General features: G+C 43.5%; 1 protein-coding gene across 1 annotated transcript; it reads right to left on the bottom strand.

The window, feature by feature from the left end:
* Positions 1–2,286: 2,286 nt before the first annotated feature.
* Positions 2,287–57,344, bottom strand: snrka (SNF related kinase a). The gene is made up of 8 exons (XM_030749723.1): positions 57,100–57,344; positions 55,711–56,424; positions 28,756–28,897; positions 17,938–18,150; positions 12,968–13,102; positions 7,864–8,065; positions 7,420–7,505; positions 2,287–7,048 (listed from the first exon to the last, which is right to left on the bottom strand). Exons 2-8 carry the CDS (start codon positions 56,297–56,299, stop codon positions 5,893–5,895), a joined length of 2,523 nt encoding a protein of 840 aa, XP_030605583.1. The 5' UTR covers positions 56,300–56,424; positions 57,100–57,344; the 3' UTR covers positions 2,287–5,892.
* Between the last annotated feature and the right edge of the window lie 2,108 nt (positions 57,345–59,452).

Genomic DNA, 59,452 nt, shown 5'->3' with positions numbered 1-59,452 from the left:
AGTGAATGATTGCAACTAGTTGCAGCGAATGGCTGGTTGCCCAGAGGTCAAGGGTGCAACACCTTCAACATCTGGGAAGCCACTTTAAATTGTAAGGCAATTGTACAGGTAACCTGGTGAGAGGCAACCTGTCTCTGACTCAGACTGACTGCAACCACTGACAGGATTCCCGTCATATAAACTCAGATTGCCAACATGCTGCAACCAACCTGGGTGAGCCTACATTAGGAACATACTGAAGTGGTGGTAAAACCTGACACAGGTTACTTAAATACAAGATACTTAACCCCAAGTTGCTCTCCGACGCAAGTGTTAGAGTGTGAATGTTAGATGATAAAAGCACTTAGTTAATCATGGAAGTGCTGGTATGAATGGGGTAAACGTAAACATGTTGTATAAGCGCTTTGAGTGCTCAGAAAAGCGCTATATAAGAACTAGTCCATTCACCATTTACACCACACTGAACATCTTGGGGGCAGCACGGTGATGTGGTGGTTAGCACTGCTGCCTCACAGCTAGAATGACATCTAGAGGGTCCGGGTTCGATTCCGCCTTGGCCCGGACCTCTCCCCGTGTCTGTGCAGGTTTCCTCCCACAGTCCACAGACATGCATTTACTGGGGTTAGGTTAACTGGTGGCTTTAAATTGCCCATAGGTGTGAGTGTGAATGCTTGTCTGTCTCTGTGTTAGCCCTGCAACAGGCTGCTGACCTGTACAGGTGTACCCTGCCTCTCGCCCTATGGCAGCTGGGATAGGCTCCAGCCCCCCTGCGACCCTGAAGAGGATAAGCAGAAGAGGATGGATGAACATGTTGGGTTTAGAGTGACTCTTTGTTGCCAGTTTTATTGGGATTTTGATGTTTTTATACTCGACGTGTTTATATAAAAAAAAAAAAAAAAAAAAAGATGAGACTTCAGCCCTCTCAGTGTGTCAGCTTGAATAAAGGTGCTGCAGCACAGAGTGGAGCATGAAGGATGTGAAAGTGTGTGTATGGATTAGATCACAAATCACACTGATGCTAAAACAGATCTGCTTTGCTTTAAAGGCCAGTTGATATTCTTGAGCCTTGTAAAGGATGCACAGCACTCATTTTCACATCAGTGAATGTGGTTTTTTTGGCAGATAAATCCATCACGTGTTAAACTGAGTGACACGAAACTTTTACACAGACAGACTCGAGATTATGAGACAGTTTTGCACATTTTATTTTTTTGATATTACCATAGCTATATGTAACATCTGACAACAGGTATCAACAACAGAATAATACACTGAAGATTTGTCAGTTCCAGCTCATCTATTTTTCTTCTTCTGTTGCTTTTTGGTCCGGTTACATTTCTGCCCCTGATTCTCTTTCCCGTCTCTGAATGTCAAACATTGAAACACATGCACGTCATTCACCTGGATACAGCGGAGTAAGACAACAGTCAAAGAGACCCGACGGTATGAATAGAATCTGGTCGTTTTACTCACACGGCTTTATTTTTAGCTGAGACACCCATACGGTATTACTACAGTAATTATAAGGCTAGAGTTACTGTACAGCTATGCACCAAAAGGTTCACTCGGCTGTTCTAGATAAAGACAGAGAGAGCACCATATTTACACTCTATTTACATGTGGTTTAAAAACAAATCTGACAACAACCAGAGAAAAATGAAATATTCTTTTTTTTTTTTCATTTTGAGTCTGAAGCAGCTGCTTTGAGGCTGCATGAGTTTGGATTTGAAAACAAAAAACAACAAATAAAGAGTGTTTCTGTACAGATAGCTGCAACACACGGTTTAGCTTATTGCCAGTGCCCTTACAGAATCCCCCGTTTTCCCTTTGCTCTCGTTTGTTGGTGTCAGCAGCGGCTCTGAGAGCAGGCCTCCTCTCCTGCACGCTTCCTGCTGATTTACCCGGAGCACGAGCTTCACACACCCCTCATAAAAATAAGACATTTTCAAACAGATTGCTCAAAAAAAAAAAAAGAAACAAGGTACAAGTTTTAAAAAATAAACTTTTCACTGTATATACACACACTGCACCCTCGTGTACAGCGAGCTTTGAGGGACGTGTGAGTGCAGGTGGGACCACAGCTGCAGGAGGAAGCTGCTTAACCCTTCAGGATCAGCAGCATTCCTGCACCGATTCCTCAACATGTGCTCACCCAGGTCATGATTACACACACAGTCTGACTGCAGCAACACGCCAACTCATCCTTTCAGTAATCAGAGTGCAGGCGGGTGGTTCACTGGTGGAACTGTGGCTGTGGGTTGGAGCTCCTTCTAAAAGACACAAATGGCTCTTTTTTTTTTTTTTTTCCCCAAATCAAGAGATCAAATCTGACTGAACTCAAACAAACACAGGAAAACAGCAATTAGGAAATACGTTAACAGGACACAGCTGAGACAGCCCAGCACACAACGTTTAAGGATTAAAAAACCGAAGCACGGTGGAGGGAGATCAAGTTTTTGGCTACTTTGTTACCTCAGAGATTGGAGGCCTAAAGGCAGCAATAATCCAATAAAGATATTTTCAGCTGAGAATCAGGGCCCTCAAAGGTGAACAGGAAAAAATATTATTGCACATAATAAAGGTAATATGCAACTGTCTGCATGCAGAGTGCAAAGAGTAACTTTAGGGGAACTTGGTGAAACTGTTTAAAAGCAGGGTTTATTAACCTGCTGACACTTTTTGTCTTCAAAATCAAACTTACCCCTTTAAAATTAAACATCTGGATTATTTCAGGGCTGTTGCCAAGTTACAAGACTTGGTTATATCAGAGTGCTTGTAGAAATAAGTACTTTTATTACATTAATAAAATATGAGACAAATTCAGGGTATTTGTACTTGAGTTTTTCTGACTGTGCAGTGTTCTCTTCCTGCCTTCAACGCTGCATCGACGTTTTAGAGGAGAATCAGCACGGCGCTCCATGAGCAGGCTGATATAATATTATAATCACATAAAGATGAAAAGGAAAAATCAGATTTTAGTATGGCCTGAGTCTGAGCTCCAGCCTGAGATGCTGAGGGAAGAATCTGTGGGAAAGTGGATCTGCTTGGTGCCTCATGGTGAGTGATAATGAGATAGTCATGAGTGAAGATTCAAACACAGCTGCAGGAACATTTTTAGAACTTTCCATGAAGTCCCTGGATTCCCCCACTTCTCTCCAAACCCTCGTTTTTTCCCCGTCTCTGAAAGCTGAACCAAACATCTGTTTCCCTGCAGCAGAAAGCAGCGTTTTTACAGAAAAACTGAAATATTTGACCTCATGCGTTTGGTGTGAAGGCACCACCATCACCATCATCAGCTGCAGACTGTCTCTCTAACTGTGACGTGAACATCAGAGCACATGTTATGAGGAGCTGGTGAGAAATCCTGCTGATTCTGAAGCAGCCGTCTCTGCAGCGGTAAGTTAACGCTAGCCGAACACGACACACGTTCCTCCAGCAAACACCACAAAATCATGAGAATAAAAAAATAAGAACACCTCATTTTTAAATGTGTGGTCAGCAGTAAGTTTTCCAAACCTGTTGTGTGATCATCTTGCTACAGTATCAATGCAACGCTGCACTCACACACTCACTCACTCACACACTCAATCACTCACACACACACCAGCTTCAGTGTGTCATTGAAAGCTGAAAGCGTGCCGCCTCTGTAAAGAGTACAGATTTAAAGGGTTATAACCACCAAGCTCAGCAGAGTACACGCCGTCCTTAAAGAACAGGAAGCAGATTGTCTGAGTGCAATACGGAGCCCAGAGCGAAGCGGAGAGTCACACCTCCTCTTCCCTTCATGGACAGAGGAGGTCGGATACACTGAGGGGACTCGAGTGAATGGAATCCACTTTGTGATGCGTCTCATCAGTGATGTCACAGGCGGCTGACATGAAGAGGGGACTGAAGGCTGTCGCTCCCTCTCCTCTGTCAGCTGCAGCACCACACTGCAACTACGAGTGCTCATCGTTTTGACTTTTAGCCCTGGAGTGTTTGGACCACTGACGTTCTGAGACAGAAGCTTTCATTTGACGAGAAGTCGTCATTTTGAGGAAAACGTTCATATTAAGAGAATAAAGTTCTAATTTTACAAGTAAAAGGCTCAAAATATTAAAACTGTGTCAGGCGGGAACAACAGGAAGTCAGGACCAAAGTATCTGACAAGGGAAAAGTTCATGAAGACGCTAAGTTACAGTCTTAAAAGTGCCATAATAATTTAATTATAATTGAGAATAATAATGAAATTTCAGCAGCATACCTTTAACAGAATCAGTACTGACGCCTGTCTTAAAACCTGCTGTGATTGGTACATTCTGTGTCACATGATTCTTTGATTCTACCTCAAATCTTTATCCGGGCCTCTGACCTTCTCTCTAATTCATGTCGGGGGGGTCTACTGACTTCATCAGACCTGTTGATGAAGCTGCATTTTTTGATTATCTGTCTCAGCCCCCCAGTCAGTCCAGCAGTGCAGCCCACGTGCCCGAGAGCACTCATCACACAAGTTGGACTCATTTCTGTCAAAGTGGGCTGCATCGTCCATCGTTGGTGGATTTTTTTCCAGTAGGCCCTCCCACAGCCAGATGTGGTTCTGTGGTTCTTTAGGCCCAGCACCTCTGTGGTGCCCTGCTGGCCCCGTGGGAAAACAGGAACTGGACTCAAGGATGAACTGATTCTGCTCACTTCTCTATTTTTTTCCATGCAAATGAAGAAACCTGATATTTAGTGAGCCGTGTTCCTGTTTTGGGGATTTTGACACGTGTATGATATTGTCCTGTCAAAGTTCCTGTGATCCAAACACACAGAATTCCCCTTTAACTACCCGGAGCAGGCACGACCAGCTCAGACCTCTGTACAGGAAAGAGTGAATACAGGTAACCACAGCACCTGTGCATCACCTTTTTACTGGATAATCCTGTCATCCCTCTGTTTACATTACTTCTTTTCCAGCTCCAGGCAGCATCTGATGACTGATTACTGATATTATTGTTATGGATCGATAGAAGTAGTTTGGAAGGAGTGCCAAAAATGTTACAAAATGAAACTTTTGTCCACATCAACCATCGTTCACTCTCTGGTTGATAAACTGAGTGACTGTAATTTTGTCATTATAAATATTTTAATAAAGCCTACAGGATCTTACATTTCTATAATGACCTTCTCCTAGAAAATGTAAACTTTATCTTAGAGAACAATCTCTATTTTTTTTTTCCCAAAATATGACTCAGCTTTCTCAAACAGTTACAACTTTATATTTACAGGTTTGTAAAATTACAATTTTTCCTTATGATATTCCTTTTTCTTTTTAAAATTTACACTCTAATCAATACTGGTCAAAATGCTCTCACAGTGGCCCTGAGGCTCTGCTCTGTAAGTGGACCCATTCTGCTTTCTTGCTTTGTCACAGGATGGGAGCTTATATCACACCGTGTCACACAGGATCACCTGAGAGCCTGCTATAAAATAAAGAAGGATTATTTTGAAGAGTCAATCATACAAAGCTACTCTAGTAGAGTCTAAGAATAAAAGCCACAGAGCTAGAAACGAGCAGACTAGGTCCACTTTAAATGAGAGCCTCCTTAATTTAAACGCTCTAAATCATTAAGAATGTCAAAGTGCAGTCAGGAGACATAAAACAAAAATATAATGAAAACATAAAAACATTATTACACATTTATAACAGCCAACAACAGGCAGGAGACACATGTAGGGAGCAGAGCACTGAACACAAAGTGACAGGAGAGGTGGAGAGCTAAGAGGCAGGTGGAGGTGCGAGTTCAGCTACCTGCTACAGCAAACTCTAGACAGGAGGAGTAGTGTTCAAATAAACTACCTGAAGCGGGGGGGTGGGGGTGACTGAGAAAAGTTGGTGTTGGTGGGAGATGGTCCACAGGGTGTCAGCGAGCTTCAGATGACCTGGCAGCAGCTGGCTGGAGCTGAGGTACAGAGCAGGCCATCCCGAGAGCCCCCACCTCGCTGGATGTTGACAGAGATGGTCTTCTCACACAGAGGTAGTTGAATCACGCTGTTTTTCAGGCTGCTCAGATTGCTGTGAGGGTCCCTGCCACCCGGGCTGCCGTGCAGCGCCGGTTTGCGGTTGTGGTGGTGCTGTGTGGCGTGGGTGCGAGGCAGGCCGGTGATAGTGGTGGTGGGAAGGGTGATGATGTCCAGGCTCCCGGTGGAGCCGATGCACATCCTCCACGTGGATTTCTCCTGGATTTTCACGCTCCCTCCTGAGAGGCTGCGAGGGTCTATGATGAACTTGCCCCCACCCCCTCCTCCTCCTCGACTCCCCCGCCCAGCGCGGTGGTGCTGCAGCTGCGAGCTGAGGCACAAGCTCATCAGCTTGAGACTCTCCACCAGCTCGGTGCTGCGGCTTGTAGTGCGGGAGGGCCGGGGCTGAGAGCTGAGGGAGGGGTTAGTAGTGCTACTGTTGTTACAACAGCTGGAAGGGCTGTCTTGTCCTTTATTACTCCCCCCTCCTCCCCCATTCCCCCCTCCACCACTGCCACTTTCTCCTCCTCCGTTACCACCTGCTCCAGGACTCCCCCTGTCTGGGCCAGAGGAGCCTCCTCCCTCTGTGGGGGGCTTTCCCTGCCCTGAGCTGCTCCCTCCACCATTCCCCCCCTCGCTGCCAGGTGGCCCCTCACTGCTGTCCCTCCTGTTCCAGCTGTAGCTGAAGCCCGAGTCTTTATCCAGACGCCTCCGGTGGCTCTCCGAGTCATCGTCGCTCGTCTCGGAGCTCGAGCACGACGACCCCCTTCCCTGACTCTTGCGCCGGTGGTAACGCTTCTGCGTGGATCCAGGGGACGACGAGGAGCTCAGGCTGCCAGCGTTTCCGGCCATGTTCATTTTGAGACGGCTGAGTTTGGGCGGCAGGCCCTCGTCCATGTCGAAGTCATCATCGGACTCGCCCTCCTCTTCGAAGATCTGGTTGAGCACTGGGGCGCTCTTCCTGGACGTGAGGCGGTTGGTGATGGAAGGAGGCTTCCGCCGCAGGATCACCTGAGACGGCAGGGGAGACGGGTCCTGCTCTTCCTCCTCCTCCTCATCCTCCTCCACTCTGACAAACAATCAGACATGACGGATTTGACTTCAGAAAACAGTCACAAAGCAACAAATGATTTAACCGTTTTATCCTCAGTTAATCTAAGGATCATTTGGTCTGTACTATGTTAGAAACAAGGGAGGAAGTGACCATTACAGCCGCCATGAACATCAGGCGACACCTTCAGATCTAGTGTCTGAATAAAAGTTCAAAACTCACGTTTACTGACATAAAACAAATAAATGCCGCAAATTTTTACTTTTAAGAAGCTGCAAACATCCAATATTTACTCTGAAATTCACTCACTGACACACAGCAAAACTCATTCTTTTGCTAAACAGGAACATTAAGGACGTGACCACAAAATAATGAAAACTTTATCAGACCTGAACAGGCAGGTTCGCTGCTTGGCTGCTGCTGAGGTGGAAGGAGTGGGAGCCCTGATGGTGCCGGGAGCAGCAGCACACGCTCCCTGGAGGAAAACATGAGAGCAGAACATTAGAGCAGGGTGCAAGGCCCCGCTGAGGGTGTTCTTAGTGTTATTATCATCTTAGTTTCAGAGCCACAAATTCCAGATAGGCAACCCAGTCATCGTCCCTGCTCTCTGTCATCACATTTACTCCATTTCATTGCAGCTGAACTCTTAATAAAATTGCTCTAATCTAGATATTGTTCTGCTTTAAGCCAAAATCCAAGAAAAGATCTAAAAAAACAAACAAAAAAAAACTGCATTTCATGTAGAAAAACAGCTTCCTGGATGGATGAAAAAAAGCTTAATTTGACACTGATAAATATGGTGATGTTGATGATGATGATGATGATGATGATACCTGTGCCAGCAACCCCGGAGAGTCGGTAACCGTGCTCTCCTCCCGTCTGCCCAGCTCCATCATGCCTTTGGAGCGATGTCCATTTAGCAGGTTCTCTGCACTGCGAGCGGGGGACTGAGGACCTCCTGCATGGGAGATGGACGAAGCTGCCAAACTGTCCTCAATATCCTGGTGCATGTCCACTCTGGTGGGCCAGGACTGCCTGTAGAGATGAGCAAGAGGACTCTGCCATCAGCTGATAAGGTCTCTTTAAAAAAGACTTGTGGGGGGTGATGTCACGGCACAAAACACAAGATTTATAGTCAATTTATTCTCTCCTCAAGTGACTTGGATAGTTATTTATACAGAATAAATTATTCAAATATTCACTCTGGAGAAGAGAGACAACCTCACAGAGATCACACTCAGGACCTGCTTTACTGCAATTAAGACTTGTGTAGCCTACACAAGCACCCGACCTCACTGCCAGCATTTCTGCTGACGTTTGTCTTTATATGCTATATTGATGCTATGACTATCATTTCTTATATTGATGCTATGATTGTCATTCTTTAAATTGATGCTATGACTATCATTTCTTATATTGATGCTATGATTGCCATTCCTTATATTGAGATGATTGAATTCATCAGTGAGAGAATAACAAAAACTCCAGTGAAAAGCAAACAGAAATGCACGGCAGGAATCGACGGGACTGAACAGGCCAATTACAGCAGTTAGATTTCTGTGGAGGTGTGTGTCAGGTTATGACGGAGCGATTCTTGAGAAATGTGGATGGATGGACGGTCAGAGAGCATGCCATAACCTGATCAGTGCTTCCTCCAAATGAGCTAAAAATAAGTAAATACATAAATAAACTTTTTGAGCTGAACTTTCACCTTTTTGATTAAGCAGAGCATCAAAGTGTCAGTGAGGAGAACGCCCCATGATCCATGTGTGTCAGTGACAGGGTGGGTGTGTGGGGAGGTAGACAGCTCTGGGCCTTGTGTTGATGATTCTCGGCTGCTCCTGCTTCATTGATTCGCTGATGAACTTTATTATCATTTGCTTCATTTTGCTTGTACAGCAGCCATTATTTATGCAAGCTAGACACAGTTATGGGGTAGCAGCCAATCATCTGTTCCTTTAATTTTACTGTGAATTTGATTTAGTGAAAATTGCTGCAAAGTGGATCTGCATTTTTGGTTGTGCCAGAATGAGCCGGGCACAACAAGTGATGTCAGAACAAACAGTCTCACACAGTCACGTTATCCTGGAGTCTAGAAGAATTTGGGGACTGACTAGATCAAGAGCATGACTCAAATCAAGCAGGATCTATAATTAATGCGTTTAGCTAAAAACAAGATTGTGTGTGTGTGTGTGTGTGTGTGTGTGTGTGTGTGTTCAAATCAGGTCCACAAAACTGATTACAGGTCATTACTGTGCTTTCTTTATTTTGCCATCCTCTAACAGATCTGCCCCAAAGGCCACACTGTGCATCTCTTCATTGTTGGATAAATCACAGCTCCTCTATTCAGCAGCATAATGAATAATGCACTCGTTAAACAGTCTGTATGTGGAAGAAAGCAGGAGAAGAGCTTGTGAAGCAGATCAGTCAGTGGTGCAGGGCAGAGTGACATGAATTTCATTGTAAAAGCTGAATATTCTCATTAAACTAAGACAAATTTAGGCAACAGCACGGTTGTGTTTGTGCAGTAACTTCTGTGCTCACTAAAGTCACTTGGATCATTCATGTCTTTTTACAGAAAGGCACTTTAACGAGCTCACACTGACCCGTATGCTTCCTGCTTGATTTAAACCAAGCAGTGAGTGAAACTCTATTTTATTCGTTTGTTACTCAGGACTAACCAGCACGAACTTCTGACTCCAAAAGCCCAACATGGCAGCAAACACCAACACTGCTACGGTCTCACAAAGGTATGTTCATCTTTTACACACCATCTATGGACCAGTGTGAATGTATCATAAGACATCAGCAGGTTTATTTGGGCACACGTGCCACGGCGCAGCTAAAGCCACAAAAATACTCCGAGGCTTATGAATTCATTTCCTGGAAGCTGATCTCGATGTGAACACTCTGAACTGAAACTCTGAGCAGGAGTCACCGTTTCAGCACCAACTTCATGCACTTCATAGGAAGTTTGCTGTGCTGCAGACAGTTACCATGGTTACCCTGACGCACACACATCGGTCCACCGTCGGTGAGCTCTGAGGAGGTTTGCTCTTTTCTAACAGAGAGAGCAGCGCTGGGATCGGTTAGGTCTTAATCTCAGCGTGATACATGTGGGATTCATAATCTTAGGGTGACATCAGCTGTTTTCTCTTTGATCATTTTAGACAGACTTTGTAAGCACAATACCAACATTTGAAACCAGACCCTATTTTATAGCATGACTTTTACCAGTTGATGTATTTACACCAGGCTGCTCAATAAACTGACAGTTTTACTGAGCCGCCGAACCCGAACCTGAGCGAGCAACTGCATCCAACACTCAGGCCCAGGACTGCAGCAGTGAACTGCTGCCTCCTTGTAGACTAACAAGCACAGAAGGTTGAACAGAGACAGTAACGTGTGGAGGACGTGTCTCTCTGATATGGTAGTAATGATATAGGCTAAGTGAAGTGCGTTGTCTTTCTTTCCTTGCTCCATAATTAGAAAGGTATTTGTTCAGTGTGCTGTTGGAGGGGCAGAGACACTGATCATGGTGGTACTTAGTGCAGGCACAGCAAACACTGTCAGGCTCAGTAGATTATTTTAGGCTAAAAGTGTCTTTGTTTCCCTTTATTCTTATGACTCTGTTAAACTTGTATTGGGCTAATCTGCAGTACTAAATGATGTTTGTCTAACTGGGCTCTGGTGCTCCTTTAATGAGGGCACCATGTAACAGAGAGGAGAAAAAGTCCTAAAGCTGCAGCTCTGTAGTGTTTCTGTGTTATACTTACTTTTCTTAAAATAAACCAGCACATACATGTTTATTGTGTTTGTGCAAAGAGTTTGAGTGAGCAAATATTACAGACATATATGAAGCTGACATACTGTCATCTTATATAACAGTCAGCGTGCTGCTGTGTTGTCTTGTTACCTTTGAATGAACCTTTCCTGGGACAGAGCTGAAGCCAGCAGAGACGCTCCCTGAAGGCACTCAGTGTTGTAATATACAATTAATCCCACGACAGAAATGCTCACATTTTCTTTACTTGAAATTCCATTCGCATGGGAAGCATGTCCTATGCATACAAGCACAGGCAGATGTACACACAACAACCATGTATTGGTGAATACACCTGAGAAGGTGATACAGGTTTGTTGGTCATTTCTGAGCTTCTGTGTACGTTAAACACAAGAAAATCTAACCGGGCTTTTCTTGTTGGATTGCAGACTCGTGTCGCATAAATGTTTTAACCTCAGGGCTGCTTCACAGACACAGATAAACAACTACGTTTATAAATATATATAAATGTTATTTATATGAAATGTGCGCTGATAAATCAAAGTTATGCACGTGCCTACGACAGTCTCGTGAGCTGGACTGAGAGAACCAATCCTTAGCCTAACTCCAATACCAAAATTCAGAAAAGAGCGAGGCAGCAGGAGGAGGAAGCGAACATGTGAAGGTGGTGACTAGTGCAGCTGGTGCCATAGCTCTGCTCCTTCATCTGAAACGTGAAGCGTGTACGAGTGTCGTAACCCTGCGATCTCTCTAATGGCCAGCAGGGGGAAACTCCTCTGTGCGACCTCAGCAAATCATTTCCTGTCTCAGTCGCTCGTTTTAAATCTTAATGAACACAGCATGAGGATCAGTTTGCAGGTCCGAGCGTGTGGCTTCCTGTGGTTTCTCTGACACGCCTGGTTTCAAAAAGCTAAAAACAGCAACACCAACAACTTTTAGCTTGAGGCCTCCTTTAAAACCTGGACAGACCGGTTCTTCTGTAGCGCTTTTCTACTCTGCACCGGCACCCGAAGCACTTTATACAGCATGTCTCATTCACACAAGCACTGCCTACATAACATTCACACACACATTCACACTCCAATGAACGCATCAGGAGTAACTTGGAGTTCAGCATCTTACCGATCGAACCACCGACCCTCTGATTGGTAGATGAGCTGCTCTCCCTCCTGAGAGCAGCTCATAGATTTGTCAGTTACAGGAGCCAAAGTTAAGGCAGCGAGATGGAAGAGCTGGTTAAACTTTAACCTCTCAGCTTTTCTAGCAGCACAGAGACATCCTGATATCACAGGCACCAACCACGCAAGCCTCAGAGACCAGCAGCAGCTCAGTATTTGGTCAGACTGCGGTTGCTGTGTACACAGCACTGGAAATGGTGACAACTGTAGTTGTCATGTATCTGAAATGGCCTCAGTCAGCTGTGAGCCTTTAAATACCCGTTGATGCTCTATATGTTTTGCTTCAGATCTCTGTGGGTTCAAACAGAGTTTCACAGATTCAGAGGACCTTCTGTGGAGCAGTGAGGGGAATGTAGAGGCAGTTTCACAACCACAGCAGTCCTGCTGAAGCCTGCTCACTCACACCTTCCTTATTTGTTCCTCTCCTCTGTCTCTTTTCCTTTTATAACCAATGGAACAATGTTGGCAGGGAAACAAAAAGGAAATAGTTGGACAGCTAAAGGATAAACGGGATATGTTCTTCACTTTTAGTGATGACAGCTGGCTGGAGCAGAATTAGAAAAAATGTGCCGTAATGGAAAATGAAAAATGAGGTAGAGACCGAGAGCGCGATTTAAAACACAGTGAAGAACGTGTTAATGGCTCAGACCATTTCCTCTGCATCATCTCCCATGAGCCCGGCAGGTGGAGGCTCAGTGAACCCAGAAATGGAAATGAAACCTTTGGAGATGGACCCAGTCTTAAGTAACTGTTGCTGAGCTCTGCAAAGTCGAGCCAGGTTTGAGTGTGAGGCAGCTGAGCGAAATAGGTCAATTACCCGATGGCTCAGACACTCTTCATGGAGATGAGCAGTGATATTTTGGTACTCACACTCTCCACTAGTTTGCTAAAAGATCTACATTTCTGCACAGGCATACGAAGGGCAACTTGTTTTCTTTAGGAGAATGTGGGGTTTTGCTGTTTGCTGCTCTTTACCTGAAGTGTGCCTTGATGTTGCTGGGACTGGAGGAGCGGGTCTGCACCTCCTTCTCCTGCTTCTCCCTCAGGATCCGCTCTGCTAGCAGGTAGTATGTGGCTGTGATGTGGTTGTATTTGTTGGTCTCGAGGGCTCTGAAACAGCAAATCACACATTAGGACCAAATCAAGCATGTTGTATGAAAAAAAAAGGGCCAATAAGGGTTAATCTGTGGGTAACTCAAGTGCACCTCTACATTTATGATAACATTTCAGTTAACAGCTGTACTCGCTGTTCAGAATCACTCTGATCTCTGTGAATCTATTTATCGTATATGACAAAATATATGCAGACAGAAGGGTCAGGGTTGCTTTTCTGACTATAAAATATTTGCAGATTTCTGGAACTCCTCCTCAGAGTTCTCATTTAGGTCCAGCTGGCAGGTTTATCAAATTCATTTTTGATTTTAATGAAAGAGAGTTGGATTTAATAAGCTGTGAGTAACTATGCTTGTTTTTGGACTGTTGTTATTGTGTGTGGGAAAAGAAAACGTTCATGTTTTGGTACAGAAACACACATTTTCCATTGAATTTCTCTTGTGAGGCACATCTGTGGCACGACTCCACCGGGAACAGCAGTGCAGGGCTCATCCTTGTTAGACAGGCAACATGACAGTAAAGATGACAAGTCCTCTGACAGTGCTGCATTTTCCACAAACACCATAATTATGGCTTTAAGGAATGAGTTCTCTATATGTACATTTTATGGCTGATAGCAGAACATCTGTTGCAAAGACAAACCAAAACAGGCAATGTTGTCAAAATCATCCCGGGAACACACCGGGAACACACCGGGTGTGTGTCTGTGACATCGAGTCTACAAAAAAGTTCTGTTTTCTCATTGCACTCATTTCAGAACTTGGCCATTTAGTCTACAGAGGCTCTCTGAAACTTGACTGGATGCACTTTCACTGTCCTGTGTCTGACTTCTTCCCCTCCTCAAGCATTGTAACAATTTAGCCCCACATGCTTAGGTGATAGCTAGGGTACTGACTTCACACCTTATGACTGAGAAGTCATTAGCCGATGAGCGTGCCACTCCACAGCAAGATCCACTCTCACCTCTAATTATCTTACTATAGGTGACAAAACATCTTTAAAAACACAAAGAAGTTTACCAAAGAAATAAAGTAGTAGATAAATGTTACACCTGTTTTATCTGTTCAGCTGAGATCAGTCAGCTTTGTTGAATGGATCATTCTCTGCTGTATGTGAATGATGGGGAGTGTGCCAGCAATGCTCTGTGAATCCTGTAGAGTCTATGCCTGAGTGGATGACACTGTTGACTGTTGTACTTGTGTGTCTGCACTGCTCTGGCGTCACAAGACCTGAGCTGTACATGCTGGACTTGGAGCCAACAAATCATGAACCACCAACAGTTTTACTGCACTGAAGGAAGGAGACTTCAACATGAGAGAAACAGCACTCGCTGTCAGAATAGTAGCTGTTACATAAGCTTTGCGAGCAGGCGAGATACAACTCTACACTTACTGATCAATACACAGCACATACAGAGATGTCACAGATGCTGAAGTCTGCATCGCTGTGATTTGCAGTTTGAGGGAATATCAGGATACAGCCTGTGGTCTGGCTTATGGCTATGATCAGATATACCCACGGTGTAGACTTAACAGTACACTGTAAATAAAGCATCACACATTACCCACAGTGTCCAGAGATGCGCTCAGGTCAACATCTGCCTGAACCTCAATCAGTGTTAAACAGACTGATAACAGTTACACTAACTGCAAAATGATTTAGTAACAACTGTAATTTCCTCTAGATAGTTCTGTTTTTACCGAATACATATGTATACAGTGTTCTGATGTATGTGTGTTTGTGTATGTATATATTGATGTGTGTATTGATATATATTTTATGTATATAGTGTCTTTCTACTCTATTTTATTTCAGTTTTTATTCATCGTCTTTCTCTACACTGAGCTGCTGTAATGCACAAATTTGCCCATCGTGGGATCATTAAAGTTTTATCTTATCTTAATAAATGTACTGTGTCTACTTTCTGATCAAGCGTATTAGAGTTATTAAAAGGTTGTTCTCAGTCATGTTACTGAATGAACAGACTTATTAAAGCTGTGTACACACTGGAAGCCACTTGTTTGTCTCAGCGCTTTGAAGCTGACGGACGGTCGCTTGTGGACATTCAATGCTCTGAATTCATTATGAACTGCTTCCAGTGTGTGTGTGTGTGTGTGTGTGTGTGTGTGTAGCACACAACCTGCTGCATGAAACTACAGCTTATGAAAGAGACGGGAGAGGATGCAGATTAAAGCCCAACTGCAGACACACAACCACACACACACACCGACACAACACATCCAGAGATCAATGCTCAGTGGGGCAGAGTAGCTTGTATAAATTGGAAGTTACAGTTTATCTCTCAGCTATTATCTCATGGGCTTATACACACAGACTCACAATATGTGGCAGAACACAACCAAGAATATTTACCCATTATTAACAGGTGTTAATAATCTACTCTGACACATTAGAGGGAAATACTGTACAATTTATGTGCAGTTATAGTTACTGATGGCTGAAATCAATATCCATACCATAAATATAAAAATCATATAGAATATGGTGAGTAATTACGATTTTTATAACGGGACGTTTGAGTTATAAATTTATATTTTTCTAATCATGTAGTCTGAGTAAAAGTTTGAATTATATTCTAAGAAGTTTGAAGCTGTCAGAGACAATTCAATGTAATTTTATTTATGTAGCACCAAATCACAGCAAACAGTTGGTGCTTCATATTGTAAGGTACAGATCCTACAGAGAAAACCCAAAAACGCAAACGACCCTCTATGAGCAGCACTTGGTGAGAGTGGGAAGGAAAAACTCCCTTTAAGAGGAAGAAACCTCCAGCAGAACCAGGCTCAGGGAGGGGGGGTCATCAGCTGTGAGGGGAGAGAGACAGGACAAAAGACACACTGTGGAAGAGAGACGAGATTAATAATAACTAATGATTAAATGCAGAGTGAAAAGAAGAAACACTCAGTGCATCATGGGAACCCCCCCAGCAGCCTAGGCCTACAGCAGCATACCTAAGGGAGGGTTCAGGGTCACCTGATCCAGCTGTAACTATAAGCTTGATCATAAAGGAAAGTTTTAAGCTTCATCTTCAAAACAGAGAGGGTGTTCAGGGTTCTAGCGAGCGGCTGATCGCCTGACGCTGCACCGTGCTGAGAATTTCAGCGGTTCACTCTCACTGCGATTAGCCAGCGGGCGCACACCAGAATTAGATCTGCTAGATCGCAGCTCTAAAGTATTATTTCATCACAATCTGTAATCTACCACCGGGGACGGCCAGTTACGTTCACAACGTGCACGCGTGATCTCACAACAGTCCTGTTCACATTTGATTTTGCGTGGCTACACAAACAAACTGGTGACCAGTGTTAAAGCGAGGGGGGAGGAAGTGGAAAAGAGGCACAAAAATAACAATTTTGAGCTTCCTATTAAATATTAATTCCCAGTGTTGCCAACTTAGCAACTTTATTGCTAGATTTAGCAACTTTTCAGACCTCCCCAGTGCCTTTTTCCCCCAAAAAAACGTTTTTCTGGTGACTGCGGCCTTCACCGACTCTATGTTTTGTGTACACACAGCGCTCGTGCCACATCTCTTCGTATGTTTCAGCATTGCCCGGACCTTGCTGAGCCTCCCTCTTCTGGCAATAAGAGCAGCTACACAAACACAGCTGAGGCTGATGTTTGTATCCCTTCCAGCAAACAAAAAGCCCCACCGAGACTCCTTTAGAACGGTAATCCTTCCTCTAAACACCAAATTCATTTAATTTTTTTTTATGTGGACCATCAGAAACTTTGCAAGATATATATTTACTACTGATTGCTACAACTGCAGCAGCAGCATGGTGGGATTTGAACCCAGCTTTCTCCCTGTGCCTGTGGGGGTCTTCAGGTACTCTGGTGTCCTCTCACAGTCCAAAGACATGTGTGTTAGATCAACTGGTGATGCTAAAGTGGTTGTGGATGTGAAGTATGGAATAACACACTGTATGCAGGCATGTTTAAGTGTGGCTTGTAGTCTAAAGTGCTTTGAGTGGTGAGAATAGACAAGCCTTATATAAATGCCAGTGCATTTCCAGACATATTGGACTGTCACCACATCCTCAGAAACCCTCCCAGTGCAGAAAGGCTTCATCACTGTGTGAACTCTGCTTGCAAGTGCTTGAATATAACAGGCCTTCATTTATGTGCAGCTTCAGCTTTAAACAAACAAAAATCAGAACTCATTGTGCTTCTTTCTGGCCAACATCCAAACACACACAGGAACAATCTCCTCTGCTCTAGCACACCTCAGCTAGTACTGCCACAGGTAAGGTAAACTTGAACTGCGAGGCTGACAGAAACAAGCGTGAACTTGAAATCAACGGCTGTTCTCGGTCTTTCTGCATCTCGGCGTGTAGCGGCAGGGCGGCTTCTGTGAGTTAAACATCTGTCAGCGGGCTCTGCACTGATGTGTGCTGTGCTCCTCATATCTCAGAACAGTGAAGTGAAACAGGTTGGCTCACATTTCATGATGGCAGAAAATGGTGTGACTGCTATCAGTGTAACTGGAGTGTGATGGGTGTAGCTGCCATTTATTTTGTTTGGGTAAAGATTAGTCAGAGGCTAATCTGCTCACTGACTTTAAAACAATGACTTTAGACTGAAGAGCAGCCAAAACACTTTTGGTTTGTCTCCACTGCACTCTATAAAGGGTATAAAAGGCAGATGGCTCCCCCCAGCTAGAAATGCTCATTACTCAGGTTATCAAAGTCGCTCCCAATGAGTTGCAGCTTAAAGTGCTCTGAGAAACAACACTATAGCAACAACCTTACAACCTCGACATGTTGTGGGTCCTCTTTGGACACCAGAGAAGAAGAAGGTGAGGCACAACTTACTCGACTATGGTCTCCCGGTCGGCGATGTCTCCCAGCACCATGCGCTGGATGATGCTGTTATGCTCCTCCTCCGACAGGTTCTTGTGAGACACCAGGGGAGTGCTATACTTGGTGGCCGGGGATGGGTCCACCCCCTGCAGCCAAGCATGGCTCTCAATCTCCTCCAGGGAGGCTCGCTGCTTGGGATCCCTCTGAAGCATGCGGTCTATCAGACTGAAGGAACAAGGAGGGGACAGGAGGGACCAGAAGTGAGGAAGAGGGATGGAGAGGAAACACACTTTAAATAAATGTTGTTAAAGTATGGCTTTATGTGTGTAATACTCGGTTTGCTGAGTGAACCAGCTTATTTTAGCATTTTTTCCCTGAGAACAGCTCCAGCTGCTACCAGCTTACCAGTGGGCACACCTACAGGTGTTATTTGGAAGGTCACTGGCCTCTCAGCAGCTACCTCAGGCCCTTGCTGGCTCACTAGCCAGGTCACTGTTATAATATTGATATTAATATTGGCTATCAATGTTGATAGCCAATACTTTTGTGACACATAATTCTGCATATGTTAAATTTTCAAAAATAGACTTTAAAACAGTTCATTTTTATTAAGTAATTTTTTCTTGTTAAACAAAAGGAAAAATAAATACATAAACATGTATAATAAGGAAAAGGTAAAAACTGGATCAGTTTTCTCTCAGTTTTATGTGATCAGGGTTTAGAGAGGCTGCGGGGTCATCTGTGTGCTGCTTTAGGTAACGGCTGCCTGCTCACCAGGTGCTGAAAGGTCTCCACCTGCCCTTTGTGCCTGAGGGAGGACCCATCAGTGCTGTCCTGATCAGTTTGTGGTGTGAGCCAATTGTTGTGTTAAGAATGTCAAACCACTCAATTTAATGGTGGCAGCTGTCCTTCAGTTTGTTTTACATCACGTTCAGAAAATATATTTTCTTTACATTTGTGTGAGGTTTTGTAAATGTGCCACTATGGTAAATGGACTAGTTCTACTCTGAGAACTCAAAGCTCTTATACAACACGTTTACATTTACTGCATTCACACCCATTCAAGTGCTTTTATTATCTAACATTCAAACACATTCATACTCCAAGGCTTGTGTCGGAGGGGTTAAGTATCTTGCCCAAGGATACATTGGCATGCAGCCTGGAGCAGCTAGGAATTGAACCGCCGACCTTCCGATCAGTAGGTGACCCGCTCTATCTCCTGAGCTACAGCCACCCCACAGCAGTATAATGGGGTTCATTTCAGCTGTGTGAGAACTGGCTGTCTCAGTACAGTTTAACCTGTTCATGTGACACACTGAATGATGAGCAGATAATGCAGGGTGACAGACTGTGTGAGAGATTTGCTCTGAATGAGCTGGGGATGTCAGACTACAGCTGGTCAGCTGGCAGCTTAAATTCCACACAAATGACACTCCTGAAAGCTGAGATTGCAATTTAACAGGATTAGACAGGATGTGCAATCTAGTGAGACGACTAACATTAAAACAGGGGGAAAAGCATCAAGTACAGTGCTTGAATTTCAGTGTGGGATTGTGGGTACTGTGCATAATTGAATAAATATTTCAGTGTTCAGCTGAAAGTCTGCACCGGACTGTCTGGAAGCTCTGCAGAAACGGACTGATTTCTGACCTGGAGAACATCTGGCAGGCCTACGAGCTTCTCTACAAAGATATGTGCAGGTAGAAAGCGGAGTGGTTGAAGAGTTGGCTTGAACAGGAAAGGGAGCGACAGCAAAGTTCACCACAAACAGGAAGAAGCATGAAAAAGATCAAAAAGCAGCACAAGAAGCAAAGGATGCAGTTAACAGTTTTCATTGTCTTTAACGCTCACTTTGATACAAAGAAGTTCTTTGTCTATCTTTGTCTTCTCCATGGGCCAAGATATAGGACCATAAACAGCACATGAGCAAGGCAATCCACATTGCTGGTTGCTGCACATATTTTGACACTGCTCCCTGGTGATGTGAGTGTGCACACAGCTTTGTGTTAGCACCTACAGATTAGCAACACACTTCCCGGTTTACTAGCTCGATGTGTCTGTGGCCACATCCACATACAAAACAATTTCCCCATCAAGCATCGCTCTGTAGCCGACAGCTGGTCACCAGTGGTCGTTCCCAGCCACAGTTATCAAGGTAACCCTCTGGTGTATTCACCAACTCCTCTCAGATCAGTTAATGCTTTCACTTTGTCCTTCTCTGCAGCTGCTTCACTCACTTGCATCACAGATGAGAAACACTGAACTCGGGACACACTGCCATCACCTCACAGGAGTTATTTCACCCATCATCACTTGAACCCGGCTGATGTCACTGACTTTCTATGTTCTGGTGACAACATTGTTGCTAGCTGTGTCCTTGAACACCTCTTTACTGAACCGTCTGATTTGTAAAATGCCGAGCGCTGACATTACAGAGCACACTAACAGCATTTTTTGGAGACGAAAGCAAAGAAAACCAAAACAAGAAAGATTAAGGCCAATAGGATGACCTAAGAGAGGAGGGAGAGAAAGGAACAGCAAATTACAACATGATGGCAGTTTCTGATCCCAGAGGTTCGCTGCTCATTTCAGAGCTTGGCCTTCCTCAAGAGCAGTTTGATTTTATCCAAATGAGCAGATCTGAAGCAGAGGAGACAGAGGACGGGGGAAAGAATAAAACAAGCCAAGAGAAAGGTGTGAAAACAATGCTCAATAAAACAGCAGCAACGTTGTAGCTGGAGAAGAATGACAGAACACAATCTGAGTAGAGAGGACTAACATGATACTCAACAAGACACACAACTGCATGGCACTTCAATGACAAGAGACAAAAAGTACAAAGTAGTAAATATAAACCTCTCTATGAGACATAAGGCTGATGACATCTGCACACACACACACTCGGTGACACACACAGGCTGAGGTGGGGAAATGTGTGCAGCCAAGCCAGAGCACTTCACCTCATTCAGACTTCAGTAAAATCATTTTTCCAACTTTATCTAATCCCCAAGTGTGTTTGCAGCAAAGAGTGAACAGACCATGGCGGTGGAGGCTACAGGCTAACAGGCCGGGCAGAGCAGTGCGATGCTCCCTGTCATGCTGGGGATTAGTCAGAGCTAGCAGGTCCCTGAAGACTCCAACCAGCTGCTGCAGCCGGAGCAGGAGGCAGCACAGCAGTGCTGCTCTCAGAGAGCACTAACAGCTCAAACACCAGCTGGCTTAAGAACACATGCAAAAGTAGAACAAACACAACATGAAGAGTTAATGTTTAAATAATAAACTAATACAATGAATTAGATAACTATAAATATAATTCATTGCATAGCTCAGGTGTGCCTGGATAAAAGAAAATTGTTCACATTGAGATTGTTTCACTCCAGTTTCAGCTGTCTGTCTGAGGGAAACATTTATTAAACCACCTGTTATAAAAACAAGAAAACTAATATTTTAGAAATCTGTAAAAACTTGTGTTAAACTAAAAATTAGAGTTATTTATTCAGCAAATAAACTGAATTCAGGTTCTGTGCTTATGCAGGTTCCTGATCAGTAAAGCTGAAAACTCATTTTTGTGAGTTTGTGTATCAAATTAAACTCACATTACAATGTTCTCTATTTTCTCTCAAATATATGCTGAGCCAATCATGGACACTCATATTAAGCATGAGGAAACCATCAGGTCAGTGTATGTATAAGTAATCCCAGTGTGCCTAAAGTTCAGGTGTCAAACTGCTCTAAACGCTCCGTTTCAGATGATTTCTGCTGGCTGTGATTTCACAGACAGGAAATCTCCTTATATGGTAATCTGAGGCACACAGCTCTGGCCACCAGCCTCAGATTTATGAGGGGCAGTCAATCAGAAGATACTTGGCTTAAGAGGCGCAGGAAGGGAGCTAAAACTGCTCTTGTACTTATGAAGGTATGAGGCCCAGTTTACTGAGAGTGATCCAAAGCTGAGGTCCAAGAATCTAAACATGGAATTGAAAATTAGCATAATTAGGCTGCCTTTTTAAGTGTTCGTTTCTTTCAGTTTTAGAGCCATGCATTATGAATCTCTTCTAAGCACCTGCTCTGCATGAAGCTGCATTTCTTTTGCACCACAGTTACAGCCACATTATGTTTTATAATCACTTGAATGATTTTTCCACTGGTGAAAGTTGTATTCATAATTAAATAAACACAGTAAGAAATGAGCAGAATTTTAAAGTGAAAAAATGCATGCTGTGTGAGCCCCCCGATTAAAACTGCACAACTGACAGAACCAAAAATCTTATGCATGTGTGTTTTTGAACACTGCGCCTGCAACACCACATCTTACAATGACACAGTGTGTACTGGGATTACAGCACAAGGAAAAACAAAGCATCTGCCCTCCTGAACTTGTATATATGTGCTGCTCTAACAGCACTGTCGTCACTACAAATTGCTGTGTTTCCTTCTCTCTCTCATTCCCTCGGGACCTTTACAGAAAGAGGCTGTGTAGTACTCACAGATACACAAAGCTGCCTGCTCATATCTTCTCCTGCTACGTCTCACACACACACACACACACACACACTGGTGTATAATAGCTAGTCGCCACATTCTCTGGGGGCGGTGTGTGAGAGAGATCCCACCAACCCACGCACCAGCAAAAGTGTAAATGTTAAAGGGGTCTAGAGAGAAAAAAATTAGCATTAAAATAAGCATGGATATTTTGTCTACTCCCCCAGATTCAAACAGAGGAAATCAGCAGGGAATAAGCTGACTAAACACCAGTCCTCACTGTCAGCTGTACCTGCTTTATACAGTACAACCAGCATCCCAAGAAACACAGTGTTGTGTTTCTTGCTGGCTCAAAGACGCAGTCCACACGATCACCATTTTCAGCTTAAGCTACGAGGCAGACCAGAACTACAGCACCTCTGTTTCTGCAGGCTGGCGGGGGGAGGCAGGCAGAGACCGTGGATGCAGGAATATAAAACAAGCACTATTTTCAGTGTAATCCCAAGAAATTAAAACCACATATGACAAAAACAGACAAAGCTCAGACGGAGGAGGAAGTGGGACAGTGAAAAAGAGATGGTGAATAATTTATTAACTGAGGTGTTTAGATGCATTTTTGGTGAGTCAATGCAGAACAGAGAGCAGAAAGAACGATGCATCCAAACCAACCAACAAAATGCCAACACTGAAATGTGGATCTCTGGGATGATCCAGTGGGGTGGCACGCAGGGCAGGCCAGAGCAGGTGTGCTGAGGAGAGGAGGAGAGCCTTCCCCAGGATCAATGTCACGAAGGGTGGAAACAAGGAGTGCAGTTAGAATTGTTCAGTCAAGGAATTCTACTAAGAGATGTAATATATTATAAACTATGCATGCTTCACTGCTAATTATCACCTTTAACACTGACCGAGCGATCGCTGCCAGTACACCTGTTACCTGCTGTTAACAGCTGGTTAACACAGAGCGCACCAGCATCGAGACGTCAGATCAAACATACTTTGAATTACTGTAATAACACAACTGTTTGTGCCATCAGAAAAATTCAAACAGTTTCTGAAAGTTTGCAAAAACCTGAGAGCTGCATGTGAGAGACTCCGAGGCTGCAGCATGTTAAAGTTCACGACAGCACAGTTAGAAGAAGGGTGAAAACGTGGGGCTGGTTTGGGAGAACGCCTCTTTTCTCTAAAGATAACCTGGTGACATGTTCTAGGACTGAAAAGGTGCATCTGAACAAACCACATGACTGCTGAAACAATGTAATTTGGACAGATGAGACCAGAGTGGAGACAGCACATCACTACAGACACCTCTAACTGTAAAGCACGGTGGTGGGGAGGTGATGAGAGACTCATCTGTATACCAAAGCGTTTTAGAGTCAGATGTGAGGCCGCCTGCCTGACAGCTCGGGCCAAACTGGGTCATGCAGCAGGACAATGATCCGAGCACAGCGACAAATCTGTAACAGAATGACTGAAAGCATCGGCCCAGCCAACATCCACACCTGCAACCGATCCAGATGCTGTGCTGGGTTCTTAAGACTGCTGTACATAAATAAACGCCCACAAACCTCAATGAACTGAAGACATATTGTAAAGAAGAGTGAGCCAGAATCATACAGAAAATGATATTACTTTAAGCTGTTGCTGCTAAAGGTGCTTCTGCAAGTCACTGAATAATCAGGTGAGTTTTTACAGACGGCTCCTGCTGCTTGGCTTCGTTTCTGTTAATTAAACAGTGTTGTGGTGGAATGTGTGATGTGCTGGTGTTCATCTGAGGTCGCCTTTAAATAATTTTACAACCTGGTCAGGGCTAGATCATTTTTATTATTTTACCATGACTGTATACGGTTATTAAACATATAAAAACAGTTCTGGTTACTGAAACACGGAGAGAAGGAACATTTGCTCTCTTGGTACAAAACATAATTATTAATTATTAATCTACATCATTGTGGAAGTTTGATGTAAAAATAGCACCTACGTTTGGTGAGTTAGAACCGGTTGAGCTACGTTCAAGAATAATTTTGTTTTTGCAAGAACACTTCCCAGCGTTCCTTTAACTGACAGCTCCGTCACTCACATCAAAAAAAAACTGGCAAGAGAAGTCCCACATTCACGTCATGAGACTAAAGTTCAGTCTTTGAATGCCATCACACACACACACACACACACACTTTTTAAATGTGTGGTCTGACCAGCTTTAAGAAAGCCATTTAATGACCTGAGTAGCTTCCCACTGCAAACAGGCCTCTTCTACTGACTTAAAGAGTCAGTGCAGGTTTAAAAAAAAAAAAAAAAAAGACATGAAAACAGTGAAGCTGAACAACAACACACTAGCTGAGTGATGCAGCAGTGTGTCTGACGGTGTGATTTTAAAGAGAGCTAGAACAGCTCCGGCTCACTGTGAGAAACGGACGTCAAATCAAAGCAGAGCAAATATTACATTCACAGGAAATGACACTGATGGAATCAGCCTCTGATTTTTAAACAGGGGCCTCTTTATAAAGTGGGTGCTGCAGACCCATTCACAGCAGTGCATCACTTAGCTTGTGTACAGGTGCTCCTGTGCACCTCTTTAAACTAGAACACACCTGTGGTGAGGAGCCACACACAAACTCACTTAAAACAGTCTCAGCTGACCTGTGAAGATGCTTTTAAGGTGAAGCCACTTCAGATTTTTATCAGCTCTGCAGCAACCTGTTTGAGAGACTTCCCACAATTCTTATTTCCTCTCACGTCTCAGTTTTTGTACCATTAACCAACCGCAAATAGCTGCAAAAGCTTGTTTTATGAATCACTGCTTCTCTAACTGCTGAGAGAACTGCTTAAAAAATTATATCTACAGTATGTTAGGAAGAAGCACTGCTTTAGAAATATTATATTGTGAAATGTGCAGATAATTCACCAGAGAGAGAATATAACCCTGAGACTCGCAGTACAACAAACAGCTCTCCTGCTCATTAGATTGCACACAGCTGCTTCAGCTTAGCCCTTCAATCTAGTCACATCTCTGTTTCGACTCTGAGCAGATAAGCGTTTATTTCCTGGGTCTAAAAATACTCTGAACATGCTCAGCGAGTTTGTAAAAATACAGAATCGGCCTTCGAGACGTTTTCAGCGCCGTGGCTCTGATGTCATCACTGGTGTCCCTGAAAGCCATCCATTTCTCCTTGTGTCAATTCAAATGTACATGACTGTCTATCTGACAATCACATTTTTTGGAACATGGTAGTTTTCACCTCCCACAGCTCCTGTTTCTAACAGAACAGGATGTGGTGACTATGTTTACAGCCAGTGCGGCAACAGCTCTTCTGAGCTGTGAGACACAGAAAAATATTAAGAAAACAATTCATTCAGTCAACGATGGAAAAACAGCGCATCATTCACCCAGACAAAAAAAAAAAGTTTAAAAAGAATCAAATAATTTCTTGATTAAACGTGGAAAGGCTGTTGGTCTTTACTGCCTCAGCAGTGGATCTTGAGAGAATTAATTAGTACAAAATTGATTCTGTGGTCTACTAACACACATGGTTAATTATGCAACTGCTAATTTATCTGCTGTCTTCTTTGAGGGTGGAACATGAGTTGTTGTTTTGTGTGTGTGTGTGTGTGTGTGTGTGTGTGTGTGTGGTTGAACTGTGCTGCTCACACTGCTTTTAAAGGGTTTTACTGTGCCAGCCAAAAAGTGTACAGGGCCTGAAATCAATCAGTGTGGCTGGTGCTCCACTGCCTCCATTTCACACTGCACATCACAAACACTCACAGGAGGTCAGCTGCAGCTGCTCGCTCGACTTTAACTTCTGTTCAGACATGGGACACATCACTGACGTGAGAACATTCACACGCTGCAATGGAAAGTGCAACCAATGCAATTGTTGTTTGGTAGCAATATCAGGGATGCACCAGTTCATCTGTTTTTCAGTTCTGATATGGTAAAGAGAGCACAGCTTCAGGTATCTGCTGATACAGAGTACTGAACACTGAGTACAGTGTTAAAGTAATAAACTGTGAATGACAGATCAGGCTCCACTTAAACCTTTATTTTATAATAAATGAGACAGCACCTGCAGCAGATTCAGGTTACAGAGGTGGTCCAGCTACAGACAGCTCAGCCTAAAATCAGAAGTTAGCTCAAATACATTTTGCTAAAGGCAGCGTCCAAAAACTACAGATTACTTTTGAGTAGATTTGTGGCAAAATGTATAATTGTCCCATCACAGCCCTGAACAGGAGGATGGATGGATGGATGGATGGACGGACGGACGGATGGATGGATGATAAAGTGGTAGAGATATGGACATGCTGTGCTATGGGTGAACTCATTAATTTAATCCAACTGGAAACCATAAAATGCTAAAATCTGATAGCATTTCAGAACAGGGAAAAGCAGCCTGCTGGTTTGTCGGTCTGGATTAGTGACTGCCACATGATGAGTCACAGTTCCCAGTCAAAGAGCACGAGAAGGTGTATTTACTAGTTTCTGGTGATTAATTGCTGTTCTGTTTCCTGATGAGAATAATTAGCTGTGACTCATATTGTGCCTGGAGATAAAACTCTGAGACGATGAAATGATATTTGAACTTTGCTGTCACTGTGCAGGTGAAAGAACTTGATTGTTTTACAGCATCCATTCATTTCCTTCTGCATATCTTTAAGGGTCACGGGGGGGGGGGGGGGTACACCTGTACAGGCCAGCAGCCTGTCGCAGGGCCAACACAGAGAGACACACAACCTTTCACACTCACATTCACACCTGTGGGCAGTTCTGAATCAACAATTAACCTAATCCCACTGACTGCATGCCTTTGGAATGAACCCACACAGACACGGGGAGAACATGGAAACTCCACACAGAAAGGTTCCAGTGGCAGTGGTGTTTTAGAAGATACCAGAGCTGTTTGTTGTTTATTAAACAGACAAAGTGGCACTCCACTCAAGACTGAAAATCTGGTTCACATCAACAGCACATTTTGTACAGGTTGATTCAGCAGACAGCTGAAACGGACTGGTGTTTTCCAAACTGCATATTCAGCATATCAACTACACAGCAGATAGTGAGGGAAAACTGGGATATACCCACTGTTACATGGACAGATAGACTGGAAACTGGGACGGAAGAGGAAGAAGCAGGTCTCATTCTTTTGAAGAATGAATCCTTTGTAACGTATTCGGTGACATGAGGCTGGTGTTTCAGACGTGGAAGAAATCCTAAACTATCAGTTTATTCAGAAAGGGCATCGCTGCATAACGTCCAGAAAACCACTGTTAATGACCTGCACCTGCTAAGTGACCTGCAGCCAGCATTCTGTTGCTAGCTTATGACTGCACACTGTGAAAGGCAGCATTGGTCAGGTATGTTAGCATTAGCTGACAGCAAAAAGACTGCTGTGGTTCAGCCCAGCCCGGAGACAATCCTGAAATCCTCTGAAATCCTCTCTTCCCGGATGGTCAGATTCCTGTTTGGCTAAATGGGCTTCATTAGATAAAACTGGCTTCCTTCTGGCTAATCCTGGCTAATGTTAGCTTACCTGCTAATTTTTTTTTAATCCTTTCTGGGCAAAGTAACTGACACTGATTACATCAAACACACTTCCACCCAAGACCGACATCAACGACCAATGAACAGAGTCCTGTGTCCTACTCCTGACAGCACGGCTTTATTTCCAGACAGATGACTACAGGTGTAGATTTAAAATGTTTAAAAATGGTTCAAATGAGAATTAGAATAACTGGGAGAGTTTAATCTGGAGTTGAGCCTTGAACCAATCTGGATGGAGAAAAGACAGATCACTAGTTTTTTTTTTACAAATCTGAAAGTTTAAACTGAGACACCTAACACCCTTTCACAGCAACATGATACTTTGTTGCTCCACTTCAGTGGTGATTATGCAATCTTTTATTTAATGCAGGAAGCACAACCTGATGTGGTTTGGGTTGCATTCAAAACCTCACAGCTTTCCTGTTGCAGTGCATGTGCTCTCACCTTTGTTATTGGAACTTAATCTGATCCCTGAACACGAGCCTGATTTCAGCAGCCAGCTGTAGCAGAGATCCCACAGACAAAAGATGTGACTGTGGATTTTATCCAGGACACTGCACTCTCTCCTAGTTTTCACACCTTTTAAAGGACCTCAAAACTGTTAAAGCCTGGCATGAGAAGCTCTGTACTGTCCTTGTACACTGTCTTACAGCAAACGTGTAACTAAAGATGCACTGACTGCAATTTTCTTGGCTGATTTTTGTTTGTGTGACCTGCCGATACTGAAAATCAGCTGATTCCGATCAGTCCGTCTCTGCGTGTAACCCAAAACACAAACACATGCTTTGAAAGGTGCTGTGTGCTGTACTCACTCTTTGCAGGTGCTGGAGACATGAGGGGGTACAGTGTATTTACAGTCCATGATCATGGTGAGGGTCTCACTGTCGTTAGCTTCCTGAAAGGGCGGCTGGCCGCAAACCAACATGAACAGTATCACACCAAGACTCCAGATATCTGAGGCAGACACAGACACACAAAAAAGTCAGAATTAGAGGTACGCAACACAGACCACAAAACTGTTATCGTTTTTAAACTGAAGAATTGCTTAATTTATCATTTTATATTAAGCACTTTTATTAAAGGATTGGTGTGTAAAATGCAAACAAAATGAAAAATGATTGGTCATATTGAAAGTATGGCTGTATGAGAGTCTGATCCACAGCCACTGTGTTGCAGAGGTCTCTGATGTCCTGTTACAATAAATATATATCACCTAGCCCTGACACCAGAGACTGAGTAATCGCACAAACACTGGTTATGGTGGAGGCTACAGTTTCATTTGTTTCTTTAGAGATGATTATTGATTTGACATCATGATATGGATTATTAATTATTACACATACTATAAGGAATGCAAAACTAAGTGCAGGTGGAAGATGATGACAGAAATGACTCCTTTCAGCCTCTTTTCCATCGTAACCTTCTCAAATGTCAAACAGCCACGTGGAAAAGTTGAAATATGAAATATGACTAAACCCTTTGAAGCATGAAAAATTAAGAAAAAAAAAACTCATTTGTCTGTACAAAGTGTAAACAGAGACTGTGGTGTGTCGGTGTTTGTCATCTAGCACATCTGTACAGTGTTACAGCAACATTAAAACCCAATGACAGGCGATACTGCTGCACAACCACAGTCCATAATTGACATCACTTCAAACGATGCTCCACTGTGGACGACGTCTCATTTTACAAGCTTGTTTTTCCCCCGATCTCTCATTCCTCTTATGTCATAAGAAAGGACGACCACAATAGAAAAGTTCCCACTCAAGGGAAACAAGGAGACAATTAAGGGAAGTGGGATGTCCTCAGCCAGTGTGGTAAACAGCAGTGACGGAGGGCCGTACAGTAAATCCTTGCTCAACGGCATCTTCACAGGTAACACGTCTGTACACCTTTGTACAAAGACAGGGTTACTGCACCATTTTAAGAATAAAAACAAAGGATTTCTAAGACCGCAAATTAAAATTAAGACCAAGCAATATCCGAATGACGCATTCTTCAGGCTTTTACAAACAAACCGTAACTACCAGTTCAGTATATTTATCTTCTGAACAAGGGCAGGGCAACCTCCAGAGCACAAACAGCCAACGCAGAACTGGAAAAAAACTGTCGTTTCTCTCTGTGTCACTCGAGGAACGTCCTGACAGAGTCGTTAAAGAAAGAACCCCGCAGAAATGTTCAGCTCATGTCCGCCCTCGGACCTGAACCAAGCAGCAAAGACCAACATCTGCATCATACCTGCCAAGTGCTAGGACCTACCACAGCTGTTCTAGAGGGAAGTCTCACAGCTCAGCGTGGAAAGAATCTGATCGTTATTTTAAAGCTCCCGTCTAAATGAATGATGAAAGCACTTCATGTTTCATTTCAGAGGCATTTAGGACAAAAAAGCTGCATTTATAACCAATCAAATCTGAGAAAAGGGGCTTCAGAAGTTTTGCAGCTTTGTTACACTTCACCTACCTGTGCACACATTTTGACAACATTACAATTCATCAATCCAGAGCTGAGAAAAAAGTAAAGTACATTTACCTAAAGTTATAACTGACATCTTTATGTTTCAGGTTTCTCCTACAGATTTCTAATCTTTGATTTCAGACTTTATAAGATTCTTAAATGACCCGTGGGAACTCTGGTTTGCTTGCATGCAATCTCCACCTCACTGAAACATTCCCATCCAAAAGTGCATGCATGTGTGTACTAACACTATAATAAAAGTCACGTCAATTCATCTACGCATATTTGTGCTAATTCATGTGTAGAGATCTGTCAGCATGCAGAAGCACTGGTCCACACAGATGTTATACAAACAAAGACACATGCATGCACACAGACACACACCCTTTGCTTCAGTAGTGAAGGATGAGAAACGGCTTCCAGCATGGAGCTAGGACAATGAACTTTCTGCTGCTTCATACAGTACGGTGTGGTCTAAACTTTCTGTGTCACACACACACACACACACACACACACACACACACACACACACACACACACACACACACACACACACACACACACACACACACACACATTGTCCTGCCATGCCCATATAAACCTTTGGGAATTAATGCGTAACATTTTCATCACTTAGCAGAGAAGCAGAGCCAACTCACTCAGGCTGAAGGGCGGGGGATCCATCACAGTCAAATATTGGCAGCCCCAAAGTAATTACCGTGATGAGGATTTTTAAGTAACTTTCTAATTACACTCAAACACTCAGATGCCCTCAATACCTAATGGTTTGGCAGAGTGAAGTCTTGATGATGCACTGGAAAAAAATGCCAGATAGTTAAAAAACTCTTTAGCTTACAGGGACAGTTTTAAGTTAGCGATCTCTACCAGTGAGACACTGTAATTTGGGTGAGTCCAAACTTTACACTCAGATTTGTTGGGTTATTATCAGCATTACAGGATTGGCCTTAGGCTACACAGTGCTGTGTATAATTAAACTAACTGAGTGACCGTACAGAGAGGGCTAAGTGCCTTTAAGAGGACTTATATGAAGAAACAGCTTGCCTGATTGAATGTTGAGTCTAATTTGTGTGGTTTGGATTTTAATACTGTTACAAAGACATCCTTGGCTCTGCTCCAGCTCTGAGTGGCTCTCATCTCGTTTTCTGTCACAGGCATCAAGGGGGTCCAGGTCTCTGCTGCACTACATGTGGTTTAGTACAGGAGAGGAGGTTTTTATTTACCCATGTTCACTCTACAGTGGTGGAAATAGCAGGGAAATATAAACACTGGACAGTGTGCATGCAGAAGCAGCTGCAACAGCAGCAGCAGACAGCATTGCAGTTATAGACCAATGAAAGCAGAGCCCCCATTGGACTAAAAATAAATAAAAAATATATCAGCCTATGTAGCAGTTTAGAGGATAATTCCTGTTTTCTGTCTGACTTCCAGATGGCATTTGTTCTGAGAGGAAGAAAAGTGAAATGCATTAATAATACAGAGCCACTGCTAAAGCCTAACAAATGGGCTGTTACAGGGAATCCTCGGATTCATTTTTTCCTTAAATAAAAAAAGAATGCATCAGTACAATTACTGTGTCTCAAAACCCATTTACAAAGTACCTGCAACAGTTTGATTTGGTCAGAAGCAGATCAAGCATTTGTGTTAATGGACCAAAAAGCTGCCCGAGCATAAAGTGATAAAACAATATGAGCCTCTACATTAGAAACACCAAAGAGGCCTTCATCCCAAATGCTGAGGCTGATGTTGCACTCTGCTATAAAATAAATTACTGGGCTTAATGTGCCCACGTCTGCAGTATGTTGGCAACCTAAAACAGCCTGTCTCTTCTCCTTCTGAAATATTAACAGGATATAGATGTGGAGAAACGGTTAGCTTGGTATGATATTAGCGTAGCGTGGAAAAACGACTCTTTAACACTGAGTGGATCATCGCTGACACTTTTTCCACACCTCCACCGCTCTCTGCCGTGTGTGTTGTGCTTGTTGTGCTGAGAATTTCAGCTGTTATTTTTTTTTTTTTTTTTCCTTTACTTCAGCTGTTAGCTACCAGAACAGATCGCTATAACCACAGGTTGCTAGTGGGTGCTGCCATTAGGACTAGCGATCGTTTGATCCACCTGATCAGTACCGAGATGCTCCATCAAAATATTGTTTATGCTATAATCCCTGATTAGTGACTAAAAACAGACCTGCAATAGAAACATATTTAGAAGGATGCTTGTGCATACAAAGCATTACAACATTAAGATGATGCAGCCCCCAGTTTATTTACAAAAACACTGATAACACAGCAACAGCAGTTGTTTTATATGCAGTCTGTCTGCACACGTGATAAGAGCAAAGAGGCGGAGCCATTACGGAGACCGTGAGCTCAGGTGGAGCAAAAGGAAACATTTTTCTAGCGTCCAAAGCAGCAGCGCTTTTTCCTGTAAGCACCATTAAACCTTTACTGGGAAACAGCTGGAGGTCCTTCATCAACCACCTGATCAGCAAGTGTCAACGTGAAGGAAAGAGAACTTTGTAGGTGCTCCATCCACCACTGTTTATTTGGCAGTACAGAAGTTAAAATATGCAGATGAATTATTAATATGACAAAAGTAGTTCTTACCCAATTATTCAATTAATCAATTGAATAATCAAAAGAATACTTGATTACTAAAATAACTGATAGTTGCAGCCCTAGTTTAATGTCATTTTGAATACAACACAATATTAATTTTATAAATTACAGCTCCCATCAGAGTCAAAAAGAACACTAACACATTATCATGTGACTCATAGGTCACTCACCTACAAGCATACCGAGCTTGGACATCCACTTTCAAACATTAAAATAACGACAGCAAAAAAGGCTCAGCTGTGTAGGGTGACATCGCTGTGGTTACATCTGTCTATTATACTGTCTATGGTACAAAGAGAAGCAAAGCAAAGGACTGCTACATCTGTCAAACTGTGCTGAAAAACCAGTGCAAACTGTGCCGGGTAAAGCTAGCAAGCCAAAAATCTGCCACACAGTGTGACAGTAGACTGCAGTGGGTAATACTCAAAGAAAAGCTGAATAGTTTGCATCCATCCATCCAGTTAACTGCTTTGTCCTATTCAGGGTAGGGGTCACCTGACCTCATACTTACAATAGCATTTGATTCCAGTATTCTGAAAATGCAACAGTACTTGTTTTTCTTTGGTATTGTGGCAGCGTATGTACAGAGGCAGCAATACTTCCGGAGCTTCCCAGCTCCGGAAACTACAAGTGTTCCAGCTGCTGAAGAAGGAAGCATACAGGAAAAACTCCAAATAGCACAGCAAACACTACACATGGAAGACTAGCTGTGTGTAATTTGACCAGTACCGATACCAGCCACTAAATGTCTGTTACTGTGACATCCCTAATTCAGGGTCATGGGGGTTGGACAATTAAACAAATAAATAACTAAAACTGTGCAACCACTCAGAAATGACACATTCAACATTACTAAAACTGTCAATCACATGCTGGCTCGCTAGACTGGCACACCAATCTAGATAAAAGCCAAAACAGCTACATAGAAACACAACAGTAAGAAAAGGGGAAAATCTATTTCTACAAAAAATTGGTCACCCCACTATTACTCATGTCTTCCAAATGTGACGATTATTTCTTCCAGCATGTGATATTATTAACTGGCAATACTGCAAAACCAATTAATGCTGTGTATCTTTCAAATAAAGCTGTAAACTACAGGCATATAAGTGCTAAAACTATGTAATCAATAAATGACAGGCTACATCATCTTGGTTTTCCACAGACTGTGTGCTAAAATATCCTCACAGTAAATGGACTAGTTCTTATATAGCGCTTTTCTACTCTGAGCACTCAAAGCACAGACATGGCAAACCTGAGCAATGAAATAGTGCTTTTCTACCAAAGTGCCTTTGAGACTAATTGAACAAACAGGTTGGAATGCTTAGAAACGTCCTTCAGGTTTATTCAGGAGGGAAATCAGAGTCTGTGGAGTTGTCTTGTCAAAGTGTTTCACCGAGAAGTCTAAGCATCAAAATTGTTTAATTAGGCCAACTCTCTAAAAGACATGAAGTACTAAGCATACATACAGGAATATATTGGCAGCTAAAACAGCTTCAGCTGTTCTAGGAAGGCTTTCTGCAAGGCTTAGGAGTGTTCATGGGAATTTCTGAGCATTCTTCCAGAAGCACATTTGTGTGGTCGGACACTGATTTTGAACGAGAAGGCCTGGCTCACAGTCTCCACTCTAAGGGGCCGAGCCCAGCTCCTGAAAAACACCCCCACACCATAATCCCCCCTCCACCATACTTTACACTTGGCACAGTGCAGTCAGACAAGTACCGTTCTCCCAGCAGCTGCCAAACACAGACTCATCCATGGAGAAGTGTGATTCACCACTCCACAGAACACGTCTCTACTCCTCTAGAGTCCAGTGGCAGCCTGCTTTACACCACTGCATCCATCACTTTGCACTGGGCTTGGAGATGTAAGGCTTGGATGCAGCTGCTTGTCCATGGAAACCCATTCCATGAAGCTCTCTGCTCACTGTTCTTGAGCTAATCTGAAAGCCACACGAAGTTTGGAGGTCTGTAGCTATTGACACTGCAGAAAGTTGGTGACCTCTCGGTGCACTCTGTGCATCAGCATCCACTGACCCCACTCTGTGATTTTACTTGGCTTACCACTTCATGGCTGAGTTGCTGTTGTTCCCAATCATTTCCACTTTGTTATAATGCCACTAACAGCTGACTGTGGAAAATTTAGTAGGGAGGAAATTTCATAACTGGACTTGTTGCACAGGCAGCATCCTATCACGGTAGCACACTGGAATTTATGGACCTGGGTGATAGAGCAATTTAGCATATTCCTGCATGCTTTGGACTTCATTACGATCAGACTCTCCAGGCTGTCTCTCTGTATCCTGTTAGTGTTCAGGCCTCCAACTGCCACAGTCACTGACAAGCAGCACTGCAGGAGATAAAAGTTTACTTTCACATTACACTGTGATGTGTGTCCAATGCAGACAGGGGTTATTTTTGACTAAAAGGGAGCTGGTGCCACAGAGGATTGGGCCGCAGACACAAAAAACAAGGAAATTTGTCTTTGGTTGATTGGTGATTGTAGCAATGCTTCTTGGCAATAAATCTTATAACTTTGGAAAGTCTTTTATTTCCCCTTAAATGGAGCCACATTTCTTAGGAAAATGCATTTTTGGGTTGAGCAGCAGAGTTGAGTGCTCTACCTCAGGTTCAATTCCTGCCTGCTCCAGCTGCATGCCAGAGTATCTTTGGGCAAGATACTGAACCCCACATTGCAGTCTGAAGCAAGCGTTTGAGTGTGAATGTGTGTGCATGTTAGACAGTAAAAGCTTAGTTACACATGGAAGTGCTTGTATGAATGGGTGAATGTAAACGTGTTGTATAAGTGCTCTGAGTGCTCAGTCAGAGTAGAAAAGTGCAATATAAGAACTAGTCCATTTATCATTTTCAATCCATAAAGGTGATGACATGTGACTCCTGCCCATCCTTTCCTGGTCTACAAGTATACTGCAAGCCTCGTGGTCTGCCAGGCCAAAGCATCACAGAAGGTTTTTGTTTGTTTGTTTAAAGATTTTTATTTATTCATTTTAGCCATTCAACCAACTCCAGATTATCAACTTTTGTCATCCGCTAACAAAATTCAAAGTATTTCCAAACGCAGCTTTCTCACTCTCCTTGCACCAGCAGCCGTGTAGCTGAAGTCTGGAGAAGCAAGCTGCACCTACACATCTCTTCTGTTCCCACACAGTTTGCTGTGTTGTGGAAGAATGGTACCCCTTTAACAGAGTCAGAGCTGGTGGGCCTAACAATTTTTGCAGGACACTGCATTTTACCACACTGCAAAAACAGCTCAACAATAGCTTGAGAACACCTGCTGGCATCTGCGGGATGCTACAGAAGCCAGTGTTCATCCCCCAACAGATCAGAGCACAGTGTAGCACATGGGGATCCTGCTCTATATCAGGCAGGTGGTTCACACTGTGGCTGAAACTACAAAAACGCAGGGATCATGTCAGCATTTCTCAAAGGGTAAATTAATATTAATAAGTGCTTTGGGTGGAACATGAACTTTACAAACAGCTGCTTTTTACGCTACTATCCAAAAAAGTTCCAGGGTTGCCAGATTGATGACGAGTTCATTTAAATCACCTTCAAGCCACTGAATTAAAAATATCACTGTGTTAATGTTATCCAAAGATTTGGCTTTTCTGTTCAAAATAAATGAACTGTACAGCATTTGAGGGAGAAACTAAGGGAATCCAAATGATTCTCTGTTGTGCAATAAAGAGAGACTGCAGTGGTGCTGATGCTGGGTAAGCATAAATGACAGCGAAGGAGAGCAGATCGGTTCAAACAGCAGAGTTTGGAAATGATAACTGAAATATACTGAAGAGAGTCACTTTGTTTATTTCCTGCCAACCAGTGACAGGAAGGGAAACGGCTCCTTTTCCACTGCCCACCATAAAGGACAATTAAACATGAAACCATGGTAACCGAGCTAAAAAGGATGACACAGAGGGCCTCGAAACAGTCAAAAGGCACAAAAAGTTAAAGCAGATATTAAAACGTTACAAACACTCTGCAATCACCTTCACGGACAGGCTGTTTGCAACATTTAGAGCTGAAACCTGAAGAGCACTCCTGCCCACTCATCAAGCCGTCACACTCTTTACAAACGAGCATCAACAAACGTTCCTGTCACTTACAGGCACCACGAGTGGAGCGAGCACTCTGGATGACAGCTGGAGATCTGCTACACATCTCATTCAGTCACATACAGACGCGCTGCAGCTCTGCCTCTACACTGCACACAGCAGACTGCTGCATCACCAAACTATAACATGGTGACTGCAGCGTTTCTTGTTTTTGCTCTTTTTTTTGTTTAAGTTCAGTGTTTCCTATGTACAGCTCACCCAGGTATGTGCCTAAATATATCTGGTGACACGTTTTAGCATTTTTGCTTTACTTCCTGTGATCAGATAATTCTCTCACTTTTATTTTGAAAGCTCAGCTCAGTTTTTAAGCTAGCCCTTCCAGTTTTCATGGCTATGGTGGATCTCATCCTGCCCCAACTCTAGTCTTGGACTGAGATCTAGTCTTGAGATCTGCTGTGAGCTGGAGGGACAGCCTAACCAGAACTGGTTCATGTGGTGCTGTGTTCAGTAAAGCTGCAGAGCAGAACAAGGACTATCACTGCCGGCTGTATGCTAACACTGAAGTTGGACTGTGTCTGCAGGATGAGACACTCTGTGGTGTCAGGGTTTTTTATTTTTACAGCTTCACAAACGACCTTAAAGAAAGAGCAACTCGTACTAGAAAATCCAGCAGCACGTCAACTTCACCTCTACAATCACGAGCTGCCAAGAAATAAAGACGAGTCACAGAAGGAGGATGCGCAAGACAATGTGCTCCTAACACAGGTGTGGACTTTTAACGATCGCATGAAATCACATACATAATAGATCGATGGGACTGCCGCGAGCTCTCCCTCTGAAGTGTTAATTATTGCTCTTTCTTGCGAGAATAAAACTTAATCAGTACATCAGAGTCTCAAGTGTAGTAATTTTCTTTAAAAGTGGTGTCAGTGGATTTATCTGACAGGCTTTCAACAGATATTCTAAATGTGATTATATAATCATATTTTTTTTTAATGCATTTGATTTTGAAAATTAAATTAAAGGAGAAATCTGCACTGCCAGCAGAACTCTGTCTCCTGAGTGTGCTAAGCTGGATTTCAAGCAGGACAGTTGTCAGGCCCAGCAGTGCTGGCTGTTAATGAGTACAATCCAACCACAATGCAGCACGCTGTGTTTGTCAGAGTCAGAGCAGCTGTGTGGCAGCAAGCCTCTTGGATCAGACTTCAGATACTGCTGCTGCAAAGACAGAGCAAGAGAAAGAGAGCAGTGAATGATTTGGCTCACCTACTGAACATGAGCGGATGGATAACATCTGCTTCTTACACATTACTTTATTTTTAATTTTCTAAATTTCTTCTAAATCCCAAACACCTCCAGAAACAGGAACTCTGAGAAATACTGAAGTCACTTCTTACTGTTCATCTGGCCGACCTCACACAGGTACATCACTGCTACCCCAGCTTCACTTTAATTTCACACCTGTAGGTGAACTTCTTTAGAGCATGAGAAATCTCTTCAATATTCCTTCTGTTTGAACAGTATTTATGTAACCCAGTGCCCCACACCTCTAAAAACAGATACTTTAGAAACAGAGAACACGAGTGGGAGGAACTGAACTGAAACAGAACTTTTCTTGGATCAGTTTCATTTATTGCATTCGCTGACATCTTAAAGTATAAGAGAGATAACACACACACACACACACACACACACACACACACTTCTTCCTCCTATCACACAAGCCGATCTTCCTCTGTGTGGCAGCAGGCCTGGCTCTGCAGCAGCTGGGTGCAGGTTCATTTTCCTGCAGCCAATGAAACTGATTTTTAACATTTGTCAGACTGACAGAGGGTCTGATCACTCCTGCTTAGCAGTTCCAAAGCCTTCGTTAGTGACTGGAGAGTAATTACTACACTCTGCTCACCTAAAATTCATCAAGGATGTCTCACTATTGAAAAGAGCGGGTTCAGAGTGTGTGTAATCCAGTGTACCTTCCTGCACTGTGAAGTTCCTGAACTCTTGATACGTATCATAAGTACTGACAGCTACAGTATTACAGCATTAGAGAAAAAAAAAATTCTGTCATAGTCCATTCATATCTTTAGAAACAGAAGTCAGTCCTTGGTTTAGGTTTGACAGTTAATCACTTCTGTTAGTTAGCTTGTCTGATTATTGTTCAATAATTACAGTTAAAATGATAATGAGATCCTCTCATTTTTGTGGTATATGAGGGTGGGCTGAAAAGTTCATAGGCTGACCACAATGCAGCGGTCAAACTTGACCCAATGTGCTTTATTTTTGACACAGTCTCCCCTGCGGTTCATACACTACTTCCATCTGCGTTGCAGTGCTTGGATTCCCGTTGTATAGACGCTCTCATCGTGACCCTCAAAAAAGTCCTCAACAGCAGAGATCGTTCCATCTTCAAGGCTCTCCCTACCCCTCTTGAATTCAGCTGCCCACTTCTGCACAGTTGATGAGCATCATCCCCTAATGTAGCAACCATAGCATGAATGTCCTTGGGGCTAACCCCTTTACACCATGGTGCCAAATTTTATCCATCCATCCATTTGCTTCCGCTCATCCTATTCAAGGTGGCGGGGGGACTGGAGCCTATCCCAGCTGTTATACGGCGAGAGGCAGGGTACCCTGAACAGGTCGCCAGCCTGTCGCAGGGCCAACACAGAGAGACAAACAACCTTTCACACTCACATTCATGCTCTCACAACTATGGGCAATTTAGTGTAGCCAATTAACCTAACCCCAGTAAGTGCATGTCTTTGGAATGTGGGAGGAAACCGGAGTACCCGGAGGAAACCGGAGTACCCGGAGGAAACCCACGCAAGCACGGGGAGAACATGCAAACTCCACACAGAGAGAGGGAGAGGCCTGGGCCAAGGTGGGATCGAACCCAGGCCTTCCAGATGGTATTCTAACTGTGAGGCAGCAGTGCTAACCACTGCGCCACCGTGCTGCCCCCAGATTTTATCCATTTTCACAAAATGTCTCTAGTACTACTTTTCCAAGTCCTCAATTCTGTATCCAATGTGGGTTTATCTGGAAAGAAAGCGTGCCTTTAACATCAGTACAGGTTGAATGTAAGGCATGCCAAATATAATTACTGTATGATAACTCCTTCTTAGTCAGTCTATCAGCTTTTCAGCCCACCTTCTTAAAGCCTTGCTTTTCCACCATGTAACCACATCAGTAATTTCTATCCAGCATTTACTCTTCATGTCATATGGAGTGCAGTAATCGAGTGCTCTAGTGACACTCGGTGGAGTCATTTCTTTCTATTTGGGTCTCACATCACAACCTGCTAGCACTTCTTCCTTTGTAGCCTTTCTGTACTTGGCGGTGTGCTTTTGGCTCAAATGGCAAAACAAGCTTGTTGTTTTCACCTTCAGCAGGAACCGTTTTCTCACATATTCTGCAGGCTGAGCTTTGTTGGAGGGTGCTGAACTAGCTTGCTGTTTAGGTACTAAACTGTCAGGCTGAAACACGGCTCATGCAGCTCTCTCAGACATGCCCTGACAGGGCTTGTTTCAATGTTAAGCAGTAGGGAATGTAAACACATGGCATTGCTATAGCAATGACATTGTGATATGACACTTTTATATTATGTAAAAATGTACACGGTATCATCTCAGATTATATGATACGGCACAGCCTTAATCCCAGCATCATCCTTGCCTTCACACCATGTCCCTCCACTCCAATCTTCAGTCACTTTAAATTCTCCCAATCCAAGGCCAGTGCTTCTGTGAGTACTTGCCACCATTTCCTAAAATTATCCATCTTAGTTATAGAACTCACAATTTCCACTCTTCTTCTTTCTCCACTGTGTAAACAAACAAGTTGTATTACAATCTCCTCCTCCTCTCTGTATTACTGTGGCACCATGATGCTTTAATTAGCGACTGTGAGAGTTTGTCTCTTGGCATCTCTTCCTCTCTGCATTCAGCCGTTTTACTCTGATGAACCACCGAGTAGCCTGAAATGACAGCAGCCACAGAACCAGTAGGAGGAACTGAAGGCTGAGAAACACTGGAGTAAATGCTTTGAGGGTTTCAAACTTTACTTAATGCTAACTGTCAAATGATGAATGATGATCAAGTCCCTAAGATCAAAATAACAACGTTGGAAAAAAACTGTAAAGACTAATAAGCTAAATTACTTTAATATGTATTACATACATATTTTAGGCCAGTATGTTCAAAGCAGTTGTGTAACTGAGGGTCTCAGTGTTAAGTCCAGTGGGCCTGCCACGGTTAACGTGACCTCCCATCAGGACTATGCCCCAGAAATCATTTTCCTACTGCTCATTTTAATGGTTTTTACATTTAAAACAATTGAAAACATTTGTTCAGCTGCTATTTGCTGATTTATGTACAAATGTTAAACATGACATTTACGCATTTCTTTTACTTCATGCTAGAAAAGGTATCAAATATGCTCCCAGGTGTGATAACTCACATCCTTCATTCTCCACTGTCTAATTCATTCTCACTAATGTAGCATCCCAGCTAAGTACATGTCAGTTAGGTGGAGTTATTATGCTTTTTATGACTTCCTCTTAATTTCAGAAATCTGTGTTATACACGGTCAAAGGACCCAAACTGAAAAAAACTATGCGTAAAACCTTACATACAACTCACAGGTGACTTGATATTATGCTAATTTCCTGTTGCATATATTGCGTTAATGCAGCCCTTCATTCTGATACAAGCCATTTTAGCTCCTCTCCTCACAAGGCAACTTTTTTCTGATTGGCTACTTTTTGCAAACACAAGGTTTGAGCAGCAGATGGGCGGGGCTGCTGTGCTCACAGTGAGGTGCCTGAGACGACCATATTTGGGATATCCCCTCTCTATGGCTTCATACAGATAAAAGAGCAGAAAAAATTGGTTCAAATGGAACATTCAAGCTGATATCAAATTATCTGCACAGACGCCACAAAAATGCTGAGCTGTTACGATTGTACTCTTGGTCAAGTACCTTAAGACCTTAAGCTGTTATCAGCACATTTAACTGATAACATACCTAAATGACCGAGACTCTAAACCTGATTACGAACTCATAGGACGTGTGGCTACATATCAAGATTGCTTCACTTGCTGGCAGCCCCAGAAATAGTAACAATTCATTCATAGATTCAAAACTGCATTTTAGAGCCTCTGAAGTAATTCTGCATAGGAACATTTATTTTTGTCCCCTTGTGATTGGTCATTACTGATGACATCCAAATTTGCTGTTGTGAAGCAACACCAGAACTCAAGCTGCTAGCCTGGCTGGAAGTTAACCCACAAAAGACGTCAGTCTACATATCAACCAGTCAATTAGCATGCCAAGCAGCCAGCAGGCTACCCAGTGGCCTACAATGATATGGAGTGATAGGCCTCGTTGCACACAGCAGCACCCACCTCCATTTTGTCATGGATGACTGAAAGGAATAATTACACTTAATCACCTCTTTCCATGCCTGCTCTCTGCCCTTTTCTAAAGTGGAATCCTGCAGTGATAATGGTTAATCCCAGAGCTATGTCTTTGGTTAGAACTAAAGCCAACATCACTTCCTTTCTTCATCTCCTTTGCTCAATCTCCTTAAAAAAATAGCCACAACTCACTCAAGAAAACAACAGAATGAGTGTCAGCTGGCAGTGGAGCGATATACTGACAGCAAATGAGAACAGCTGACTGCTTCACTGTTTGACTGGCTCACCAAATGCTGGCCAGATGTAACACAGGCTGGCTGCTTTATCTGGGATGTGAACTTTTGGATAAGTCAGCCAAAGAGTGACTGTCCCTTTCAGTGTGTGTATTAATAGCAGACCTGTCGGATCCAAAGCAGACCAGACAGCTGCCAGCTATGCCTGCTGCAGGACTGCTCACCAGGAAGTGGGTGGGAGAGATGACAGTGAGAAGAAAATGGAAAAATCTCACAGCGAAAGAGAAACCCTGAGCCAGAACAGGCCTGCCAGACGATCCAATACAACTAACTGCATGGCTTGGAACAATGCAAATATTACAAAGGAGGATGGCATATATTTTAGACTTTTCACAGTATTTTATCTTTCATTTCATCTGAGCCTGCACACAAACAGCTAGAGAGAAACCCTTCTGTGAAAAACGCAATAATCTAAATCAAAGCATATGAAAACAAGCTCCCATATTCATGCATTTGGCCCTCTGAACACAATTCATTATGTCACTAATAAAGAGTAGTGAGGTTTCACACTAGACCCATTTAAGAATGCAGCAGCTGCAGAAGTCTGACTGCAGGCAACAAGTTCACGTCTCACACACGTCTGTGCCTTTGAGTGTCTTCCTGCAGGCTCGACAAAAAAGGCTATAACAGGAGAAAGCGGAGCACTTCCAGCCTTTTCAAGCAGAAATCCATGGAGCGTCAATCCCACCCTCTGAGCCATACTGCAATTTTCAACTCGTAAAAACTAAACGGCACTCAGAGAGTGACAAGTCCCCACTGCGCAGTCAGCGCCTGGAAAGCACACAGGCCTTGAAGAAAGGAGCTAATGACTTGTTGCAGTTCCACAACTGTCAGCTTACTTTTCCTGCAAATATGGTACCAATCTATGTCCCCTGTAAGGCTGCCATGGTAGCCTTGCATAGAGAGGGGATGTCTGTGTAGATTCTCAGTTATCCAGGTCATAGTAGTCTCTGGAGCTTGAAAAAGGCGACTGGACTTCTTTTTGTTTCTTGAAGACGTTTCACCTCTCATCCGAAAGGCTTCTTCAGTTCTCAACCAAATGGTGGAGAGACCCAGGTATTTAAACCCCTGTGGGCGTAGTCCCCTGGAGGTGGTTATGACCCTCTATTGATCATGTGCTTGAACACATGTGCCCAGGTGTGAAGGGGGCGTGGGTCATATTTAATCAGTGGTTTCAGTTGAAACCAATTTAGGACTCCGCTCCATTGTTTCCTGTGGCCTATTGAGGTCACTGGAACAAAGGTGTGAATGGGGGTTGAGATGTCTGGGAAGGGAGCTCAGGACAGCACTGTAAGCGGGGGAAAGTTGGTGACGTAATCCACCTCCTCTGTTCAATGATGGTTGTTCACAGTGGACATAGATGGCTTCTTTCACTCCTCTTTCAAACCATCTGTTTTCCCTGTCCAAAATGTGAACATTGGCATCCTCAAAAGAGTGCCCTTTTTCCTTCAGATGCAGATGTACTGCTGAATCTTGTCCTGTCGAGGTGGCTCTTCTATGTTGTGCCATTCGTTTGTGAAGAGGCTGTTTGGTTTCACCAATGTAGAGGTCCGAGCACTCTTCACTGCACTGAACAGCATACACTACATCGCTGATCTTGTGTTTGGCGGGTTTGTCCTTGGGATGCACCAGTTTTTGTCTTAGGGTGTGACTTGGTTTGAAGTATACTGAGATGTCATGCTTGGAGAAAATTCTTCTGAGTTTCTCTGACAAGCCTGACACATATGGGATGACAATGTTGTTCCTCTTGTCCTTCCCATTCTCTGTAGTTTGTGTTTGGCCTTCATTCCTGTGCATCTTAGCTGATTTGATGAAGGCCCAATTGGGGTAACCGCATGTTTTGAGGGCTTTCTTAATGTGTGTGTGTTCCTTATGCTTCCCTTCTGCCTTAGAGGGAACACTTTCCGCACGGTGTTGTAGGGTCCTGATCACCCCAAGTTTGTGTTCCAGAGGGTGGTGGGAGTCAAAGAGGAGATACTGGTCTGTGTGTGTGGGCTTCCGGTAAACTTCAATGTTGAGGCTTCCATCTTCCTCGATAAGCACCGCACAGTCCAGGAATGGTAACTTGTTATCTCTGGTGTCCTCCCTGGTAAAACGTATGTATTTATCCACTGAGTTAATGTGACGAGTGAAGGCTTCTACTTCTTGGGTTTTGATTTTGACCCAGGTGTCATCTACATATCTGTACCAGTGGCTAGGTGCCTTCCCTTTGAAAGAACCAAGAGCTTTACTTTCCACTTCCTCCATGTAAAGGTTGGCTACAATGGGAGACACTGGGGAGCCCATGGCACATCCATGCTTCTGTCTGTAGAATCCATCATTGTATTTAAAATATGTTGTGGTAAGGCAGAGATCTAAAAGTGCACAAATCTGATCTGGGGTGAAGCTGGTTCTGTTCAGTAAGGAATCGTCTTCCTGTAGTCGTCTTCTGACGGTCTCCACTGCCTCAGTTGTAGGTATGCAAGTGAAAAGTGAAACCACATCAAAGGACACCATGGTTTCATCTGGATCCAGTACAAGATTCTGGACCTTGTTAGTAAAATCTGTAGAGTTTTCAATGTGGTGGGGTGTGATGCCAACAAGCGGTGATAAGATGGTGGCGAGGTGTTTGGAAATGTTGTAGGTGACCGAGTTTATACTGCTGATAATGGGTCGAAGTGGGACTCCTTCTTTGTGGATCTTTGGGAGTCCATAAATGCATGGAGTGGCTTCTCCAGGGTACAGGCGGTAGTAAGTGGGGCGGTCAATGGCTTTTTCCTTTTCAAGTTGTTGCAGGCAGCAAACAACTTTTTTCTTGTAGTTGCTTGTGGGATCACGTCTCAAGACCTCATAAGTATTGTTGTCACTGAGGAGTGTAGTAATTTTGTTGTGGTAATCCGATGAATTCAGCACAACCGTGCACCTCCCCTTGTCGGCTGGCAGTATGGTGATGTTTTGATCCTTGCTTAGGGCTGTGATGGCCTCCTGAAGAACCTATCAGACAGGGTCCTCACCAAACCAGAAGAAAATGTGCTAGCCAAAGGACTCAACTTTGCCATAGCCCCACAACAGCTTCCTATAGTAGACCTCATCACAGCAACAGAAACCGCTATAAGAAATAACAAACTTTCTCATCCTGTAGCAGAACAGATCAGGATGAAAGTTTCAGCCACTCTCTCCAGTGCAAGACTTCCTCCATCCAACCTCACCATTCAGGAGAAGAAGGCCATCACAGCCCTAAGCAAGGATCAAAACATCACCATACTGCCAGCCGACAAGGGGAGGTGCACGGTTGTGCTGAATTCATCGGATTACCACAACAAAATTACTACACTCCTCAGTGACAACAATACTTATGAGGTCTTGAGACGTGATCCCACAAGCAACTACAAGAAAAAAGTTGTTTGCTGCCTGCAACAACTTGAAAAGGAAAAAGCCATTGACCGCCCCACTTACTACCGCCTGTACCCTGGAGAAGCCACTCCATGCATTTATGGACTCCCAAAGATCCACAAAGAAGGAGTCCCACTTCGACCCATTATCAGCAGTATAAACTCGGTCACCTACAACATTTCCAAACACCTCGCCACCATCTTATCACCGCTTGTTGGCATCACACCCCACCACATTGAAAACTCTACAGATTTTACTAACAAGGTCCAGAATCTTGTACTGGATCCAGATGAAACCATGGTGTCCTTTGATGTGGTTTCACTTTTCACTTGCATACCTACAACTGAGGCAGTGGAGACCGTCAGAAGACGACTACAGGAAGACGATTCCTTACTGAACAGAACCAGCTTCACCCCAGATCAGATTTGTGCACTTTTAGATCTCTGCCTTACCACAACATATTTTAAATACAATGATGGATTCTACAGACAGAAGCATGGATGTGCCATGGGCTCCCCAGTGTCTCCCATTGTAGCCAACCTTTACATGGAGGAAGTGGAAAGTAAAGCTCTTGGTTCTTTCAAAGGGAAGGCACCTAGCCACTGGTACAGATATGTAGATGACACCTGGGTCAAAATCAAAACCCAAGAAGTAGAAGCCTTCACTCGTCACATTAACTCAGTGGATAAATACATACGTTTTACCAGGGAGGACACCAGAGATAACAAGTTACCATTCCTGGACTGTGCGGTGCTTATCGAGGAAGATGGAAGCCTCAACATTGAAGTTTACCGGAAGCCCACACACACAGACCAGTATCTCCTCTTTGACTCCCACCACCCTCTGGAACACAAACTTGGGGTGATCAGGACCCTACAACACCGTGCGGAAAGTGTTCCCTCTAAGGCAGAAGGGAAGCATAAGGAACACACACACATTAAGAAAGCCCTCAAAACATGCGGTTACCCCAATTGGGCCTTCATCAAATCAGCTAAGATGCACAGGAATGAAGGCCAAACACAAACTACAGAGAATGGGAAGGACAAGAGGAACAACATTGTCATCCCATATGTGTCAGGCTTGTCAGAGAAACTCAGAAGAATTTTCTCCAAGCATGACATCTCAGTATACTTCAAACCAAGTCACACCCTAAGACAAAAACTGGTTCATCCCAAGGACAAACCCGCCAAACACAAGATCAGCGATGTAGTGTATGCTGTTCAGTGCAGTGAAGAGTGCTCGGACCTCTACATTGGTGAAACCAAACAGCCTCTTCACAAACGAATGGCACAACATAGAAGAGCCACCTCGACAGGACAAGATTCAGCAGTACATCTGCATCTGAAGGAAAAAGGGCACTCTTTTGAGGATGCCAATGTTCACATTTTGGACAGGGAAAACAGATGGTTTGAAAGAGGAGTGAAAGAAGCCATCTATGTCCACTGTGAACAACCATCATTGAACAGAGGAGGTGGATTACGTCACCAACTTTCCACCGCTTACAGTGCTGTCCTGAGCTCCCTTCCCAGACGTCTCAACCCCCATTCACACCTTTGTTCCAGTGACCTCAATAGGCCACAGGAAACAATGGAGCGGAGTCCTAAATTGGTTTCAACTGAAACCACTGATTAAATATGACCCACGCCCCCTTCACACCTGGGCACATGTGTTCAAGCACATGATCAATAGAGGGTCATAACCACCTCCAGGGGACTACGCCCACAGGGGTTTAAATACCTGGGTCTCTCCACCATTTGGTTGAGAACTGAAGAAGCCTTTCGGATGAGAGGTGAAACGTCTTCAAGAAACAAAAAGAAGTCCAGTCGCCTTTTTCAAGCTCCAGAGAATAGAGAGGGGATATTTCTACCAGATGGTGATCCAGGTTATGGTAGAGTTTACTCCAAATCATAAAGCTAATTCCCACAGTGACTTTAGAAGAAAACGTCTGACAAGTTCATCCTCTGGGGATCATGAATATCAAGACAATGGCAACCCAGCACCTGCTGATATTTCAGTCTTGACCAACCTACCCACACTGATGATACAAGGTGACAAAAGCCCGAGGCTAGGATGAATATTCTCTTAATACAGTCCACAATAGATGGTACCTCAGAAATAAAGGAATGCTTTCCTTTGACAGGAAATAAGCCACAGTCTCAGAAAAAGAAAGGATTTGTCTTCCCTGTAGGGAAATTTTCAATTGCTAGGAATGTGGGCTATCACCATGAGACTGAGCCCAGCAGTGGAACCTTTGACTCACAGTGCCCTTGTGTCTTTAGACTTTATGTAATCACAGCCTCTGCCACCTGTCGCCCCATCCATTTACAGGAGTCTCTGTTGGAAGCCTAGCTAGCTTTGACTAATCCCCACCATAACTGACTGACAGCTGAACATTTACTCTCAAAGACACCATTGCTAAGTAGGCCTCCATCTTCCCTTGGATATCTAAATCACTCTTTCCCACACACAGTAACAGATCAGGTTTCCCTGACTGGCTTTTGACTCAGTGTAAAAGGTGCAAAAAAGGTGAAGAAAGTGGGACTAAGGAAGAGTATTTCTCAAATGTAGCAAGGTTTTGATGATCTTGTGAATATTATGCTGCAGTACTACAAAGTACTCAAGGTACTACCCAGACACATTTTATTTATATAGCACCAAACCACAACAGTCTCTTCAAGGCGTTTTGTATTGTTGGTAAAGACTCTACAATAATTACAGAGAAAACCCAACAGTCAAAACGACCCCCTATGAGCAGCACTTGGTGACAGTGGGAAGGAAAAACTCCCTTTGAACAGGAAGAACCCTCCAGCAGAACCAGGCTCAGGGAGGGGGGGTCATCTGCTGTGAGGGGAGAGACAGAGATTAATAATAACTAATGATTAAATACAGAGTGGGGTATAAACAGAGTGAAAAGAGGTGAATGGAGAAGAAACACACAGTGCATCATAGAACACCCCCCCCAGCAGCCTAGGCCTATTATTGCAGCATAACTTATGGGCTCGACACACGGGGAGCGACAAACGACAGCGACGAATGGGTCGCATCGCCACTGGGGTGAAACCGAACACACGGGACGCGATAGCGACGGCAGCTTTGCGAATCGCGCTCTTACATCACTCGTCTCCAAGAAATGTGATTGGTTATGAAACTGGAGGGATTTAGACATTTTAAAAGCAGTCCGTGTCGGACACGGCAATAAAGATGAGGAGTCTGAAGATTTTATTTGAACTGACAGAAATCTTGCTGTTAAGTCTCTTCTACAAAAGAAAAAGACAACCTCGCGTTCATCCTATATTAGCACAAAAGTCCTCTCTATCCGTCTGTTTAACGTTAGTCTTGCACCAACACGTTCTCATATGGCTGCCTTTTATGTTTAACTCGATAATCACTGCGTGAAGTGTCATATAATATAGGAAAGTCAAACCCAGCTAAAACGATGCTTTCCTTCCTGCTGAAAGTGGTTGCAGACTGCAGTGTGTAGCATACTCTTCGCTCATTGGTCAGTCAATGAAACTCTTGCTGATTGGTTTAGTGCCACGCGACAGCGACAAAAGTAGAACATTTTCCAACTTTGTTGTGTCGCGTCGCCTGGTCGCGTGTGCACGTCTACGTGTACGAGCTTGAAATTTCACATGCACGAACGTCGCCGGTCGCTTAGCTGGAGGAGGGCAAGCGATTGTCGCCTCATCGCACAAGCTCCATAGGAAATGAATGGAGAGCGAGCGACGTCGCTCCCCGTGTGTCGAGCCCATAAGGGAGGGTTCAGGGTCACCTGATCCAGCCCTAACTATAAGCTTGATCAAAAAGGAAAGTTTTAAGCCTAACATAAAAACAGAGAGCGTGTCTGTCTCCCAAATTCTCCCATTCTACTTTTAAATACCCAAGAAACCACAAGTACGTAGTACTCAAATACAGCAGTCTGCTCTATTGGAGTACTACGGTCCTATGAGGTCTTTGAGATAAGATGGGGCCTGATTATTCAAGGCCTTGTAGGTGAGGAGAAGGATTTTAAATTCTATTCTAGATTTAACAGGGAGCCAATGAAGAGAAGCCAATATGGGAGAAATCTGCTCTCTCTTTCTAGTCCCTGTCAGTACTCTAGCTGCAGCATTTTGGATCAGCTGAAGGCTTTTCAGGGAGCTTTTAGGACAGCCTGATAATAATGAATTACAATAGCCCAGCCTAGAAGTAATAAATGCATGAATTAGCTTTTCAGCATCACTCTGAGATGTTTCTCAGATGTTTCTAATTTTAGAGATACTGCGCAAACAAAAAAAAAAAGCAGTCCTACAGATTTGTTTAATATCTGCATCGAAGGACATCTGATGCATGTAGACCATATGAATCTGAATCCAAAGACAGAGAGATGTTATTCCTTTTCTCTCTGTCTCCATGATACATCTCCATTGGCTCAATCATGATAATTAAGGAGGACACATCATACAAGCCAAGCCTCTGCTGCCACAATTCAAATCTCTTTTCTACTCTGTTGGAATTTCAAACATTTTGGTTGACATAATATTATTTCCATCTAATCATTTTGTTTTTTTAAACACGTGCCGATGTCGAGTTTATCAGCGGGTCATTTCATGCTGCATCACTATTAATTGGCATAAAGATGTAGGTCACAGCAGCACTCACAATGACTGTTAGAACAGCCGACTTCAAACCCCTGTCACTGTGCAACATGAGACTTCTGTTTTGGAGGCGTGCTCACAGATATTCTCATGTTTGTCATCTTTTATCTGGGACAGGCCAGAATCGCACACTGCCTGCCCGCCTTAACCTATTGACATCTTTGTCATCACTAGTGTTAACCCTACTCTAACCCTTATACTGGAGAAAGGAAAAAAAAAAACTTTTTTCATAAAAATGTATTTATTTTTTAATGAGTACCAGTTAAAATGTATCATCTTTGCCAAGAACAATTTTCTGAAAACAAAAACTACAAAAGACAATTTCAGGCTCAAGTCCCCATTCCTTACATACTTTATTATCATAAATAGCTTTGACATGTACTGTAGTTCAGCACAGCAACCCTTTACTGTACTGATTTAGATTTTATCAACAATGTACCAAATGTTCTGTGTGTGTGTGTGTGTGTGTGTGTGTGTGTGTGTGTGTGTGTGTGTGTGTGTGTGTGTGTGTGTGTGTGCATCAGCTACGAACAATTTTTTAAAATAAAGAGCAAGTGCATTGTTATGACTAAGAATAACAAGTGTGTTGGTACTGATACAAGCAATTCATCCAATTTTCTCTATACCATCAGTTTGTTACTAATGCTGTGATACTGTTCAGCCTCTCTGGGAAACACAACCCTTCAGTCGGGCTCAGATGCTAAGCTGTGCACCTCCAAATGACTGAAACTGTTGTAGTAGAGTGTGTACACTATTCTGAGTGTATGAGACTGAGAAAGCATGCTTCTATCCAGCTGGTTACCAGCTGATGCAGGCACAGAGCAAATACAGCAACTAGAAGTGTTAAGTGCCAATCTCCTACAGTCACCATTTTATCTACACTGTAAATTTGAATATCACTTTTTATGCATAATCCAAATCCAACTAAAAGGAAAATCTGTCTGATAAGCAAAGTCACCTGCCAGTCAGGATAAGGACACCACTCATATTATACTCTCCTATTGGAAGAGTGGCTGCATTAATGAAAGCAGTGGTCTGTGTTAGAGCAATAAACCAGGTTTCAATAAAGGGGGTTCAAATACCTGAAACAGACCAAGAGGGGATATGACAAACTGACTGAGGCACACACAGAGCAAACACGGGCATTACCAACAACCAGAACACATGTTGTGATTGTACATGATGCCTTTACCTTCCACTAGATCAACTGTGGTGCTAATAAAACAAAAGTGGGTTCTGTAACCAGGATATTAACACACCTTTAACAGTGACTTAAAAGGAATAGCTTTATGAGGGGAAGTGTGTTTTCACACATTAAGCAAATAACAGTTCTGTCCTGATGAACTGTGGGAAAGACACTCATTTATTAGAACCCATCCTGGCCATGTGGCTCCACTGGATGTGTGGAGTCATTTTTGTCTTGTTTAGTAAGACGCATTAATGATATGATTCATAACACATCTACCTGAGGAGTCACAGCTTCTAACTACCCCCGGGTAGAAAGACATGAAAATCCTATAACAGTGCTCATAACAAGGAAACTGGTCCTGGGCCCAGAACCGTCTGAATGAGTTCTAATCAAAGCCAGTCGGTTTGTGTCAGCACAGGACTGTATAATAGCTGCATCCTGCCTCTTCCTCATCCTCTCCTGGCTCAGTCCAAACAATAGCATGGATTAACTGTTCTTCCCATCTACTGGCAGTGGGCAACAGTAACCAGGACTGCAATTAAGAGCCCCTTTGGCTGCTCTCAGGAGACAAAGTCCTGAAGCTCTAGCGATGCAGGAAGCAAAGCCAGCTACACAGTTGTGCAGTCCACAGGCGCACACACATTCACCAATAAATACACTAAATTGCCAAGAGCATTTGCTCGTCTGCTTTGCTTTGACATGCCTATGAACTTGAGTGACGGAGGTCTGTAGCAACTGACTGCAGAAAGTTGGTGATCTCTGCATCTGCAGCTCAGCATTCGCTGCCCTGCTCTGTGATTTCATGTGGCCTACCACTTCATGGCTAAGTTACTGTCGTTCCCAATCGCTTCCACTTTGTTATAATCCCACTAACAGCTGAGTGTGGACTATTTAGCAGTGAGGAGATTTCACGACTGGACTTGTTGCACAGGTATCATCCTATCACAGTACCACGCTGCAGTTCACTGAGCTCCTGAGAGCAACCCATTCTTTCACTAATGTTTGTAGAAACAGTCTGCATGCCTAGGTGCTTGGTTTATACACTTGTGTCCATGGAAGTGACTGGAACACCTAAATTCAATTATTTGGACGGGTGAGTGAATTCTTCTGGCCATACAGCGTAGGTTGATGAGGGTCATCAATGACTTCTTGTAGTCAGAAAGGCTGTTGTAGTTTAAGGGCTTTTTTATAAGCTAAAGAGTGCGAAGAGCACAATGTGACGAACCTCTTAATACAAAGTTCAACTGATCCCTGCTAACTACCACCTGGCAGTGACTGCAATACACTGTATACAGTCTCAATAGAGACACACTGATTTTGGCTGTCAGTAAGCAGGACTCTGCTCACTGAACACTGCAAGTAAACCTCTCTGAGCCCCGGGCTGCACATGTGCAAACAATAAGCACTTTCTCCTTATTACATTATTTTACAGAGCAACAAACATGTGTGGCTAATGTCTCTGAACACAGTATCGCAAAGCCCCACAATAACCACTGAACTGCCTAAAGTATGCTGGGGTACAGACACCACACACACACACACACACACACAAAACAGACACACACACAGAGCAAATGACTGTCAGTGGGTTTAAGTGCACTCAACCCAACAACTGGAGCTGGCTGCCGCTGAATAACACAGCCACAGGTAGTATATATGCAATTACTATGAGTGTCAGTAAGTGTATCTCACACAGCAACCAGCTGGAAGAAAGCACAGACTGGTCGGCCTACTCAACAGTAAGGTGAGCTGCATTTGAATACTAAAGCTGTAGGGACGCTGCTGAGGCCTGCATGAAACTGCTACTCATTCTATACTGGTTACTGCTGAGCCTGTAAAACTTCTCCCAAACAATGATTTTTATTTTTTAAGAGTTTTTTAGCCTTTGATTAGATAGTGACAGATGCAAACCCAGGCCACCTGCACCACAGACATGCTCACCCACTGAGCCACCCTGACACCCCCCAAACAATGACTTTAATGTTTTTTCAGAGGAAGAGAAAAACAAACAAAAAAAAAAAAAGGGGGGGGGGGGGGGGGGGTATTTTTACCACAGCCCTGATCATGTTTGCACTATAAGCAAATCACTGTTAATTTTTGACATACTTCACTAGTTACCTGAACAATCTTCAAACATTACAGCTTTCACCAGATTACCATGCTTTAACCGTGGGTATTATTACAGAGATGTGGTACAGATGGTGGGAGCAGTGTAACTTCCCTAAGAGTGGGGAAAAAATACCCCCACCCCCAACCACCCCACATTGCATGATCCTCAGGTAACAGAGCACCTCCCCTGCTTATCCCACACAGACCCCAACTGGGTGTTCCCACACCAGGCCCACAGGAGTTTTGCACTTTGGGGCACCTGTTTGGGTTTTCTATGGGCAAGCCCCATGTTTGCTGGGTCATGCCACCAACAGGAGCGAGAGATAACATGAAGGAGGTAGCACTCTTTACCAGCCACTTAATACTGATATTCACTACACCAGCCTTATGTAATCAGCAGCTGCTCACTGTTGTGTCCAGCCAGGGTACAACACCGTCCACAGTCACATATACAATATCAAACTTCACAGGATGAGTGAGCATGTTTATGGTTTGTGATTGTGTGGGTGTGTGTGGCTTAATAAGAAAGTAACCACAGCTTCCTCATTGCCTTAACCACACCTCTCAAGTTTGTAAGAGCTCAAATTGAAAAAGGAGAAGCAAATTAACATCTAGCTGACTGCCCTTGCAGGCACACCTTTGAGAGTTCTCACTACATGCATAAATAATCATGAGACTGATTTCAGACTCCTTCAGGATTAGGACTACACACATAGCCACACCAAGTGAAAAACAAGCTTAACAGAGTACATCTCATTATCCAATTCAGGAGCAGTTTTTAGCCTCAGCGAAGCTACCTGATATGACAGATATCATAATCATGTTGTGGAGGGACATGTAATCTGTCTGTCTGCGCTGTCAGTCCTCACAGGAAAATCAATGAGACAGTTAATTCAGCGCAATGGGACACCCACAGACATCAGTGGTAGTTGGGCTGACCTTATAGCACACAGCTTATGGCAGCCTGCAAAATGATCAGTGTCCGGCTGCACAGTGCTGGAACACACACTTTAGTATTTAAAACACATTCTGTTACAAAGTCCCTGACTTCATGATTTATGGGCTGAAGCCTTCTTATATCAACAGTGAACCCTGGTAAACACGTGTTCAGGCTCTGTAGGAAGGCTAATAAGCAATGTGTTACAGCAGGGTGTGACAAAAATGTGTGAAACAGGTGCTAGCCACATCACCACCCAATCCACCAATGTGAATACTGAAAACAGGCATTAACGTGACTCTGATGAAGACATTCTGTGTAGCTTGAAGCTAAAAGATTGTCTTCTGACAGATGCTTTTTCGTGCGTTTTTCCTTTTTTTGGAAGAGCTAGAGGAGTTAATAAAGTGGACCAGATACTGAGCTGATGCCAAAGGCAACAAGCCTGGTCCTTCCAACTCAGTGGATGGAAGATAAAATGACTGCTGAACATTAGTGAGAGCACTCCAATTTTAGAAATGTGCTGCATCAACACGCACATCCTGTCTGATACACACCTCTGCAACTCTCAAACACCATGTTTTAATTAACAGTGTGACTCATTTCATTTCTTTAGCATCATTCATCAGCTGACATGTTGTGCATACCTACAGCCGGAGCATCATACTCATCACCCAGCAGTATTTCTGGAGCAGAGTACGCCAGTGAGCCGCAGCTGGTGGTCAGCTTTTTTCCGGGCTGAAACTTGTTACTGAATCCAAAGTCGGTGAGCTTGACCAGCCCTTGCTTTTCAAAGAACACCACATTCTCAGGTTTCAGGTCCCTGTGCACCACGTGCAGCCGATGGCAGTAGGAGATAGCGTGGACAATCTGGGCAAAATATTTCTTAGCCAGCTCTTCGTTCAAGCCCTCCTCATGCTTCATGATGTAGTCAAACATATCTCCTCCATCTCCTAGCTCCAGGATAAGGTAAAGCTTGGTCTGCGTGTCTATCACTTCATACAGGCGCACAATGTTGGGGTGTTGCACCAGCTTCATGCAGCGGACCTCCTGGAAAAGATGTCCCGTCGCCACTGTGTCCAGCTTAGTCTTGTCGATTACCTTCACCGCCACCTTCTCCCCAGTGAAGACATGACGTGCCAGCTTGACCACAGCGAAGTGGCCGCGGCCCAGCGTCTTGTCCAGGTCGTACAAGCCTGCAATCTTCCCATCGTAGCCCCGCTTGAAGCCTGCCATAGCTGGGGAGGGTGAGGGGTAAAGGGGAGCCCCTGCTATAGGCAGGGGCGGGTTGGATGAGTCAAGAGGGTCCAGCTTATATCAATTCATCAAAGGCTTAACGAGAAATCCATGGCTCCAGCTTTCTAAAGGACAGGAGACACACAAACACAATCTAAATACAATGATCATCTGATGTTAAAGCAAAGAAACACATTTCCATGCGCAGCTCGTTATAATGACAGTCTGCCGTACATGTATCTTTCCTTACGCAGCTTTATGCAAATTGGGTAAATTGGCTATATGACGGAATTAATTTGGTTCAGCTAAGCGTACTGAGCATGTATGTTAGCGCGAAAACCGGCAAGCATTCATTTTCCTGAATGCAGTAGGGAGGCGCTGGGCTTGTTTTGATAGTGCAGCAGTAGCAGCCACCCTAGCTAATACATCCCGACTCGTTACCGCGTACTGATAAAAACGAACGTTTCTAAAATAAATCAATGAATGTTTTCAAAGACTTCTTACTATCACGGTAGAGTCTGAGCTTGTAACTCAGCTGTGTAACGGGCCCGGCGGCAGCACAAACCAACTAACGCTAGCTTAATGTTACCGGGAGGGAGCTAGCTCACTGGTCATTGATCTTACGTTAGCTTACCGGATCACTGACGTTAACTACTTTTAAACGTTGGGACGTCACCAGCACATCTTATAGTATTCTCACCACAAACTCACTCGGGCGCATAGGTGCTTCTTTCAATTGCACCAAGCTAGCCTTAGTTAGCATGTAGCAGGCTAAAGTTACTACGGTTCACTCGGCTCACCGCTCCGGCTCCTCTGCGCTGAACATAAAGCCGCGACTCCGCGTCTTCACCGGGTACCTTGCGCCGCTCGGGGGCTGTTTACGGGACCTTTATGGCGAATAATCACAAAAGACCAGAAAGGTACAGCCTCTTCAAGAAGACCGCGGCACTCACACGGTACCTATACCCAGAAGTCATTCCTTGAAGGAGGTATTGCATCGTTGGCCACGGGTGCCCTAATCGGAGCGGTAGTATCCTCCCAACCGGCGGCGGGGCTGCGATGCTGCCTTCACGTACTTACAGTGTCAAAAACTGTCACACCATCACACTTAATAATTTTAGAGTATAAAACGCATTTCCTCTGTCCAATACATATATTTCCCAAGCGTTTATTAACTACAAGCACAAAATAAAGAGCCCAAACTAAAAATATCTATCACAAGATGATTTTTTTTAATGGAGTCAACTGTAGTGGCACTAATTATTTTTAATCTCTTTTGTTATTATTGGTAACTGTAGATGGTAGCTGTGTAATCATTAGTACAGACAGCAAATTGTACGTATTCACTATCTAGGAGCTTGAGTACGGGTTCTTACGAGGAGTACTGGAACGCAGCATATCAGCATCATCATATTGAATCTGACGTCAAACAGTCTGGGTTGGAAAAAAGTTGCTGAACAACACAAATACAGTACTGCAGTATAAAGAGCATGCCTCTTAATAATAATAATATGACACTATCCCTGAAAGGGGGTTAAAAAAAAAAGTAGGAAGTCCTTTAATTTCGAACAAAAATGCCAAAATCCGAGGTCATGTGATCTTGTGATGATCAGTCTTAAATAACTGTGTTCTATACTGCAAGACTTGAACACAAACCTCGTTTTGGGTTGTTTGCGTCTATTGCCTTTCAGTAAGAGGTGTGCAGTGACATCTAGTGTCTGAAAGTCAGATCTATGTTTTGGCCTTTACGATCGTCTCCCCGTCTTATTCAGTGTTTCCGCTGACTGAAAACTGTAATCTTTAAACCTTTTCTCAGCTCTGTTCAACACAGATATACCTGATCGGCCGATAAGGTGCTTTATCTGACTCAATAATTCACTGAACTTTAAGCCTTCCCTCACAGTGCAGTGTGCTTATTCACTTTTTTGCAGGGTTTTCACTTTTTTTCAGCTGTGGCTTTTATTTGTTCACTTCCTCAGTCAGAAGTATTCCAGTTACAGAAGATGTAGAGACACAAGAAACGGAAGAGCATCCCTGCCTTTGTGCAAAATAATATCCTTTTTTTTTTTCATGCCAGCTACAAAATCGCACGTGTCAGTGTGGAGCATGACTATTTAATCAGCCTGACCCACTCTGTCATCATCATAGACAGAATAAAAGTTTGCTATAAAATATATCATTTTATGTCTGCTGTCATCATTTACACAACTTGAATCTCCATCAGATCAGGGTTATTATAGTTAACGAAAACGAACGAAATAACGAAAACTGAAATTGAAAAAACATTGTCGTTAACTAAAATAAATAAAAACTATAATTAAAAGGAAAAAACGATAACTAATTAAAACTGAATTGTGAGTTTACAAAACTAACTAAAACTAACTGAAATTATCGATAAAATGACTTTCATTTACTTGTTTTTTTTTTTGTTTGTTTGTTTTATTTGTTTGTTTTTAAGCCTTGTGGATTAATATGAAATCATTGTTTCCTCTCTCCGAGTTTAAGCTGGGAGCCCACAGGACAACTGTGTGAGTGCGCATGTGCGTGCGCTCACCGCGCTGGTCCGCAAAGTAATGGCTGCGGTCTGCCGAGAAAGCGGCAGAGTCCCGTATGGAGGTTCTTTAAATACAAGAGCACAGATAGAATCCAAAGTCTTGTTGTGGATGATGAAAAATGTGCGGAACATTTCTCAGTCAGGAAAAACCAGCAACATCAAAGTCCAGCTGAGAAGCACACAGCGGCTACAGAAACCGCTCTGATCCTACCAGGTAACCTGGCCTGCGCCTCTGGAGAAACGGGACTACTTGTCGGGTCCACGCAGCCCAGAACGTTGTGACTAAACTGTTTAGTCCTTGTGCGTTTCCGGCTACTTTATCAGTGAGAGAATAACAATCTAATAATCAAACTATCAATATAAGGACTCAAAACTGTCAGCAAATTCCTGGTAGGAGACTGCTGAAACTATCAGGATGGACGTGAAGGAGTGAAGAAAGTGAAAAAAAACAGGGACAAATATGTTTGCAGCCAAAAAACTGAGCACAAAGAGCGAGAACCAAAAAAGAAGTCCCAGCCTGCGCTGCATATAAAATACCTGCACACGACCACAAGGTAATTAACACACACACACACACAGCTACACAAGCATAAATGTGG

The sequence above is a fragment of the Archocentrus centrarchus genome, chromosome 16, assembly GCF_007364275.1.
Source record: "Archocentrus centrarchus isolate MPI-CPG fArcCen1 chromosome 16, fArcCen1, whole genome shotgun sequence".
NCBI lineage: Eukaryota > Metazoa > Chordata > Actinopteri > Cichliformes > Cichlidae > Archocentrus > Archocentrus centrarchus.
Note: the sequence above shows the minus strand (reverse complement) of the source record. Positions and strands in the feature narration are given on the sequence as shown.

Excerpts from the sequence above, each read along its gene's own strand:
- snrka (XM_030749723.1), bottom strand. The coding sequence starts at position 56,299 with ATGGCAGGCTTCAAGCGGGGCTACGATGGGAAGATTGCAGGCTTGTAC. Across the intron at positions 13,103-17,937 it reads GACCGGGAGACCATAGTCGA|AGCCCTCGAGACCAACAAAT; the intron begins GTAAGTTGTGCC and ends TTGCTGTTTCAG. Across the intron at positions 7,049-7,419 it reads CAGCGAACCTGCCTGTTCAG|AGTGGAGGAGGATGAGGAGG; the intron begins GTCTGATAAAGT and ends ATTGTTTGTCAG.